General features: G+C 54.6%; 1 protein-coding gene across 1 annotated transcript; it reads left to right on the plus strand.

Moving 5' to 3' along the window:
* The first annotated feature begins 12,944 nt into the window (after positions 1-12,944).
* OSBPL5 (oxysterol binding protein like 5) lies at positions 12,945-59,364 on the plus strand. Its single transcript, XM_029061396.2, has 22 exons — positions 12,945-13,015; positions 24,235-24,391; positions 25,911-25,993; positions 26,710-26,790; positions 27,513-27,614; positions 29,113-29,316; positions 30,273-30,354; positions 30,860-31,031; positions 33,203-33,401; positions 34,421-34,605; positions 36,823-36,904; positions 38,232-38,330; positions 38,924-39,020; positions 39,187-39,285; positions 42,542-42,639; positions 44,360-44,449; positions 44,966-45,102; positions 46,686-46,886; positions 50,076-50,187; positions 51,683-51,812; positions 54,209-54,311; positions 58,238-59,364. Exons 2-22 carry the CDS (start codon positions 24,256-24,258, stop codon positions 58,371-58,373), a joined length of 2,628 nt encoding a protein of 875 aa, XP_028917229.1. The 5' UTR covers positions 12,945-13,015; positions 24,235-24,255; the 3' UTR covers positions 58,374-59,364.
* Positions 59,365-60,948: the final 1,584 nt, after the last annotated feature.

The raw sequence follows: 60,948 nt of genomic DNA on the forward strand, positions 1-60,948 counted from the left end.
CCGCACACAGTAAGCGCTCAATAAATCCCTTCGATTGATTCTTATCCTCTCTCATTTCTCTTATCTGTCATTTGTGCCAAGCACTGTTCTAAGCGCTGGGGGGATACAAGGTAATCAGGTTGTCCCACGTGGGGCTCACAGTCTTAATCCCCATTTTGCAGATAATAATAACGTTGGTATTTGTTAAACGCTTACTATGTGCAGAGCACTGTTCTAAGCGCTGGGGTAGATACAGGGTACTTAGGTTAACAGTTAATCCCCATTTTACAGATGAGGGAACTGAGGCCCAGAGAAGTGAAGTGACTTGCCCAAAGTCACACAGCTGACAAGTGGCGGAGCCAGGATTAGAACCCATGACCTCTTGACTCCTAAGCCTGGGCATTTTCCACTGAGCCACGCTGATTCTCATACTCCCTGTCCCACCTGGGGCTCACAGCGTTAGTCCCCACTTTACAGGTGAAGTAACCGAAGCACAGAGAAGCTAATGTCGTGCCCAAGCTCACAGAGCAGACAAGTGGCAGAGCGGGGATTAGAACCCAGGTCCTTCTGACTCCCAGGCTAAGGTTCTATCCACTATACTATGCTGGCCAAAATCACACCAGCAGAATATCAATGTTGAGCCGTAGTGCCATAGTCTGGCACGTGGTGCTTCGGTAACTGCTGTGGCTTTGCCTCCCACATTAGCCAAGTACTTTTCAGGAATTTCTGGGAGCTCCTTGCAGGCAGGGAACAAGCCTCATGCTTCCGTTGTATTTTCTCAGTTGAATTTAGTGGGTGCTCAGTATATACCATTGTGCTCCCATTAATTGTATTTATTGAACACTTAGTGGGTGCAGATCACTTTACTAAGCACAACAGACACATTCCCTGCCCAAAATGAGTGGGAGGGGGTTGTCTGGGAAGAGAAAATAAAACTTGTCAGCTTCCAGTCTCATCACCTGTTCTCTCCCCCCCCTCCATATTAGCTCTCTTCTGCTACTACAGGCCCGGGTGCTCTCTTCCCTCCATCCCCTAATTATACTCTGCTCTCTCTTCTTCTGGCCCTGTCCTGTTCCTCACACTATTACCTCAGCCCACCCCTTCTCCCAATAATAACAATAATAATCATAATTGTTAAACATCATGTGTCAGAGACTGTAATAAGCACTGGGATGGATTGGGTGACATAGTCCCTGTCCCACATAGGGCTCACAGTCTTAATCTCCGTTTTTCAGATGAGAGGTAATTGAAGCCCAGAGAATTGTAATGACTTGTCCAAGGCCACACAGCAAAGTGGCATAGTAAGGATCAGAACTCACGACCTTCTGACATCCAGACCCGGGCTCTATCCATTTTAATCCAAGACACAGCTCTCCCTATTTCAAGAGCTCTCTCACCTCCTCCAGGCAGCCCTTCACTCATTCAATTGTATTTATTGAGCGCTTACTGTGTGTAGAGCACTGTACTAAGTGCTTGGAATGTACAATTAGGCAACAGATAGAGACAATCTCTAGCCAACAAATGGGCTCACAGTTTAGAAAGGGGAGACAGACAACAAAGCAAAACAAGTAGACAAGCATCAATGTCAACAAAATAGACTTACAGATCTATATACATCATTAATAAAATAGAATAGTAAATATGTACAAATATACACAAGTGCTGAGGGGCGGGGAAGGGGTTAGAGCAGAGGGAGAGAGTCGGGGCGATGAGGAGGGGAGGAGCAGAGGAAAAGGGGGCTCAGTCTGGGAAGGCCTCTTGGAGGAGGTGAGCTCTCGGAAGGGCTTTGAAGAGGGGAAGAGAGCTAGTTTGGTGGATGAGAGGAGGGAGGGCGTTCCAGGCCAGAGGTAGGACGTGGGCCAGGGGTCGACGGCGGGCTAGGCGAGAACAGGGCACAGGGAGGAGGTTAGCGACAGTGGAGCACAGTGTGCGGGCTGGGCTGGAGGAGAGAAGCCCTACCTCTTTCTGCACAGCCCCCCTCTCCCCAGAGCCCTCAGTTGCCCACATTTATGTATTGTTTATTCGACTGTAACCCTCAAACACTTCTTGGACTCTTTCTTACTAGTGAGAGGCAGGTGACACAAGGTGGAAAGGAGAGTACATTTTATTCATGATCCACAGCCATGGTCACAGAGATCAGGGTTCCAGCCTGGGGCAGAAAGTGTTGGGGAGTGGGGGGGAAGGCAGGGGGCAGACAGTGCCATCTCCTTTAGGGGGAATACTGTCTTTGCCCGTAAGGGTCCCCTCTCCTAGTTCCCTCCCTTTCGGCCAGCTCCCAGTGGGGGGATTGTGTGCTCTCACCGTCCAGCCTCACACCCTGTCCTACTCCTGCCCTTGGATCCCCAGCCCCGAGGCTCCCACTGTCCAGCGGGGAGGGGGTCTGGAGAGGGGGACGGAGATGGGAAGGGGGCACTGCCGACCTGGCCGTGGGGGGGGTCCGGCCTGTCTATAGAATTGAGGGCCCCGGGCCTCGCCCCGGCCCACGGGCAGGTCAGAAAGAGGCAGCGTCCCCGTCCCGAACCCCGGCTCCTGCTTCCAGGCCCCGCTCCCTGCTCAGAGCGGGAGCTCTCCCCTCACACTCTTCCTGACCCGGATCCCACCCCATCCTTCACACACACACACACACACACACACACACACACACAATCACCACCAGAAGGAGCCAGCCGAAAACCACATCACTAGAGTCCCCAAAGGTCACAGTGTTTGGGTCCACAGGAAGCAGCACTGTTCACCAGGGTGACCTTGGCCTAGGGTAGGGAGGTCTGGGCTGGGGCGAGGGGCGACGCAAGCCGAGGGCACAGTTCAGTGCCCCCATGAGATGGTGATGTCCCAGCGGTCCTGTAGCCCGGAACGGCCGGCGGTCTATCTCCTCCCTGGTCAGCATTCTGGGATGTCCACCTCTGAAGCGAACTGCGGCCTTCACTCGGCTTCCCTGCAGACAGAAGTGACCACTGGCAGAGTAAGTGGGCCCCAACAGCCAACGCCTGCTGCCCCACAGAGCTCTAACTACCCACTCCCAGCCAAGGAGGCCCTGGGAGACATTTTCATGCCTTTCTGCCACACTAGACTGTCAGCGCCTTATGGGGAGGGATCTTGTCTACCCTCTGTATGGTACTGTCCTCTACCACGTGCTTAGTACAGTGTCCTACACACAGCAGAGGCTCAATCAATACTAATCGATTCATGTGTCCAGTAGGGAACCCAGCGAGCAGAGCTGGTGCAAGGACCTGAAATTGGGCCAGGGCTCATTGGGGTCTCTGGCTTGTGGTCCTAAGCGGCTTTCAGTGGAGTAAGGATGTGTTGTGGGAGGCATGCTGGGGGTGCAGGGGGTGGGGGAACTTCAAGTTGGGGGGCTCAGCACTTACTTTTATCAATGTCACTGCCCTGCTTTCCTCGAAGGGGGATCTGTCGCAGAAGCTTCCAGGAGCGGCTGGAGGGTTCCCCGGCCTGGGCAGACGAATGGTCTGGAACTGACCCTCGACCTATCCCCGGAGACAGAGCTGGGTCAGGACTGGCCCCTACCCCCAGCTCCGGATCAGGTAGCTCCCGTAGCCAGGTAGAGCAATGGGCTGGAAGGGTGGGGAGAGCACCTGTGTCCCGCTCCCACCCTCTGACCCAGCTCTGTCATCAGCCCGGAGCCCCCTTCGGGGCTGCTTGCACCAGGGGGAGGAAGAAGGGGAGATTGGAGACTCCAAAGCTAGGAAGGCAGGTGTTCTCTCTCTCGCTCTTGGGAGGCGGAGGCCCAGGGCTGGTCTGAACTCCATCAGTTAACCCTCCCTACCCACCCACCAATGGCACTGGGCCCAGAGCTCTCACCTTCATGAAGATCCTCCAGGAGCTGTGACGTCTCTGGGAGATGCTCTCTGAGGGCCCGGAGCCGCCTGCCTGCCCGCTGCGGCCTGCCCAGCGCCCGCTCTCACAGGCTCCCAGCCCAGTGCCCACATAGCCCAGCTCCGGGCCCAGCCCTCACTCTGCCCCTTGGAAGGGCACAACCACAACCTCTGCCCGCTGCTGGCCAGTTCTGTGCCCACCCAAGAACTGGACTGTGTGTCCAAGCAGGGTAGGAGAGGTTACCTTCAAGCCTTGGACAAGACTGGGAAAACACCGGATGCTTACATTGGGTTTGATAGTAATAATAATTATGGCATGTGTTAAGTGCTTACTTTGCACCAGGCACTGTACTAAGCACGGAGGTAGACACAAGCAAATTGAGTTCAACACAGTCCTCGACCCAAGTGGGGCTCACAGTTTCAATCCCCATTTTACAGATGGGGCTAACTGAGGCACAGCAAAGTGAAGTGACTTACCCAAGGTCACAACAGACCACTTGTGGAGTTGGGATTAGAACCCATAACCTTCTGATTTTCAGGTCCATCCTCTATCTAGTACTCCCGGCTGCTTTTATTACATCATACTACTTCTACGAGTTGGCATGACTCTGGAGTAGGCCTTGTGGCACCCGAAGCAGAGGCAGAGACTGGACTTATATTTATTGAGCACTTACTCTGTGCAGAGCACTATGCCTAGCACTTGGACAAATGCAACATAACCAAAGAGACACATTCCCCGCCCACAGCGCGCTTTCTGTTTAGAGGGACTAGGCCCAGGAAGCATGGTCCCTGCCCTGGGGGCTTCCAGGCTAAGCAGAGGAGACAGGCGGGTAACTGCTGGATGTACACAAGGGACCAGAAGAGAGTGGACACAGACGGGTCACGGGGTTAGACAGAAACCAGGCTACGAGAGCTGAGGGTAGTGGGAGGGGAGGGTGTAAGTCAGCTCAAAACAATCATTCCCAGAGCACCATCCTCATCCAGGCTCTGAAGACCCTTTGTTCTTGTTCATTCATTCAGTCGTATTGTTTGAGCACTGACTCTGTGTAAAACACTGTGCTGAATGCTTGGGCGAGTACATTGTAACAGTAAACGGACACATTCCACGATGAGCGAGACCGGGTTGCAGCCAGTCCCGATGACCTTCCCACTGACCTGTCTGGCTGGGGTCACTCCCAACCTGTGCCGTGAAGTGCGGCAAGGACACACGGGAAGAGCACAATCCCTACCTGCCTTCAGAGGGCTTCCAGTCTAAAGGCCCTCGCCGGGAAAACACAGGCACAGACATGCTCCCACTCCCCTTCGGCCCCGCTAAGCTTCCTTCTCTGGCTAAATTCTCTCATTACTGGTCCGTGGTAGGTGGCGATGAAGTCGGTATTAATAATGGTGTCTGTTAAGCACTTACGAACGTGCCAGGCACTATACTAAGCTAAGACTAAGGGTCGATACAAGCAAATGGGGTTGGACACGATCCCTGTCCCGCCCAGGACTCATTTCCCAGATGAGGTAAGAGGCACAGAGAAGTGAAGTGACGTCCCCAAGTCCACACAGCAGACAAGTGGCGGGGCCGGAATTTGAACCCACGACCTTCTGACACCCAGGCCCATGCTCTATGCACTACTCCATCCTGCTTAGAAATTTTCCGAAATAGGAGCATGGTGCCACTGCTGAGACCCGAACACGGCCCTCCCGCCCTCTGAGGGGCGCCAAGATTGGCACCAGGGGATCAGTGCCCCTGCCCGCTAAGGGGCTCACAAGCTGACAACCAGGCAAGCCCCCCCGAAGGGCACAAAGCTTGGCAGCAGGAGACGGCGCCCCTGCCTGCTATGGGGCTCACAATCTGACAACCGGGCATGGCCCCTCCAGAGGGGCACAAAAGTTGGCACCAGGAGACAGCACCCCTGCCCGCTAAGGGGCTCACAAGCTGACAACCGGGCACGGCCCTCTGCCTTCTGAGGGGCACAAAGGTTGGCACCAGAAGTCAGCTCTCCTGCCCGCTATGGGGCTCAAGCTGACAACCGGGCACGGCCCCCCCCAGGGGCACAAAGGTTGGCACCAGGAGACAGCACCCCTGCCCGCTAAGGGGCTTACAAGCTGACAACCAGGCAGGCCCCCCCGAAGGGCACAAAGCTTGGCAGCAGGAGACAGCGCCCCTGCCTGCTATGGGGCTCACAATCTGACAACCGGGCATGGCCCCTCCAGAGGGGCACAAAGGTTGGCACCAGGAGACAGCACCCCTGCCCGCTAAGGGGCTCACAAGCTGACAACCGGGCACGGCCCCCCCTGCCCTCTGAAGGGCACACAGGTTGGCACCAGGAGATCAGCGCCCCTGCCCTCTAGGGAGCTTACAAGCTGACAACCGGGCACGCCCCCCCCCCAGGGGCACAAAGGTTGGCACCAGGAGACAGCACCCCTGCCCGCTAAGGGGCTTACAAGCTGACAACCAGGCAGGCCCCCCCGAAGGGCACAAAGCTTAGCAGCAGGAGACGGCGCCCCTGCCTGCTATGGGGCTCACAATCTGACAACCGGGCATGGCCCCTCCAGAGGGGCACAAAGGTTGGCACCAGGAGACAGCACCCCTGCCCTCTAGGGAGCTTACAAGCTGACAACCGGGCACGGCCCCCCCCCCCCAGGGGCACAAAGGTTGGCACCAGGAGATAAGCGCCCCTGCCCGCTAAGGGGCTCACAAGCTGACAACCAGACACAGCACCCCCGCCCTCTGAGGGGCACAAAGGTTGGCACCAGCAGATCAGTGCCCCTGCCCGTTAAGGGGCTTACAGGCTGACAACCGGGCACGGGCCCCTCCCCCAACAGGGGCACAAAGGTTGGCACCAGGGGACAGCGCCCCTACCCACTAGGAGGCTTACAAGCCGACAACCGGGCACGGTCCCCCCTGCCTTGAGAGACGTAAAGGTTGGCATCAGGGCACGGCGCCCCTGCCCTAGGGAGCGTGAGGGCCTTCAGGCTGGCACGAGGACAGGACGCCCCTGCCCTTGGGGTGGGGGCTTAGAGGTGGACACGGCCCCCCTGGCCTCGGGGACGCTGAAAGGCTCACACCCTGACACGGCGCCCCTCTCTCACGGGTCGCTCACCCCCAGACACAGGGCCCTACTCTGAGAAGGAGGAAGGGGTGACGGTCGGACCGAAATTTTCATTCATTTGTATTTATTGACCCTTTACTGTGAGCGGAGCACTGTACTAAACCCCTTGGAAAGTATAATACAGCAAAAAGAGAGACAATCCCTGCCCACAACGGCCTTACTGTCTAAAGGGAGGAAGACAGACATCAGAACAAGTAAACTGGCATCAATATAAATAAGTAGAGTTATAGATATGTACATATATACCTAAGTGCTGTGGCGGGGGGAGAGCAAAGTGAGCAAATCGAAGTGACGCGGAAGGGAGGGGGAGCTGAGAAAAAGGGGGTTTAGTCCGGGAAGGCCTCATGGAGGTGTGTCTTCAATAGGGCTTTGAAGAGGGGGAAGAGTGATTGTCTGGCAGGGAAACTTATTTCCCCTGCCCTTGTTTGGGAGGAGGGGGCACAGGTTCGCACCCAAACATGGCACCTCTGCCCTCAGTGTGGAAAACGAGGTGGGGGGTGTTCACAGGCTGATACCTGGGCATGGCACACCTGCCCCGGAGGGGGCTCACAGGCTGACACGTGAACACGGCACCCCAGCCCTCGGGGGAATGGATATATAGAGGCCCACACCCCGATACGACCTCCCCCCACAACCCCTCTGCTGTGTACTAGACAGTATTTTAAAGTCAGCCCACTGTCCCTAAGTGTAAAACGTTGCCCTTCTGAACAAGGAGCTTAAGCTATAAGGCGATAGCAGAGAAGGATATTTACCAACAGTAAAATCAGCATGAATAAACATTTGCATCCACAAGTAATAATAATAACAGTATTTGTTAAACATTTACAATATCCCAAGGCTGTTCTAAGCACTGGGATATATATAAGGTAAGTAGGTTGTCCCACGTGGGACTCACAGTCTGAATCCCCATTTTACGGATGAGGTTATTGAGGCCCAGAAAATTGTGATTATGGTATTTCTTAAACTCTTACTATGCGTTAAGCCCTGGGGTAGATACAAGCTAATCAGGTTGTCCCACGCGGGGCTCGCAGTTTCTATCCCCATTTTACAGATGAGGTAACTGAGGCTCAGAAAAATCATCATCATCAAGGTATTTGTTAAGCTCTATGTGCCAAGCACTGTTCTAAGCACTGGGGTAGATAGAAGGTAAGCAGGTTGCCCCTCCTGGGGCTCACAGTCTGAATCCCCATTTTACGGATAAGGTTATTGAGGCCCATAAAATTATTATGGTATTTCTTAAGCTCTTATTATGTATTAAGCACTGGGGTAGATGTAAGCTCATCAGGTTGTCCCACGTGGGGCTCACAGTCTCAATCCCCATTTTACAGATGAGGTAACTGAGGCACAGAGAAGTTAAGTGATTGCCCAAGGTCACACAGCAAACAAGCAGCAGAGCCGGAATTAGAACCCATGATCTCTGACTCCCAAGCCCGGGCTCTTTCCACTAAACCACGAGGCTTGTTGTGGCTAGGTGCACAAGTGCTCAAGGTAGTTGTTGGCTTGTTGGGAATGAGAGGCACAGCGTCGTGGACGGTCTCTAAGTCATCAATAGGGGACTTGGGGAGAGAGAAGTGGGTAACCAATGGAGAAGTGGGTTCGGCAGTGAAAAGCGTGGACTGAAGTTGCAGAGAATGGAGGCAGGGAGGCCGGCAAGAAGGCCTCTGCAAGAATCAAAACTTTGACATGACCAGAACGTGGATGAAGGGGGCAGCTAGGAGGAGGAAAGGAAGGGCCTCATCAGATAGTGAGACCCTCGGCAGGGCTGGCTCGGACCTGCACGACACTGGGGGAATGGGGATTTCACACCCAAGCCTGTTTGAATTCCCAGTTTAGAGAAAAAAGAAATGTGGGGGTAGAGAGCGGGATGACCTCACCCCCGCTGCAGCCCTCTTCCAGCTCCCTCTTCACACAGGTGGAGGGAAGTCAGGAACTCCAGGCTTTTCGTATACTCTTCCCCCTCCCCAATTGCTCTGACAGACAGAATCCACCAGTCCCTCTCCCACCATTAGCAGAATATACTGGGAACCCTGGGTTTTCAGCTAACGGCAGAGAAGCGATTCCCTGTCTCCTTCCACGAAGTTAGGCCAGTAGGAGAAACTCTGAGATTAGACTACCGAAACACATGGAGAAACCTCGCACCTCAAACAGTTTCCACCTGCTGTGAATCTAGTATCTTCTATTCTATTCCCACTCCCTTTCCATTCCCCCCCACCCCCCCCAAAAAAAAAAATCATGGCCTGGTCGAGATCTCTGACCCCGGGCTCAACCCTCACCTTTCATTCATTCATTCAATTGTATTTATTGAGAACTTACTGGGTGCAGAGTACTGTATGAAGAGCTTGGAAAATACAATTCGGCAATCCCTACCCAACAACAGGCTCCCGGTTTAGAAGGGGAAGACAGACAACAAAGCAAGTAGATAGGCATCACTACCATCAAAATAGATAAATAAAACTGACCTCACAGCCAAAACTACCCATCCCAATACCCTGCCCCACCCCCAAACAAAACAACCTTCAATCCACCCCTCAGACCCCCACAAGCATATCAACAAACACAGAGGCACCAATAATAGCAGGGATGTCACTGCCCCAACAGACCTCCCCAAAGCCCCCAGAACAAACCCCCAACTCGTGAGCAAGCCCCCAAAATATTCCATCCACATTAGTACAAACAACCCAGCCCCCCCCAAACCAGCAATGTTAACCCCCAAATTGCTTCTGAATCATTAACATCGACCCCCACCCTCCACTCCCCCAGCCCCCCTCATCATCATCAATACAGCAAACCCAGGCAAACCCTTCCAAAATATAATAAACCAGGGGGAAGCAGTCTCAGGAACCACCATCCCCAACTCACCCAGACCCAAGGGATCACGATCTGTCTCCTTCTCCCTAAAGGCATCTGCCCCAGAAGGAGCATCTTATATGGGGGCGTCGGGGGGGGGGGGGGGGGGGGCGGAGTCTCCAGGGGGCGGAGCTCCGGTCTCTCTTAGAGACGCGGCTGGGTTACAGGTGGTGTGTGCCAGTCAATCAATTGTATATATTGACCTTTTACAAGCCGTAACTCGTATTTAGTGCTTGGGAGAACGTAAATAGAAAAGCGTTGGTAGACAGGTTTCTTGTCTGCAATGTGCCTACAGTCTAAAAGGTGAGACAAACATTAATATAAATAAATTATAGATTTGTATAGAAGTGCTGTAGGGGAGAGGGAGGAGTGAATAAAGGGGGCAAATTCAAGGGTAATGCGGAAAGAAGGGGAAGAAGAGGAAATAAGGACTAAGGGAAACGTCTTGGAAGAGATGGGATTTTAATAAGGCTTTCAAGGTGGGTAGAGTGATCGTCTGTCTGATATGAAGAGGGAGGGCATTCCAGGCCAGGGGCAGCACAGTGGCTACAGGTCCACTGTTACAGGTGGTAACAGCTTGGATGGAGAGAAAATGGTGGATTTTAGTGATGTTGTGAAAGTCAAACCGACAGGATTTAGTGATGGGTTGAATATGAGCTTTGTTCTCAGCATGGGGTGGTGGATACAGCAAGGGCCTGGGAGTCAGAAGGTCATGAGTTCTAATGCCCACTCTGCCACTTGTCTGTTGTGTGACCTTGGGTAAATCACTTCACTTCTCTGAGCTTCAGTTCCCTTATCAGTAAAACGGGAATGGAGACTGTGAGCCCCATGTTGGGGAGGAACTGTGTCCAACCCGATTTGCTTGTATCCACCCCAGTGCTTAGCAGTAATAATAATGATAATTATGGCATTTGTTAAGCACTTACTATGACTATGAGCCCTATGTGGGACAAACTAATTACCTTGTATCTTCCCCAGTGCTTAGAACAGTGCTTGGCACATAGGAAGCACTTAACAAATACCAACATTATTATTATTATTATGTGCCAAGCCCACTGTTCTAAGCACTGGGGGAGATACAAGTTATTCAGATTGTCCCATATGAGGCTCACAGTCTTAATCCCCACTTTACAGATGAGGCAACTGAGGCACAGAGAAGTTAAATGATTTAGCCAAATTCACACAGCTGACAAGTGGCGGAGCAGGGATTAGAACGCACGTCCTCTGACTCCCAAACCTGTGCTTTTTCCCATAAGCCAAGCTGCTTCTTCAGTACAGTGCCTGGCACCATAGTAAGTGCTTAACAGATGCCCTAATTATTATTATTACCCTCCACCTCTTGCCCCCTCTCCGTCCCCTGCCCCTCGACCCCTGTTATCCGTGCCCCGCTCCTCCCATTCCCCCCCTCACCTTCCCCTGCCTCTTTTCTGCCCTCAGACCCCTGCCCCACGACTCCTGCCTCTGTCACCTGCTGCCCCTCCGCCCCTGGACCTCTGACCTCACGACCCCTGCCTCTCCCACCTCTGTCACCTACTCCCCTTTCCCCCATCCTCTGCCTCCTGCCTCCTCTCCGCCCCCAGACCCTTGTCCCACGACCCCCGCCCTCAGCCTCCAGACTTGGTAGAGGCGGATCTGAGGGCCTTAAGCCCCTCACCCCCATCTTCTCACCTCCAACCCTCACTCAGGTCTCTGCTCACCACCCCACCACCCTCTGTCTAACCCCAGAGAAGCAGTGTGGCCTAGTGGATAGATCCCGGACCTGGGTTCTAATCCTGCTCCACCACGTATCTCCTGTGGGACCTTGGATAAGTCACTTCACTGTGCCTCAGGTCCCTCAACTGTCAACTGGGGATTAAGACTGTTAGCTCCATGTGGGATAAAGAGTATGTCCAACCTGATAAACTTGCATCTACCCCAGCGCTTAGTTCAGTGCCTGGCCCATAGTAAATGTTTAACAAATGGCATCAAAAAAGAAAATAACCCACACACAGTGGCCAGCACATGGTGGCTAGAGCCCGGGCCTGGGAGTCAGAAGGTCCTGGCTTCTAATCCCAGCTCTGCCACTTGTCTGCAGTGTGGCCTTGGACACGTCACTTCACCTCTCTGTGCCTCAGTTCCCTCATCTGTAAAATGAGGATCAAGACTGTGAGCCTCATGCCGGACAGAGACTGTGTTCAACCAGATTGGTTTGTATCCACCCCAGTGCTTAGTACAGTGCCTGGCACATAGTAAGGGCTTAAGCAGCAGTGTGGTTCAGTGAGCTCAGGTTTGGGAGTCAGAGGTTGTGGGTTCTAATCCTGATTCTGCCACTTGTCAGCTGTGTGATTTTGGGCAAGTCACTTCATTTCTCTGTGCCACAGTTGCCTCATCTGTAAATGGGGATGAAGACCGTGAGCCCCACCTGGGACAACCTGATTACCTTGTATCTATCCCAGAGCTTAGAAAGGTGCTTTGCCATATAGTAAGCGCCTAACAAAAGCAGCGAGGCTTAATGGAAAGGGCAAGGCCTTGGCAGTCAGACCCCACCTGACCCCACCACTTCTTAGCTGTGTGACTTTGGGCAAGTCATTTGGCTTCTCTGTACCTCAGTTCCCTCATCTATAAAATGGGGATTAAGACTGTGACCCCCATGTGGGACAACCCGATGACCTTGTACCTACGCCCAGCGTTTAGAACAGTGCTTGGCACATAGTGAGCACTTAACAAATACCATAATTATTAGTATAGGGGAAGCAGCGTGGTTTAGTGGAAAGAGCTCGGGCTTGGAAGTCAGAGGTCGTGGATTCTGATCGCGGCCCCCCCACTTATCAGCTGTGTGACTTTGGACAGGTCACTTGACTTCTCTGGGCCTCAGTTCCCCCATCTGGAAAATGGGGATGAAGAATGTGAGCCCCACGGAGGGACCACCTGACCTTGTATCTACCCCCAGCGTTTAGAGCCGTGCCTGGCACGGAGTAAGCGCTTAAGAAATAGCATCATCATCAGTATTATTTTTAATTATTCTTAAAATTCCCGACGGCGGCCGATCCGCTCCCCGTGGTGATCCCTGCCGGGTTTTCCGGGCCTCCCTCCCGCCCCCTCCTCCCGATTTGTCTGAGCTTCGTGGTATTTCCTGCAGCCGCCGCCTCGCCGACAGCTGGGCCTTCTCCCTCCGGGGGCCGGAATCCCCCCGACCCCCGGGACCCCCGGGACCCCCCCGACCCCCCAGGACCCGCTCTCCATCCAACCGGCCCCCGACCGCCCGGCCCTTGCAGGGTAAGGACCGGCAGAGCTGGGGGGACCGGGGTCCGCAGCAGCCGCCGCAGGGCCTCTTTTGGGGGGTGGTCTGGGGAGGCTGGATCCCCTCCCCCCCATCGGATCCGAGCTGAGCTCCGGAGCGGAGGATCTCTTGCTGTCCCTCTCCTGCAACCATCCCCCCACCCCCCATAACCCGCTTTCCGATGGGGGGAGGGAGGCTGCAGTCTCAGGGGGTCGGGGTCCTTGCTGGAGGGGCACGTTGGGACCCTTGAAGCTCTATACCCTCGATGGGGCTGGGGTCTCCTGGATGCATCAACCGCTCGGCTGCGACTGTCTCCCCCAGCCTCGCCCCGCCGCCGATGTCCTGACTCCTTGTCGGGACTGAGGACCCTTCCTCCATCCCCCCTGGCCACCCACCCATCCATCCATCCATCCATCCATCCATCAGGCCCGCAGGGCCCTGCCAAGAGTCGAGGGGAGGGAAGAAGCCAGGGGGCCCGCCCAGGGAGGGGGGCGCTTACCGCAGTCCCCCGCCTTGTCTGTCCGTCCTACTGACCACCCACCCGCCTCCCGACCGACTACCCGGCCCCCTGGCAGTCTGGTCCTGCTGAGAGGGTGGAAGGATGCGACCCCCGACCTCCTCCCCCCTCCTGCCCAGACACCCGTCCTGATGTGCTCTGCACCTAGTAAGCGCTCAATAAATACTATTAAATGGATGCCCCCCCCCGCCCCGGGGCGAAGTCCCAGGCCCCGGACTTGTAGGTGACAGGGAGACGAGCCCCCTCCCCAGCTCGCCCCAGCCCCCCACCCCTTGAGCCCCGATGGGTCCAGTTGACCAGCCTTGGACTTGGAAGATGCGCGGGCCACGATGGGTGGGCCCAAGGTCCCTGACACCACGAATAACCCACCAGGGTCGCTGCCCGCTGCGTCACTGATCTTCCGACCCCCTTCCCTTCCCGATGGCAAAAATCGGGACTGCGGTTTTTCGGGCCATGAGGGAGTTTTCCAAGACTCCGGACCCCAGTGTCCTAGGGTCCCGGGGTTCCGCTGCTCCTGACACTGCGGGAGCGCTTGGGGGGAGGGTCCGGGGGTCTGCGCGGATTTCGTCCATCGCTGGAGACTGTGAGAGGGAGAAACACAGACACACACACACACAGAGAAGGAGATGGAGAGAGACAGAGAGAGATGGAAAGAGACAGAAAAGGACAGAGCTGGAGAGAGAGACAGAGATAGGGAGAGAGATGGAGAGACAGAAAGGGAGAGAGCTAGAGGGAGGCAGAGAAAGGGAGAGAGATGGAGTGACAGAGAAAGAAAGATGGGGAGAGACAGAGAAAGAGAGAGAGGGAGAGAGATCGAGAAAGAGACGGAGAGACCGAGAAAGAGAGAGATGGAGATAGAGAAAGAAAGGAGAGAGGCAGAGAAAGATGGAAAGAAACTGAGAAAGAGAGAAAGAGACAGAGAAAGGGAGAGAGATGGAGAGACAAAAAGAAAAAGGAGGGAGACCAAGAAAGAGAGAGGGAGAGACAGAGAAAGAGTGACGGAGACAGAGAAAGAGAGAGATTCATTCAATAGTATTTATGGAGCGCTTACTATGTACAATTGGGCAACAGATAGAGACAATCCCTGCCCAATGATGGGCTCACAGTCTAATCGGGGGAGACAGACGGCAGAGTAAAACAGAACGAAACAAAAACAAGAGATGGAAAGAGACTGAGAGAGAGAGAGAGAGAGAGAGAGAGAAAGATGGAGAGATAGGAAGATAGAGAGACTGAAGTGTGTGATGGAGAGACATAGAGAAAGAGAGAATGGGAGTTGGGCTTCCGGCCTAGCCTGGCCTAAGCGGCTTTATCCTAGGACTTGGAGTCACCAGCTGCCTGGCCCGGCCAGACCTGCTTGGAGACAAACTGGTGACCCAGGGCCCTCTCACCATGCTCCTCCTGGGTTTGCTCCATTTAACAGCATCAATCTCTCTGCCTGGGCTCGCAGCCAGTCTCTTTCCCAGGTTGGACACGGAAGGCCTCCGCTGTCCTCGCTCTGGGGCTATAACGAGGGCCATGAGAGTCCTGGGATGCTATCTCTGGGGGCAGGTGGCTGGGGGTGTTGGGGGGCTGCCCTGGGGGTGAGAAGCTGGAATTTGGGGGGGGCTGCCTGGGGGCGAGCAGCTAGAGGTCCCATGACAGGGCTGTGACACCTAGGGCTGAACCTCAGACCTCAGGTCAAAACTCGGCTGATACTTGGGGCAGAACAATAGTAGCCCTCAATCCCCTTGCCCCTTCCTATCTTACCTCGCTGATTTCCTGCAACAGCCCAGCCAACTCTCTTCATTCCTCCAATGCCCACCTACTCACTGTCCCTCGATCTCATCTATCTCGCCGTCGACCTCTCGCCCACGTCCTCCCTCTGGCCTGGAACTCCCTCCCCCTTCATACCCGACAAATGATCACTCTCCCCATCTTCAAATCCTGAAAATCACATCTCCTCCAAGAGACCTTCCCCGACTAAGCCCTCACTCCCTCTCCTTTCTGCGTCGTCCTTGCTCTTAGATTTGTGCCTGTGATTCACTCCAACCTCAGCCCCACAGCACTTATGTCAATATCGGTTCATCTATTTTAATGTGTGCCTTCCCCTTGTGAGCAGGGAATGTGTCAACCACTTCTGTTAGATTATACTCTCCCAAGCACTTAGTAGAGTGCTCTGCACACAGTCAGCGCTCAACAAATACTATCGATTGACAATAGAAGTCAAAGAGTCAAGTCCCTCGCTGTCCCCGGGAAGTGATGATCCTTACAGGATGATGTCGGTGTATTCACTGTCTCCCTGCCCTACTGGCTTTGACCTGCATTCATTCATTCAGTCGTATTTTTTGAGCTCTTACTGTGTGAAGAGCACTGTACTAAGCTCTTGGGAGAGTACAGTGTAAGAACAAACAGACTCATTCCCCGTCCACAACGAGCTTGAACGCTTATTTGTGTGCCGAGCGCTGTACTAAGTGTTTGGGAGAGTACAGCACAACAGTATAACAGACAAGTTAGTTCCTTGCCCACAGTGAGCTTACAGACCAGAGGCGGAGACAGACATGAATATAAATAAATAATTTATGGATAGATCATTGGCTGCAGGAAAAGTCTTGGGAGGGTAATAATAATAATAGTATTAAGTGCTTACTATGTGTGCCAAGCATGGGGTAGATAAGCCTTCTTGAAGGCACATCTCCTCCAAGAAGCATTCCCAGATTAAACCCCCTCTTTCTCATTTCCCACTCCCTTCTGTGTCACCCTGATTTGCTCCCTTTGCTCTTTCCCCCTCCCAGCCCCACAGCATTTATGAACACAACTGTAATTTATTTATATGTATTGATGTTTATTTCCCCCCAAACTGTAAGCTCGTTGTGGGCAGGGAATGTGTCTGTTTATTGTATTGTCCTCTCCCAAGTGCTTAGTCCTGCTATGCACACAGTAAGCACTCAATAAATACGATTGAATGAATGAATGAAAATCAGGTCCCTCTCGGGGCTCGCAGTGTAAGTAGGAGGGAGAACAGGGGTTGAATCACCATTTTGCAGAGGAGGGAAATCAATCAATCAGTCAATCGTATTTACTGAGCGCTTACTGTTTGTAGAGCACTGTTCTAAGCGCTTGGGAGAGGACAATACGACAGTAAACAGACACATTCCCTGCCTGTTCTCGGCCCAACCAAGCTGACCGGATGAGGGGACTGAGGCACAGAGAAGTTGGGTGACTCGCCATATCCGAGCTTCCCAGAGCCCAGCAGTTCTGGCTCCCTGCAGGGTGGTGGCCACGACTGGATGGTGAATCATCTGACTCCAGTCATGGTCTGCTGCGCACGAGCGATGCCAGCTATCCCCTGGCCGGGATCCCACCGGCTCTTGAAACCCTGAAATTCGGCCCATGACCTTCCAGAGAGCAGTGGTTATAAAGACTCTACTGACCGGTTGGGCCCCGTCTTCCCTCAGTCCGAACCCTCCCGCAACCAAGAAAATGGGGCTTCGTGCCTCCCACACCCCGCAGTCCATCCTCCTCCCAGGGTAGCCCTTACTTAAAAAAAAAAAATAGTATTTAAGTGCTTACTATGTGCCAGGCACTGTTCTAAGCACTGGGGTAGATAAACTAATCGGATTGGACACAGTCCATGTCCCACGTGGGGCTTACAGTCTTAATCCCCATTTTATGGATGAGAAAGTGAGGCAGAGGCAAGTTAAGAGACTTGGCCAAGGTCACACAGCAGACAAGTGGCAGAGCCGGAATTAGAACTTAGGTCCTTCTGACCCAAGCCTGGGGTCTATCCACTAGGACATGCCGCTTACTGTCCTGTCCTATGAATCAGTTAATCAACCAGCCAGTCAATGAAATTTACTGAGTACCTATTGCTGGGTCATCTTCCAAGTACTTGGGTGAGTTCAGTAATCTGTCAGTCAGTGGTATTTATTGAGCGCATACTCAATAGTTTATGGAGTGCTTACTGTGTGCAGAACACTGTGAGCTTTTGAGACAATACAGTACCACACAGTGGTAAACATATTCCCTGCCCACAAGGAGCTTAGAATCTAGAGTCTAGAGGAGGAGGCAGACATTAGAACAAATTATAGCAGAAACAAGACTGTTGAGTCCCGGGTGGGACAGTTATCTGATATCTACCCAAGTGCCTAGTGCAGTGTTTGGCACAAAGTAAGTGCGCAATAGAAATAAAGATACTATTTATGAAACACACGTTTCCGCCCTCAGTGAGTTTCAGTGTAATGGGAGAAACCAACAGGCTTAAAATTATGCAGGTAGCAGAGCAGAACAAAGATAACGAAGGAGGTAGTGTAAATGTGTCAATGGGATGAAATAAGGTGTAAGGTATAAATAAACATCTAAGAATGAAGTGGAGCTGTTCGCTTGTCGTGACTTGGGTTTTGGGGAGTGAATCAGGCTTTCTGGAGGAAGTGGAATTTCAGGAGGATTTGAGGATGGAGGGAGCCGGAGTCTAAGAATTTGGGAAGGGGGTTCCAGGCCAGGGATCAGAATTGGGGAAACGGACCGAGAGGAAGGGGCAGCAAAAAGAACTTCTTACCCCACCCTTGGCAGGGGGCTGGGTAGAATCGGAGCTGTGCCTTCGGCGTCCTGTTCTCTACCCCCAACTCCTATTGAGGGAGCGACAGTCTTGGGGGGTAAGAATGGGGGATCTCACCCGAGCGGAATGGGATTCCCACGAGAAAAGGTGGGCAGCTGAGGGAGCTCTGAGCTGTCAGACCCTCGTAAATGGAATGAATCAACTGCAGGACCCTGGACCCTGGCAGAGGAAGAGCCTGACAGAAGCTGTGATGCCCACCCAAGTCAGATTCCAGTCAGTGCAAAGACTTGGAAATCCTGGCTCTGCCACTTCTCTGCTGTGTGACCTCGGGCAAGTCACTTCGCTTCTCTATGCCTCAGTTACCTCATTTGTAAAATGGGGATTGAGGCTATGAGCCCCACATGGGAAAGGGACTGTGTCCAACTCGATTTGCTTGTTTCCACCCTACGGCTTTGTATGGTACCTGGCACATAGTAAGTGCTTAACAAATACCATCATCATCATCATCAGAGTGTCAGGAACTGCTTTCTGTCTTGTTCCTACCCCTCCAAATCAGACTCCAGTCCATGCTAAGATCTGGGATGGAGAAGTGGGACAAAGACTGCTTTCTCTCTTCCCTCTGCTCCTCCCAAGCCAGCCCTTTCTCTTGTTCCTCTGGAGCCCTCTGCACCCCCGTGCGAGCCAGCTCACTCATGTCTTTAAAAGTTAAAAAAACAAAAAAACAAAAACAGGAGCAGAGAGAAATCCCAAGAGGTGAGCAGCCTCCGCAGGGCTCATTCACTCTCAGAGGAATCCAAGTCAGAAGGCTGGTGGTGGGCGGCTGTTAGTCACTGAAGGAATGTTGGCAGAGAGGAATCTTGGAGTCTCCCAGCTCCTCAGAAGCCTATACTCCTCCCCGGCTCATGCTTTCTACTGCTCTCCAGCTCCCGCTCTTTGCTCCTCCCCAGCTCACACTCTCCGCTCCTCTCCAGCTCACACTCTCTGCTCCTCCCCATCTCCTGCTTTCCGCTCTTCCCCAGCTCACACTCTCTGCTCCTCCCCATCTCCTGCTTTCCGCTCTTTCCCAGCTCACACTCTCTGCTCCTCCCCATCTCCTGCTTTCCGCTCTTCCCCAGCTCACACTCTCTGCTCCTCCCCAGGGTCGGAGATGACTCGACGGCATAGACAAGATGAGCCTCAGGTCATGCTTCATCCTAGCTGAAAACATAGCCTGGTGCCCTGACATCAATCAGTCAATGGAGCTGACCTCCTTCTTCTCAATGGCTCCCCGAGGAACCATTCTATTATTATTATTATCATTATTATTATCATCATTAGCTGCTAACACTATTATCATTATCATTACCTCCACACGTGTTAATACTATTAGTATTGTTTTTGTTCGTCTGTCTCCCCCGATTAGATTGTAAGCCCATCAATGGACAGGGACTGTCTCTATCTGTTGTCGATTTGTCCATTCCAAGCGCTTAGTACAGTGCTCTGCACATAGTAAGCGCTCAATAAATACTATTGAATGAATGAATGAGTGAATCAATTGTATCTGTTGAGCGTTCACTATGTGCAGAGCACTGTACTATGCATTTGAGAGGGAACATTGCAACAGAGTTGGTAGAAATGTTCCCTGCTCGTGACCTTACAAATGATCAGTAGAGGAATGACTCAATCATATTTATTGAGCGTTTTCTGTGCGTAGAGCACTGACCTAAACACTTGGGAGAGTATAATTTGATATTTTTGGTAGATATGTTCCCTGCCCACGATGAGCTTACACTCTAAAGACGAACCTACAGTCAATCAATAAAAGAGTGATTTGACTCAATCAGTTATATTTACCGAGCTCTGACTGTATGCAGAGCACTAGGCGATCGAGTGAGTACAATATGAGAAGCAGCGTGGCTCAGTGGAAAGTGCCCGGGCTTGGGCGTCAGAGGTCACGGGTTCGAATCCTGGCTCTGCCACTTGTCAGTTGTGAGACTGTGGGCAAGTCACTTAACTTCTCTGTGCCTCAGTTACCTCATCTGTAAAATGGGGATTAACTGTGAGCCTCAAGTAGGACAACCTGATGACCCTGTACCTACCCCAGCGCTTAGAAAAAGCACTCTGCACATAGAAGCGCTTAACAAATATCAACCTTATTATTACAATATAGTAGAATTGGTGGACGCCTTCCTTGCCCACAGTAAGCTTACAGTCTAGAGACACGCTTACATTCGATCCGGTGAAGAATGGCTTCCCTCCGTCAATCAGTGGTGTTTATTGATCACTTCCTGTGTGCAGAGCACTCTCCTAAGTGCTTGGGAGAGTACAATATAGTAGAATTGGCGGACGCATTCCTTGCCCACAAGGAGACTCTTTAGAAATGAGCCTGTCCAGCCGGATGCCAAAAAAGAGGGCGAGAGGCCAAGGGGGGCCGGGGGCGAGGTTGTGACTCCCTCAAGGAAGAGAAGGGTCTCTTTCCTAAAGTGCCACATTGTCTAAATTTAGAAGGATGATTTAAGGGCGATGGAAAACCTGGTAATTGAGCTAGTAGCAGACTGAGTTTGCCTTGTCCTGATTAGAGCCCACCGGGCTTCCTCAGAACTGCTCGCCTGCCCGCAAAAGTCAGTATTTTAGACTTCAAGCGTGGCTCAGTGGAAGGAGCCCGGACTTGGGAGGCAGAGGTCATGGGTTTGAATCCCAGCTCTGCCACTCGTCAGCTGTGTGACTGTGGGCGAGTCACTTAACTTCTCTGTGCCTCGGTGACCTCATCTGTAAAATGAGGATTAAGACTGTGAGCCTCACGTGGGACAACATGATCTCCTGTATCTCCCCCAGCGCTTAGAACAGTGCTCTGCACGTAGTTAGCGCTTAACAAATACCAACATTATTATTATTTCTCATTAACACATAAGACCTTTCACTCGCACAGGCTCTCTCTCAAACACACGAACTGGCTCTCACGCACACCCTCCCCTCCCCATCGCCCCTGCTCCCTCCCTCTGCTCTGCCCCCTTCCCCTCCCCACAACCCTTGTGAATATTTGTATATATTATTTATTACTGTATTAATTTTATTAATGATGTGTATATATCTGTGATTCTATTTGTCTCTTTTGATGGTATCGATGCCAGACTACTTGTTTTGTTTAGCTGTCTCCCCCTTTTAGACCGTGAGCCCATTGTTGGGCAGGGATTTTCTCTATCTGTTGCTGAATTGTACATTCCAAGCGCTTAGTAGAGTGCTCTGCACAACGTAAGCGCTAAATAAATACGATCGAATGAATGAATGAACACACCCACACACTGGCTCTCTCATTCATCCACATGCTGGATCTCAAACACACTGGCTTTCTTGCGCACATCCACACCGACAAACTGGCTCGCTATATGTCAAGCTCTGTACTAAGCGCCAAGTTAGATACAAACTGATCAGGTTGGACACAGTCCTCGTCCCACGTGGGGCCCACAGTTTGAATCTCCATTTTACAGCTGAGGTCACTGAGGTGCAGAGAAGTGAAATGACTGGCCCAAAGTCACAAAGCAGACACAACCAGCTTCCCACCATCGCCCCGCGCTTGGTCCGAGCTCTGATGGAGGGCGGGTCGGGGAGGGTTGTCTGTTCGGAAACAAAACTGACGACGTCTACATCCATAAAGATACAGATACTGCAGGTGGTGATGGTGGTGATAATATCCTTCTCATTAAAAGGCCTGGTCAGGAGAGCCTGGCCCTGGGATTATTCAATTATTCTTTCATTCAATCGTATTTACTGAGCACTTACTGGGTGCAGAGCACTGTACTAAGCCCTTGGGAGAGTACGATATAACAATAAGCAGACATTCATTCATTCAGTAGTATTTATTGAGCGCTTACTATGTGCAGAGCACTGTACTAAGCCCTTGGGAGAGTACGACATAACAGTAAACAGACATTCATTCATTCAGTAGTATTTATTGAGCGCTTAGTATGTGCAGAGCACTGTACTAAGCCCTTGGGAGAGTATGATATAACAGTAAACAGACATTCATTCATTCAGTAGTATTTATTGAGAGCTTACTATGTGCAGAGCACTGTACTAAGCGCTTGGAGTGTACAGTTCGGCAACAGATAGAGACAATCCCTGCCCAATAACGGGCTCGCAGTCTAAACGGGGGAGACAGACTGCAAAGCGAAACAGAACAAAACAAGCAGTCAAGCGCAGACATCATCAAGATAAATAGAATCATAGAGACATACATATCATTAAAATGAATAGGGTAATAAATAATATATACAAATAAGCACAGTGCTGAGGGGAGGGGAAGGGGGAACAGCAGAGGGTGGGGGGAGAATAGGGAGGGGAGGAGGAGCAGAGGGAAAGGGGGCTCAGTGTGGGAAGGCCTCCTGGAGGAGGTGAGCTCTCAGTAGGGCTTTGAATAGGGGAAGAGAGTTTGGCAGATGTGAGGAGGGAGGGCGTTCCAGGCTACCCTACCCCTTAGTACGGTGTCTGGTACAAAATAAGTGCTTAAAAGGTATCCATTAAAAAAAAAACAATAAAAATGCTACAAATGGCTATTGGGAAAGGGGTTGGGAGGGAGTCTGGCCTGTTTGGTTTTCCTTGGTTTCTGGGTTCTCTGGGGGCATCCCCGGGGAGAGTGGGACTTGAGTCTGAAGCTAGTTTTATTCAATCATATTCCATTCAGTCATATTTATTGAGTGCTTACTGTGCGTAAAGCCCTGTACTAAGCGCTTGGAAGAGTACGCGACAACAACAGACGGACACATTCCTGCCCACAGTGAGCTCACAGTCTAGAGGGGGAGACAGACATTAATATAAATAGATTAAATAAGTAAATTACAGATATATACAGATAATACGTACGTGCTGTGGGGCTGGGAGGGAGGTGAATGAAGGAGCAAGAAAGAGCGGCACAGAAGGGAGTGAGAAAAGAGGACAGGAGGGCTCAGTCAGGGAAGGCTTCTTGGAGGAGGTGTGTCTTTTTAGTTTTAGTAAAAACTAATAATAATAATTGTGACATTCAAGTGCTTACTGTATACCTAGCATTGTACATTGGATTCTAATTCTGGCTCCGCCACCTGTCTGCTGTGTAACTTTAGTCAGTTCACTTCACTGTGCCTCAGTTCCCTCATCTGTAAAATGGGGATTAAGACTGTGAGCCCCAGGTGGGACAGGAACTGCATCCAACCCAATGAGCTTGTATCTACCCCAGAGCTTAGAACAGTGCTTCACACATATTAAGTGTGGGAAGCAGCGTGGCTCACTGGAAAAAGCCTGGGCTTTGGAGTCAGAGGTCATGGGTTTGACTCCCGGCCCTGCCACTTGTCAGCTGTGTGACTGTGGGCAAGTCACTTCACTTCTCTGTGCCTCAGTTACCTCATCTGTAAAATGGGTATTAACTGTGAGCCTCACGTGGGACAACCTGATTACCCTGTATCTCCCCCAGCGCTTAGAACAGTGCTCTGCACATAGTAAGTGCTTAACAAATACCAACATTATTAAGTGCTTAGCAAATACCATTCCTATTATTACTATTCCTTTTCTCCACAGCACATATGTATATATTTGTAATTTATTTATTTATCTATTTATTTTTGCATATTAATGTCTGTCTCCTCCTCTAGACTGTGAGCTCGTTGTGGGCAGGGAATGTGTCTGATGTTATATTGTGCTCTCCCAAGCGCTTAGTTCGGTGCTTTGCACGCTGTAAGCGCTCAATAAATACGATTGAATATTATTATTATTATACTAAGGCTCCCATGCACGAGCACAGAGAACAGACGGCCCCACCCTTCTTCCTCTCCCACCCTCTCAGCGGGATCCAGTGCCCCCGAAGCATCCGGCTTCTTTCCCGCGCTGACCTAGTCCTTCCCGAGTTGCAGGAGGGTGGTCTTTGCATCCCCTCGGGACACTGTCCGGGGAGAAGCTGTCGGGAATGACTCCCGTCCCTAAACCAGCGCTTAGTACAGTGCTCTGCACATAGTAAGCACTCAATAAATGCTATTGAATGAATGAATAACCCCCAGCCTTTGGAATGTGCTGGGCCAGGCTGGACCGGGCTGGACAGGCCACGGGGCCGGCTCTGGAGGGGTGCAGCTCCAGGACCCCCAGTCCTCTGAATCCCCCCCATCCTCAGAGGGGTTGCTTCTGGCCACCGCTGCCTGAGCCGCCCTTCCGACCTGTTGCAGGCCTTGCCCGGGACACCGACGATGAAGGATGGAAGCTTCCTCCGCCGCCGGCTCTCCCTCGGCCCGGCCACGTCCACACCCCAGAAGAGCGATCCCCGGAAGCTGAGCCGGAACCTGCTCTTCGGCGTCGAGAATGACCTCTTCCCCTTCAGCCCAGGTCAGTGCTTGGTAGCCGGCACGTGGCGGGGGTCCGGCTGCCCGGGGCCCGGGGGGCTGTTGTCCACGCTCCCCTTCTTCTTCCTTCCCTCTTCCCTTTCCCTGTCCCTCCTCTTCCTCCCCTCTCAGCCAACCCCACCCTCCTCCTCCTCCTCTTCCCTGTGCCTTTTTTTTAATGGGGTTTTTAAGCTCTTAGCAGCGTGGCCTAATGGAAAGAACCCGGACCTGGAAGTCAGAAGGACCTGGGTTCCAATCCCGGATCTGCCACTTGTCTGCTGTGTGATCTTGAGCAAGTCACTTCACTTCTCTGTGCCTCAGTTACTTGGTCTGTGAAATGGAGATTGAGATCGGGAGCCCTATGTGGGACAGGGACTGCGTCCAACCCGTTTATCTTCTGTCTTCCCCAGTGCTCAGTATAGTGCCTGGCACATAATAAGTGCTTAAAAAATGCCACAATTATTATTGCCAGGCACTCTGCTAATCACTGGGGTAGATAGAAGCTAATCAGGTTGGCCACAGTCCCTGTCCTGCACAGGGCTCACGTTCTTAAAGCCCATTTTACAGATGAGGTGACTGAGGCCCAGAGAAGTGAAGTGACTTGCCTAAGGTCACACAGCAGACAAGTCAGGGAGCTGGAATTAGAACTCAGGACCTCTGACTCCCGGGCCAGTGCTTTAACCACCAGGCCATGATGCTGCTCACGCTGCTGTCTTCAGGAAGTATTGCACTCCTGGGGGATTTGCTGCGTGACATCACGAAAATCACTTCCCTTCTCTGGACCTTTATTTCCAGAACTGGGGGGCGGAGGGGGATCCTTCTGTGGGAGAACTCAAAGCGCCCTCCATCTGCATGGGGAGCAGAGAGCCGGATTGAGTGTCTGCTGCGTGCAGACAAGTGCTTAGTGTGGTGCTTTGCAGACAGTAAATACTCAAAAAATAGGTTTGAATGAATGCAGAGCACTGTGCTGGCCGCTTTCTATGTACAGGGCACTGTACTGGGTGTCTACGGAGTGCAGAATGCTGTACTGGATGCCTTACTGGGCACCTATCATGTGCAGAGCACTGTATTGGGGTTTACTGGGTGTCTGCCATGTGCGGAGCATGTACCGGGGACCTACTGAGTGCCGAGCACTGTGCTGAGTGCCTTCCCATGGGTACCTTCTGGGTACCTACCATGTGCAGAATGCTATACTGAGGGCCTACTGTACTGGGGGCAAATCGCTGTACTGGAGGTTTAACGAACGCAGAGCACTATAGTAGGTGTCTGCTGTGTGCAGAGCACTGTGCTGGCCACCCACTTCCCAGCTGGCCACTTGGGAAGAAATCATCAAAGCAGAAGACACGGTTCACGGCCCCTTGGAGTTTATGAAGTGTTATGGGGGAGTTTATCACGGAGCCCAGCCACCCGACACTATACCCGTGGGTATACCATGATGTCTGCCCTCACGCTGGGTATCCAGGCACAGTGTACATGTGCACGTGGTGTGTGCACGCATATGCGTGGCGTGTTCACCTATGCAGGGAAGGACGTGGAAGGACACAACCCCCTGGTGCTGCAGGACGAGGAGGCCCAAACTCTGGTGTCCATCTCCAAGGCCCAACAGGTCAGTCCCCTCTGGGGGTGACAGTCCCACCAGGGGCGTGAAGGGGGAAGGGGTGGACAGAAATGGGCTGACCCCCCCCCCCAAACCCCGGAGAAGTGAAGTGGCTTGCCCAAGGTCACAGAGGAGACAAGTGGCGGAGGAATTAGAACCCACGACCTCTGACTCCCAAGCCAGTGTTCTTGCCACTAATCCACACTGCTTCTGCACACCTCCTCCAATCCGAACCTTCATCCATTCATTCCATCGTATTTATTGAGAGGACTGTACTAAGCGCTTGGGAGAGGACCACAGAACAATAAACAGACACATTCCCTGCCCACAACGAGGTTACAGTCTGGGTGGGTCGGAGCGACCTGTCCTCGCCCAGGGACCCCCGACCACCCCCTCGTGAGGGATGGAGGGGGCGGCGGAGAGGGGAGCATTCATTCAGTCAGTCGTAGTTATTGAGCGCTTACTGTGTGCGGAGCACTGTCCTAAGCACTTGGAAAGTACAATTCGGCATTAGGGGGTCGTCGTTCATTCTCCTTCCCGACCCCCAGATGACACATCGCCTGTGGCTCTTTTCATTCGTTGTCAGTGAATCGTATTTCCTGAGCGCTTACTGTGTGCGGAGCGCTGTGCTAAGAGCTTTGGAAAAGACAACAGAACAGTAAACATACATTCCCTGCCCACCACGAGTTTACAAATCTGCCCCTAATCTGGTCTTTCCCTCCCAGACGGACTACAAATTCTGCAACGGGATCGACCGGGACAGGGCCACCCCCACCCCGGAGGTGGCTAGGAAGGAGAGGTTAAAGGTGGGGGAAAGTTGGGGGAAGGGGATGTCCGGGGTCTGAGGGTGTGGGGCAGCGGGGAGGGGGCTTCTGGGGTCTGAGGGTGCGAGGGGGTGAAGGGCAGTGGGGAGGGGGCTTCTGGGGCCTGAGGGGTTGGGGAATGTGGGGCAGTGGGGAGGGGGCTTCTGGGACCTGAGAGTGTGGGGGATGCGGGGCAGTGGGGAGGGGGCTTCTGGGGCCTGAGGGGGTGGGGGGTGCGAGGCAGTGGAGAGGGGGGCTTCTAGGGTCTGAAGGTGTGGGGGATGCGGGGCAGTGGGGAGGGGACTTCTGGGGCCTGAGGGTGCGAGGGGGTGAGGGGCAGTGGGGAGGGGGTTTCTGGAGCCTGAGGGCGCGGGAGGGTGAGGGGCAGTGAGGAGGGGGCTTCTGGGGCCCGAGAGTGGGGGGGGATGCGGGGTAGTGGGGAGGGAGCTTCTGGGGCCTGAGGGTGTGGGGAGTGTGGGACAGTGGGGAGGGGGCTTCTGGGGCCTTAGAGTGTGGGAGGTGTGGGGCAGTGGGGAGGGGGCTTCTGGGGCCTGAGGGGGTGGGGGGTGCGGGGTGGAGGGCAGTGGCGAGGGGACTTCTGGGGCCTGAGAGTGTGGGGGATGTGGGGTAGTGGGGAGGGGACTTCTGGGGCCCGAGGGGTTGGGGGTGCGGGGTCTTGGGGAGGGGTCGTGCCCCGGGGGTCTGACTTGGCCCCTTCCAAGCAGGTGCAGAAGCACAACTATCGTCAGGAGAAGAAGCGAGTGACCAAGCAGCTGGTCAGCGCCCTGCGGGACCCCAGCGTGGCCATCATGGCTGACTGGCTCAAGGTGGAGCCCGGCGGGAGACCCCGGCCCCCCATCCCCTGCCTCGCCCTCTCCCGCTTCCTCCAGCCTCCTCCCCCTTCATAACAATAATAATGATGATGATGACGATGGTATCTGTTAAGCGCTCACTCTGTGCCAAGCACTGTTCCGAGCGCTGGGGGAGATACAAGGTCATCAGCTTGTCCCACGTGGGGCTCCCAGTCTTCATCCCCATTTTCCAGGTGAGGTCACCGAGGCCCAGAGAATGAAATGGCTTGCCTAAGGTCACACAGCAGACAAGTGGCGGAGGTGGGATTAGAACCCACGTCCTCTGACTCCCAAACCTCTGCTCTTGCCACTGAGCCACGTTGCTTTCTCCCCCTCCCCACTGCCGCTGGGGGTGGTGGGGGGAGTCCGGGGGTCCGAGGACCCCCGGAGAGAGGGAGAAGTGAGGAGACCCCTCAGCAGACCGCTTCCTGGACAGCCTGTGGGTCTGACGGGCGGCTGCCTTTCCCATCTCTGACTCTCTCCCCCTGCCTCTCCCCTCTCTCCCCATCTCTGACTCCACCTACTTCTCCCCTGTCTCTCCATCTCTGGTTCTCTTTGGCTGTCTCCCTATCTCTCCTTGTCTCTCTGTCTGTGGTTCTCTGAGGCCGTCTCCTCATCTCTGCCTGTCTCTCCATCTCTGATTCTCTGCGGCTGTCTCTCCCCTCTCTCCTCTGTCTCCCCATCTCTTATTTTCTGTGGCTGTCTCTCCCCTCTCTCCTCTGTCTCCCCATCTCTGATTCTCTGTGGCTGTCTCTCCCCCCTTCCCTGTCTCTCTCCCCCTTCCCTGTCTCTCCATCTCTGATTCTCTGCGGCTGTCTCTCCCTCTCTCCCCTCCCTCTCCAACGCTGATTCTCTGTGGCTGTCTCCCCATCTCTGCCTGTCTCCCCATCTCTGATTCTCTGTGGCTGTCCCTCCCCCCTCCCCTGGCTCCCCATCTCTGATTCTCTGTGGCTGTCTCTCCCCCTCTTTCCTGTCTCTCTCCCCCTTCCCTGTCTCTCCATCTCTGATTCTCTGTGGCCGTCTCTCCCCCTTTTACCCGTCTCTCTATCTCTGATTCTCTGAGGCTATCTCTCCCCCTCCCCTGTCTTTCCATCTCTGATTATCTGCGGCTGTCCCTCCCCCTCTCCCCTATCTCTCCATCACTGATTCTGTATGGCTATCTCTCCCCCTTCCCTGTCTCTCCATCTCTGATTCTCTGTGGCTGTCTCTCCCCTTTTCCCCTGTCTCCTTATCTCTGATTCTCTGTGGTTTTCTCTTCCCCCACCCCTGTCTCTCCCCTCTTTTCCCCTGCCTCTCCATCTCCGATTCTCTGTGGTGGTCTCTCCCCCTTTGCTGGCCTCCCCGTCTCTGATTATCTGCGGCTATCTCCCCCCCACCCCCGCCTGTCTCTCCATCTCGACTTGCCTCTGTCTCTACCTGTGTCTGTGTGGCGACCTCCGCCCCCACCCCGGTGTGGCCCCCTCCCCTCCCGCAGATCCGGGGGGCCCTGAAGAGCTGGACCCGGCTGTGGTGCGTGCTGAAGCCGGGGGCTCTGCTGCTCTACAAGACCCCCAAGATGGACCACTGGGTGGGGACCGTCCTGCTCCACTCGTGCGAGCTCATCGAGCGTCCATCCAAGAAGGACGGCGTCTGCTTCAAGCTCTTCCACCCGCTTGACCAGTCCATCTGGGCCGTCAAGGTGCACGTGCGACCCCGGGACGGGACGGTCGACCGATGGTCGGATGGACGGGGGGAGCGCGCGCTGGGCCGCGCCTGCCCCTGTACCTTTCATTCCATCAAATTTTTGAGTGCTTACTGTGTTCAAAACACTGTACTAAGCACTTGGAAGAGGACACTATATCATCAGACTCCTTCCCTACCCACAAGGAGCTCACAATTGAGCGCTTACTGTGTGCAGAGCACTGTACTAAGCACTTGAGAGAGGACGCTATAACGTCAGACACGTTCCCTGCCCACAACAAGCTGACAGTTGAGCATTTACTGTGTGCAGAGCACGGTACTGAGCGCTTGGGAAAGGACAATATAACATCACATTCCCTGCCCACAACGAGCTCACAGGTGAGCATTTACTGTGTGCAGAGCACTGTACTAAACACTTGGAAGAGGACACGTAACTTCAGACACATTCCCTGCCCACAGGGAACTCCCAGTCGAGCGCTTCCTGGGTGCAAGAGCACTGTACTAAACGCTGGGGAAAGTACAATGCGACAACAAACAGTGACATTCCTGCCCTCGACGAGCTTACAGTCTAAAGAGGGGCAGACAGACATTGATACAAATAAATAAATTACTGATGGGGACATAAGTGCTGTGGGGTTGAGAGGGGAAGAGACCAAAGGGAGCAAGTCAGGGGTGTGTATGTGTAGAGTACTTGTGTCTATACCTGTGTACGTGTGTGTGTTTGTGTATACTTGTGTATGTGTGTGTTGGGGGAACAGAGCGGTCCACGATTCGGTCATCGCCCTCCTTCCCACCCCGACCCGGGACCGGGACAAGCGCATCTCTGACACGAGAAGCTTCAAAATCCCCTCTCCTTCCTTCCTCGTCCCCGCTTCCCCTGCCTGTGTCCGTCTCTCTGTCTCTCTGTCTCTGTCTCTCTTCTCCCCCCACCCCTTCTCGTCCACGCTCCTGCAGGGCCCCGAGGGGGAGAACGTGGGATCCATCACCCAGCCGCTCCCCAGCAGCCACCTCATCTTCCGGGCCTCCGAGTCCGACGGTGAGAGAGCCACGGGCTCCGGTGAACCGGACCCCCGTCAATCGATCAGTCAGTCACCGTCCCCGCCCGGGTCCGGGGCTGCCCAGGAGCCCGGCTGGAGGGGGCGATCGGGGGTGGGGTGGGGGGGTCTCCACTGCTGTTGCCCGGCCCTGAAGGGAAGCAAAAAACAGGACTCCCGGGGCTTTGGTGCAGTGGACTTCCCCATCCCGATGTCCTAGTGGGCATTACAGAGGAATCCGTCCCGTTCTGGTGTCCAGGCGGTCATCGCAGAGGAATCCGCCCCATCCCAGTGTCCCAGTGGTAATCACAGAGGAATCTGCCCCCAATCCTGGAATCCTAGCTGTCACCACAGAGGATTCTAATCCGATGCCCGGCTCTCTAGCGGTCATTACCAGGGATTTTTGTCCCTGCCCCCATTCCTGATGTTCTGACGGTCACTACAGTGTCCAAACTGGCAAGTGGGGAGGGGACTCTCCTGACTCGATTGTCCCTTGTCCTCCCACAGGTCACTGCTGGCTGGATGCCCTGGAACTGGCCCTGTGCTGCTCTAGCCTGTTCCGGCTCAGCACAGCCAAGAATGGCAAAGACGGGGAGCCCGACGTTCCGGGGGACCCAGCCCAGGCCCCCCTGAATGGCCTCCTGCTCACCTCTACCCTCTCTGACCACGAGCTCTTCCAGTAATAATAATAATATTTATGATATTTGTTAAGCGCTTACTGTGTGCCAGGCACTGTTCTAAGCGCTGGGGTAGATACAGGGAAATCAGGTTGTCCCACGTGAGGCTCACAGTCTCAATCCCCATTTATAGATGAGGTCACTGAAGCACAGAGAAGTGAAGTGACTCGCCTAAGGTCACACAGCAGTCAACTGATAGAGTCGGGATTAGAACCCATGACTTCTGGCTTCCAAGCCCGTGCTCATGCCAGTAGGCCATGCTGCTTCTCCCAAGTAAGGACAAGGGCCAAGGCTCTGCCCTCTGATCTCTACCCTCTGATTTCTAGACAGTAAGCTCATTGTGGGCAGGAAACGTACCTACCAACCCTGTTATATTCTCCCAGACGCTTAGTACAGTGCCCGGCTCGCTCTCCCTTCTGCAGCATCTGCGCACTTCATTCTGTTACCCTTGGACATTTGATATTCGCCCCACCCCTGACCCCACGGAATTTATGTACATATCTGTAAATCACCTATTATAAATGACCTATTTATTGATATTAATGTCTGACTCCACCTTTAGAATGTAAAGCTCCTTATGAGCAGGGAACGTGTCTGCTGTCATATTGCAGTCAGCCAAGCACTTAGTACAGTGCTCTGCACATAGTACCCCTATGTCTACCCAGCGCTTAGAACAGTGCTCGGCACATAGTAAGCGCTTAACAAATACCAACATTATTATTATTACATAGTAAGTGCTCAATAAATACGATGGATTGATTGATCCTCTCCTGAGATCCCCATCCTCTGATCCCCAGCCCTTCCCTCTGGGCCTTCCCACTTTTTGTCTGTTCTGGGCAACTCTGGGCAAGGTGTAAATTTTTTTTTTTTTGGTACTTGTGAAGCGCTTACTATGTGCAAAGCACTGTTCTAAGCGCTGGGGGAGATACAAGGTGATCAGGTTGTCCCACCTGGGGTTCACCATCCTCATCCCCATTTTACAGATGAGGTAACTGAGGCTCAGAGAAGTTAAGTGACTTGCCCAAAGTCACACAGCGGACAAGTGTCAGAGCAGGCTACACCTACCTTGACTCAGCCCCCTTAGGACAGCTTTTCCTCTTGGCTCTGGGCCCTGGGGTGAATAATAATAATAATGATGACATTTGTTAAGCGCTTACTATGTGCCAAGCACTGTTCTAAGCGCTGGGGACAAGGCAGGGTAATCAGGTTGTCCCACATGAGTCTCACAGTCTTAATCCCCATTTTACAGATGAGGTCACTGAGGCCCAAAGAAGTGAAGTGACTTGCCCAAGGTCACCCAGCAGACAAGTGGCGGAGCCGAGATTAGAACCCGCGTCCTCGGACTCCCAAGCCTGTGTTCTTGCCACTAAGCCACGTTGCTTCTCACGGCCTCGGAGCCGGTGGGGAGGATCACAGGAGGCATCTAAGGGTCCTCACAGCCGGCTGCCAGTGAGCATTAAGAGACCCACGGGACCCCTCGGAGAGGAGTGTAGACTCAATCAATCAATCAGTTATATTTACTGAGCACTTATTGTTGTGCAGAGCAGTGTACTAAGCGTTTGGGAGAGTCCAACAATAAACAGTCACATTCCCTGCCCACAACGAGCTTACAGTCTAGAAGTGGGGAGGCAGACATCAATAGAAATAAATAAAATGACAGATATACAGAAGTGCTGTGGGGCTGGGACGGGGGATGGATAAAGAGGAAATCAGGGTGATGTAGAAGGGAGTGGGAGAAGAAGAAATGAGGGCTTAGTCAGGGAAGGCCTCTTGGAGGAGATGGGCTTTCAGAACAGTGCTCTGCACACAGTAAGCGCTCGATAAGTACGATTGAATGAATAAAGCTTTGAAGGTGGGGAAAGCAATTGCCTGTCGGATATGAAGAGGGAGGGGTCTCAGGCCAGAGGCGGGACGTGGGAGAGAGGTCGACGGGGAGATAGACGAGATCGTGGCACGGTGAGGAAGTTGGCATTAGAGGAGCGAAGTGTGCGGGCCGAGTTGGAGAAGGGGAGAAGAGAGGTGAGGTAGGAGGGGGCAAGGGGATGAAGGGCTTTAAAGCCAATGGTGAGGAGCTGGACAACCACTGGAGGTTTTTGAGGAGGGGGGTCCAGAAGGGAGGGGCCGGGCGGGGGCCCACGGCCGGGCCCGGGTGACCCCTCCTCATTAACCCCAGGCTGAACGACGCGGCCCTGGAGAACGGCGGCCTGTCGGACAGGTGGGGGCGGGAGCCGGCCGAGGAGTCGGAGAACGAGGGTCCCCGGGGGGACCGCAAGGCCAGCGAGAGCGAGCAGTCGGAGAGCCCCGGGGAGCGGGGGTCGGCGGGGACCGCCGCGACCACGTACGTGGAGCAGGCCTACGAGGAGATGGGCGAGGTAGGGGCCCCGTCTGTGGCCGCGGGAGTCCGTGTTCATACGTGTGTCTTTTGCGTGTGTGTCCGTGTCTGTGCACCCGTGAGAATCTCCCAGAGAGCCTTGTGGGTGTCCTTGACTGCGCCCTCCTCTCCTCTTCCCCCACTCCCTTCTGTGCCCCTCTTACTTGCTCCTTCAATCAACCTCCTTCCCACCCCCACAGCACGCTCAATAAATACTACTGAATAGGTATAGATCTGTATATACCCCGTCCCGGCTCCGCCGCTTGTCAGCCGTGTGACTTTGGGCAAGTCATTTCACTTCTCTGTGCCTCGGTTCCCTCCTCTATAAAATGAGGGTTAAAACTGTGAGCCGCACGTGGGACAAGCCGATGACCTTGTATCTACCCCTGCGCTTAGTACAGTGCTCGGCATCTTGTGAGTGCTTAACAATTGCCAACATTATTATTATTACTGTTACTAGTAATAATAGAAGCAGCGTGGTTTAGTGGAAAGAGCCCGGGCTTGGGAGTCAGAGGTCATGAGTTCTAAATCCGGCTCTGCCACTTGTCAGCTGTGTGATTTTGGGCAAGTCACTTCACTTCTCTGGGCCTCAGTTGCCTCATCTACAAAATGAGGGTTAAAACCGTGAGCCGCACGGGGGTCAACCTGATTACCTTGTGTCTACCCCTACGCTTAGAACGGTGTTTGGCACATAGCGAGCGCTTAACAAATACCATCGTTGAGAAGCGGCGTGGCTTGGTGGACAGAACCCGGGCTTGGGAGGAAGAGGATGTGGGTTCTAATCCCGGCTCCGCCTCTTGTCTGCTGTGTGACCTTGGGCAAGTCGCTTCGCTTCTCAGGGCCGCAGTGATTTCATCTGTAAAATGGGGATGAAGATTGTCAGCCCCACGGGGGGCAACCTGACGCTTAGGACGGTGCTCGGCATATAGTAAGCGCTTAACAAATACCACAGTGATGGTGATTATTACTATTATTATTATTATTATTATTACCATGATGGTTGTCGTTGCCCCGGGCCAGCCGGGCGGCTCGTCGCAGACGGAGACGGTGTCGGAGGAGAACAAGGGCCTCATGTGGCCGCTGCTGAAGCAGCTGCGGCCGGGCATGGACCTGTCCCGCGTCGTGCTGCCCACCTTCGTCCTGGAGCCCCGTTCCTTCCTCAACAAACTCTCCGACTACTACTATCATGCCGACCTGCTGTCCCGGTGAGCCCAGACCCAGCCGGTGGGGACGGGGCCTAGGGAGTGAAGCGGGCGGGCCGTTGAGGAGCAGCGTGGCTCAGTGGAAAGAGCCCGGGCTTGGGAGTCAGAGGTCACGGGTCCTGATACCGGCTCCGCCGCTTGTCAGCTGGGTGACTTTGGGCAGGTCACTTTACGTCTCTGGGCCTCGGCGACCTCGTCTGTAAAACGGGGATTCAGACTGTGAGCCCCCCGTGGGACAGGCTGATGACCTTGTATCCCCCCAGCGCTTAGAACAGTGCTTTACACATAGTAAAAGCTTAACAAATGCCAATTTTATTATTATTATTATTATCGGGGAGGGCATAATGGGGTGGACAGATGGGGGCAGAGCCTCGGGGTGGGCAGGGCGGGGCTTCGGGAGTAAATGGGGCATGGCCCAGGGAAGGAAGGGAACTACGAAGGGGAATCGTGAAGCTGCGTGTCACTTCATTCATTCGATCGTATTTTTGAGCGCTTACTATGTGCAGAGCACTGTACTAAGCGCTTGGAACGTACAGTTCGGCAACAGATAGAGACAATCCCTGCCCAATGACGGGCTCACAGCCTTATCACTTCTCTGTGCCTCAGTGACCTCCTCTGTAAAATGGGGGTGAAGGCTGTGAGCCCCACGTGGGTCAACCTGATGACCCTGTATCTCCCCCAGCGCTTAGAACATTGCTTGGCCCATAGTAAGCGCTTAACAAATACCACAACTATTATTATTATTATAAGTGGCGGAGCCGAGATTAGAACCCACAATCCTCTGACTCCCAGACCCGGGCTCTATCCACTACGCCAAACTGCTACTATAATAATAATAATTGTGGTATTTGTTAAGTGCTTACTATGTGCCAGGCACTGTTCTAAACGCTGGGGTGGATACAAGGAAATCGGGTTGGACACAGTCCCTATCCCACAGGGCTCAGAGTCCCCATGAGGTAACTGAGGCTCAGAGAGGCGAAGTGACTTGTATCCACTTGCTTGTATTCATTCATTTAATCAGTCCTATTTATTGAGTGCTTACTGTGTGCAGAGCACTGTACTAAGGGCTTGGAAAGTACAGTTCGGCAACAGAGACAATCCCTACCCAACCTTGGGCAATTCACTTCACTTCTGTGTGCCTCAGTTACCTCATTTGTCAAACGAGGATTGAGACTGTGAGCCCCATGTAAAGCGACTTGCTCGTATCCACCCCAGAGCGTAGTACGGTGCCTAGCACATAGTAAGCGCTTAACAAATATCCATTATTATGTGAGCCCGTCGTTGGGTAGGGATTGTCTCTACCTGTTGCCAAATTGTTCTTTCCAAGTGCTTAGGACAGTGCTGGGCACACAGTAAGCACTCAGTAGATACAATTGAATGAATGAATCATGGGGCCGGCGGGGCGATCCTCAGAATGTGGGGGGGCTCTAGACTTTGGAAGGCCAATTGACTCGACTCAGAGAAGCAGCGTGGCTCAGTGGAACGAGCAGGGCTTGGGAGTCGGAGGTCACGGGTTCGAATCCCGGCTCTGCCACTTGTCAGCTGTGTGACTGTGGGCAAGACACTTCACTTCTCTGGGCCTCAGTTCCCTCATCTGTAAAATGGGGATTAAGACCGTGAGCCTCACGTGGGACAACCTGATGACCCTGTATCTACCCCAGCGCTTAGAACAGTGCTCTGCACATAGTAAGCGCTTAACAAATACCAACGTTATTATTATTATTATTATTACATTTTGGACACATAATCAGAAGGACTAATTCTCTGGAGAAGATACTAATCCTAGGAAAAGTCCAGGGAAAACATGGAAGAGGCAGACCGGCACCTAGATAGGTAGAAACCATAACAACGGTAACGGAAGAACTGTTAGCGAGGTTACGGATTACGGCAGAAGATAAGGCGTTGTGGAGAAAATAGATCCAGGGAGGCTCTATGAATCGGAAATGATTCGACCGCACCTGATAGTAATAATAATAATAATGATAGTAGAGATGGATGGTTGGGCAGGATTCCCGGGGTCTCTAGGGACGGGAAGGCCTGGAGCTGAGGGTGGCTGAGCAGAGCTCCAGTCCTGGGGTGGTTTGGGGGCTTCCTGAGAAACCCACTTTCCTGGGCCCGAGTCTCCCCGGGTGGGGCGGGGGGCTGGACATTGCTCCGGGCAGCAATGCTGGCAGGACCCTCACCGCCCCCCACAACGCCCACCTTTCCCATCACCCCCAGGGCTGCCCAGGAAGAAGACCCCTACTGCCGTCTCAAGCACGTCCTGCGCTGGTACCTGTCCGGCTTCTACAAGAAGCCAAAGGTGAGGGGCCAGGCCGGAGCGGGGGGCGGACTGGGCCCGGAGGTCAGGGGCCGGGGTGGGCGGGGAGCCGGACGGTGGGCCCAGCAGTGCCAACGTTGGTTTCATGGTGCCCCGGCCCCCCGTCGGGGGAGACCCTCGACGACCCCCTTCCTGAGGCCTGTCCCTCCGCTCCCAGAGACACATGGCAGTTCCCTCCCCGCACCGCATGAGCCGGGGCAGCCGGGGAGGGGTCCGCTGAAGGAGCAGTGGGAGGAAGAGGAGCAGGAGCGGGAGAAGGAGGAGCAGAGGGAGGAGGAGCAGGAGCAGGAGGAGCAGAGGGAGAAGGAACAGGGTGAGGAGGAGCAGAGGGAGGAGGAAGAGCAGGGCAGGAGCAGAGGGAGGAGGAGTAGGGCGAGGAGGAGCAGGAGGAGGAGCAGGGCAAGGAGCAGAGGGAGGAGGAGGAACAGGACAAGGTGCAGAGGGAGGAGAAGGAGAAGCAGGGCAAGGAGCAGAGGGAGGAAGAGCAGGGCAAGGAGGAGCAGAGGGAGGAGGAGGAGCAGAAGAAGGAGGAACAGGGAAAGGAGCAGAGGGAGGAGGAGGAGCAGGGCAAGGAGAAGAGGGAGGAGAAGAAACAGGACAAGGAGCAGAGGGAGGAGGAGGAGAAGGAGGAACGGGTCAAGGAGCAGAGGGAGGAGAAGAGTGAGGAGGAGGAGCTGGGCAAGGAGCAGAGAAGCAGGAGGAGGAGCAGGAGGAAGACCAGAGGGAGGAGGAGGAGCAGCAGCAGGAAGAGCCGGGGGAAGAGGAGCAGAGCAGACTGTCAACGTGCTATGGGCAGCGAATGTGTCTATTGTTATATCGTACTCTCCCAGGTGCTTAATACAGTGCTCTGTACACAGTAAGCGCCTAGTAGATATGATTGATTGACGGGGGAGGAGGAGCAGAGTAGACTGTAAGCTTGTCGTGGGCAGGGCATGTGTCCCTTATATTGTATTCTCCCAAGCTCTTAGTACGGTGCTCTGCACACAGTAAGCGCTCGATAAATACAGTCAACTCGCTGACCGAGGGAGGAGGAGGAACAGAAGGAGGAAAACCTGAGAGAGGGAGGGATGAAGAGAGGGAGAGGGAGCGAGCAAATTTCCATGTTCTCCAGGCTTGGCCCGTCGCCACCGACCCCTGACCTCTGACCCCCCGGCCCTCTGGAGTGTTCAGTTCAGTGGACCAGGTTGGAGACCTAGCTGGGCGGGGGGCTCGGGGGACCCTTGATGGTGTCCCGAGACCCCTCAGCCTCCCTCTCCCACTCCCCCCGCCCCCCGCCTTTTCCCGTCTCTCCCCTCCGGTCGTCCGACAGGGCATCAAGAAGCCGTACAACCCCATCCTGGGAGAGACCTTCCGCTGCCGCTGGTATCACCCACAGACCAACAGCCACACGTTCTATGTCGCGGAACAGGTGGGCGCCGCCCGCGGCCCCCCCCCCCCCCCCCGGCCCCCCGGGCCTGGTCTGCCCCGTGGACGGAACCACTGGGCCGGGGGAGCGGGGAGACGCGAACGTCCCATCTCCTTCCTTTTCGGGTCTTTCTTCTGTTGAGAAGCGGCGTGGCTCAGTGGAAAGAGCCCGGGCTTGGGAGTCAGAAGATGTGGATTCTAATCCCGGCTCGGCCACTGGTCTGCTTTGTGACCTTGAGCAAGTCACTTAACTTCTCTGCGCCTCATCTGTAAAAATGGGAATAGAAAAAAAATGTGAGCTCCACGTGGGATGATCTGATTACCCTGTCACTACCCCAGCGCTCAGAACACTGCTCAGCATGTAGTAAGCGCTTAACAAATACCATCATTATTATTATTATTTGCTTCTCCCCATCAGCCCATCAATCAGTGGTATTTACTGCACGTCTACTGGGTGCAGAGCCTTGAACTGAGAAGCAGCATGATGTAGTGGCTAGAGCCCGGTCCTGGGAGTCAGGAGGCCGTGGGTTCTAATCCCGGCTCTGCCACTTATCTTCCGCCGTCTCCCTTACGGACCCCCGTCCCTGTGCCCCCCAGGTCTCGCATCACCCACCCGTGTCGGCCTTCCACGTGAGCAACAGGAAAGACGGCTTCTGCGTCAGCGGCAGCGTCCTGGCCAAGTCGAGGTTCTATGGTGAGAGCAGCGGGGCGGGGGGCCGGGCCCGTCGTTCTGCCCACGCGGACGAGGGCCCCTCGGCCTGGTGGGGCTCGGGGTGGGGTCGCCCCTCCGTCGCTCCCGGGCCCGCCCCACCCCGCCCCAACCGGGTTGACGCGTGGTTTCCCTCCCGGCCGGCCCCAAGGGAACTCCCTGTCGGCTCTTCTGGACGGGCAGGCCACGCTGACCTTCCTGCGCCAGGAGGAGGAGTACGTCATCACAATGCCGTACGCTCACTGCAAGGGTAGGGCACCGCGGGGGCACGGGGGGGGAGGGTGGGCCAACCGAGAGCGGCCTGCATTGAACGACCACCTCGCCCCCGCCTTGCCCCCCTCCCACCTCACCTCGCTGCTCTCCTTCTACAACCCATCCCGCACGCTTCGCTCCGCAAGTGTTAACTTCTCACCATCTCACCTGTCTCGCCACCGACCCCTAGCCCGGAAGGTCCTCCCTCCTCAAATCCGACAGACGATGACTCTTCCCCCCTCTCAAAGCCTTATCGGAGGCCCGTCTCCTCCAAGAGGCCTTTCCGACTAAGCACCCCCCTTTCCTCTTCCCCCACTCTCTTCTGCGTCGCCCCGACTTGCTCCCTTTGCTCTTCCCCCTCCCAGCCCCGCTACACTTATGCCCCCATCTGTAATTTATTTATTTGTACCGATGTCTGTTTCCCCGCCTCTAGACTATAAGCAGCATGATGTAGTGGCTGAAACCCGGGCCTGGGAGTCAGAAGGCCATGGGTTCTAATTCCGGCTCCCCCACTTGTCTGCTCGGTGAACTTGGGCAAGTCATTCCACTTCTCTGTGCCTCAGTCACCTCATCTGTAAAATGGGGATTAAGACGGTGAGCCCCACATGGGACAACCTGCTTACCCTCTATCCCAGTGCTTAGAACAGTGCTTGGCACATAGTAAGCGCTTAACAAAAACCATTATTATTATCCTCTGACTCCCAAGCCCATGCTCTTTCCACTGAGTCACGCTGTCTCTCCTGAGCCACAAGTGCCGGGGCCATGTTTCGGTAATTCTAAAGTTCTGCACAGCCCTGGCACAAACTAGGCCCATGGACCCGGTTCCTTCCCTCTCGGTAATGGCAACGAGAGGGATGGAGAAAGTTCTGGAGAATTTTCCCAGCTGCACTGGGCCCTGTCCTTCACCGGGAAGCTCCGAAGCCTTTCTGGAGGCCGGGAATGCCAGGGTCTGGGAAAAACCCGCAGCTCCATCAGGATTTAACAGAGGGATGATGCCTAGGAGTTGGGGGGGGGGATCCTAGGATAGAAAAATGGGGTGCCAGAGGACTGGGGTTCCACCCATCTGCCCCCATGGGAGCCATGATCAGCCCCAAACATTTTTTTTTGTGGTATTTAAGTGCTTACTATGTATCAACCACTGTTCTAAGCGCTGGATTAGGTACAAGTTTATCAGGGGGCCTCAGAATCTAATAATAATAATAATAATCATGGTATTTGTTAAGCACTTAAATGAGCCAGGCACTGTTCTAAGTGCTGGGTAAATAAGAGGGAGTACGATTTATTCCCCATTTTACAGTTGAGGAAACTAAGGCACAGTGAAGTTACTTTTCCAAGGTCACACAGCAAGGAGTTAGCATAGCTGGGATTAGAACCTATATCCTTTGACTCCCAGGCCCATGCTCTTCTCACTAGGTCACACTGCTTCTTGTCCCCTTTCAAAGCCCTCCAGGCTCCCCAAGTCACAACATTCATTCATTCATTCAGTAGTATTTATTGAGCGCTTACTATGTGCCAAGCACTGGACTATGCGCTTGGAATATACGATTCGGCAACAGATAGAGACATTTGACGGGCTCACAGTCTAAATGGGGGAGGCAGACAGCAAAGAAAATCAGAACAAAACAAAGCAAGACAACATCATCAAGCTAAATAGAATCAAAGAGATAATAATAATCATAATAATGTTGGCATTTGTTAAGTGCTTACTAGGTGCAGAGCACTGCTGTAAGCACTGGGGGAGATACAGGGTAATCAGGTTGTCCCACCTGAGGCTAACAGTCCTCATCCCCATTTAATAATAATGTTGGTATTTGTCAAGCGCTTACTATGTGCCGAGCACTGTTCTAAGCTCTGGGGTAGACACAGGGGAATCAGGATGTCCCACGTGGGGCTCACAGTCTTAATCCCCATTTTACAGATGAGGTAACTGAGGCACAGAGAAGTAAAGTGACTTGCCCACAGTCACACAGCTGACAGGTGGCAGAGCTGGGATTCGAACTCATGACCTCTGACTCCAAAGCTCGTGCTCTTTCCACTGAGCCACGCCCCATTTAAAGATGAGGGAACTGAGGCCCAGAGAAGTGAAGTGACTTGCCCACAGTCACACAGCTGATAAGTGGCAGAGCCAGGAGTCAAACCCATGACCTCTGACTCCCAAGCCTGGGCTCTTTCCACTGAGCCACGCCGCTTCCCGATTATGACAGCCAGGTTCATTCATTCATTCAATCATATTTATTGAATGCTTATTTTCATTCATTCCATTGTATTATTGAGCACTTACTATGTGCCGAGCACTTTACTAAGCGCTTGAGAGAGTACGGTACTCTATTGTATTCCTATACTCCAATACTCTACTGTATTCCTGCCCACAGTGAGGTTACAGTCTAGAGGGGCAAACGGACATTAATACCCGTAAATAAATACATTACAGATATATACATAAGTGCTGTGGGATGGGAGGGAGGATGAAGGAGCAAGTCAGGGTGACGCAGAGGGAGTGGGAAAAGAGGAGAGGGGGCTCAGTCAGGGAAGCCTTCTTGGAGGAGATGGGCCTTTGATAAGGTTTTAAAGTGGAGGGAGAGCAATTATTCATTCATTCGTAGTATTTATTGGGCGTTTACTATGTGCAGAGCACTGTACTAAGCGCTTGGAATGTACAGTTTGTCAACAGATAGAGACCATCCCTGCCCAATGACGGGCTCACGGTCTAATCGGGGGAGACGGACGGACAAAAACAGAACAACATAATCACGATAGGTAGAATCAAGGGGATGGACACCTCATTAACACAATAAATAGGGTAATAAAAAATCTATACAAATAAGCACGGTGCTGAGGGGAAGGGAGAGGGGGAGGAGCAGAGGGAAATCTGTTTGACACGAGGAGGGAGGGCGTTCCAGGCCAGAGTTAGGAGGTGGACGAGAGGTCAGCGGCAAGATAGATGAGATCTGTGTGCAGAGCACTGTACTAAGCGCTTGAAATGTATTGTTGTACACTACAACAATAAAAAGATTCATTCCCTGCCCACAGCGAGTTTACAGGCCAGAGACACGTTTTACCCTCTGGAAGGAGCCTGGGCGGTGGGAGTAGGGAGTGGCAGGAGGGAGACGAAAGCAGGGTATTTAGTGTGGGCAGGGGACCCACTGTGGGCACCATCAAATCGCCGCCCCCGGCCCCTCCCTGCTCCACCGGAGCCCTTCCCCAATCCCTCGCATCCCGCCAATTCCCATCCCGCCAATGCTGCCCCTTTCCAGGCATCCTGTACGGAACCATGACCATGGAGCTTGGGGGAAAGGTGACCGTCAGCTGTGCCAAGAACAACTACCAGGCCGAGCTGGAATTCAAGCTCAAGGTAACCCCGCCCACTGCCCCACAGAGGCTCAATGACAATAATAATAATAATAATGTTGGTATTTGTTAAGTGCTTACTATGTGCAGAGCACCGTTCTAAGCGTTGGGGGAGATACAGGGTCATCAGGTTGTCCCACGTGAGGCTCATAGTTAATCCCCATTTTCCAGATGAGGGAACTGAGGCCCAGAGAAGTGAAGTGACTCGCCCACAGTCACACAGCTGACAAGTGGCAGAGCCGGGATTGGAACCCATGACCTCTGACTCCCAAGCCCGGGCTCTTTCCACTGAGCCACACTGCTTCTCTAACCATGATGGTGTTTGTTAAGCGCTTACTACGTGCCCAGAACTGTTGCAAGTCCTGAGGTAAATACCAGGTTATCTGGTTGGACTTATCTGGAGGGGCCACTGTAGGCCCGGGGCAGAGCTGGGGTCGTATATCCTAGTAGATAGAGCACGGTCCCAGGAATCAGAAGGTCATGAGTTCTAATCTTGGCTCTGCCACTTGTCTGCTGGGTGACTTTGGGCCAGTCGCTTCACTTTTCTGGGACCTCAGTGACCTCATCTGTCAAATGGGGATAAAGACAGTGAGCCCACGCGGGACAGGGACCGTGGCCAACCTGATTTACTTGTATCCATCCCAGCGCTTAGAACAGTGCCTGGAACAGAGTAAGCGCTTAACAAATACCACAATCATTATTAATATTATTACCATTTTTCCTGTTGCACAGATGAGCAGCACTTGGATTTTCTCCCATTATTCACTGGTCCCTCCACCCCACACTACTTACGTCCGTATCCCTAATTTAATTATTTAAATCAATGTCTGTCTCCCTGTCTAGACTGTAAGCTTGTTGTGGGCAGAGAATGCGTCCACCAACTGTGTTATTCTGTAGTTTCCCAAGAATTTAGTCCAGTGCTCTGCACACAGTAAGTGTTCAATAAATATGATTGAGAAGGACACATAATAATAATAATGATTGTGGTATTTGTTAAGCACTTATTATGTGCTAGGCACTGTTCTAAGTGCTGGGTTAGATATGAGAGGACTAGGGTCCTTGTGGGGCTCACAGTCTAAGTGGAGAATAGGTATCGAAACCTCATCTGGCAGATGAGGGAACTGAGGCACAGAGAATAATAATAATAATGATGGTATTTGTTAAGCATTTACTATGTGCAGAGCACTGTTCTGAGCGCTGGAGGAGATACAGGGTCATCAGATTGTCCCCCGTGGGGCTCACATTTTTTAATCCCCATTTTTATAGATGAGGTCACTGAGGCACAGAAAATTTAAGTGACTTGCCCTAGGTCATACTGCAGACAAGTGGCAGAGGCGGGATTAGAACCCACGACCTCCGATTCCCAAGCTGTGCTCTTTCCACGAGGCCGCGGGGTTAGGTCACCTACCCCCGTGGTCACCCAGCGGGAGTTCTGGGTCTCTGGAGGCCAGGCCCAGTCAGTCGGTCGGTCGTATTTATTGAGCGCCAACTGTGTGCAGACCACTGTACTGAGGGCTTGGGAGAGGACAATACAACAAGGAGCAGTGACATTCCCTGCTCACGGTCAGCTGACGGTCTAGAGACCCCCGAGGCCAGGGGGCTGTGTTCCCCGAGCCCAGGGGCGGTGGTGCCCGGAGGGAAGCGTCGGGTGCCGTGGTCCTCCCCCCGTCCCCGAACCGTTTTCCGGTCCAGCCGGGCGGACACGAGCCCCGATTCTCCCGCAGCCCTTCTTCGGCGGCATCTCGAGCCTCAATCAAATCTCCGGGAAGATCAAGTCCGGCGACGAGGTGCTGGCCAACCTCTACGGCCACTGGGTAACTGAGCGTCCCCCCCGTCCCTCTCCCTGGCCCCCCGCCTCCCCCCTTCCCCCAGGGGCCCCGGTTCCCCTGGGCCGGACCCCCCACCCAGTCCAGGCCCGACCCCTGGGGACACCGGGGCCTCCCCTGCCCCCCGCCTCCGGGCCTGGCATTCGGGGCTCAAGAAGGGGGAGGAGACCTCTGTCCGCTTTGCCTCCGCAGCCTGAGGTCGGTGGGGGGCTGGGGGGCACACTTGACTATAGTTTGGCTGCTGGGTGGTCCCTCTCCCCCTCCGGATGAGGCTGGGCACCCCTCCCGGCCCACCCCTGCCCTCGCCGCCCCCTTCCCCCTCAGTTTTTCCCCCTCCTGAACCTTCGGGCAGCAGGAGAAATCCCCCCCCGCTCCCAAGCGTTTAGTCCAGTGCTCTGCACCCAGTAGGTACTCATTTACTCACTGATTGAGTGCGTGGTCCCCGAGCCCCCCGGGGGCAGCCCCGAACCCCCTCCTCAGTGGACCCCGGTGCCCCCACCTCAGGACGGGGAAGTGCTGATCCAGGACCAGAAGCAGGGGAGCACCGACGTTTTCTGGAACCCGACCAGAGAGGTCCGGCGGCAGAGACTGAAACGCCACACCGTGCTGTTGGAGGAGCAGGCGGAGCTGGAGTCCGAGAGGTTCGCCCGGCCTGACCCCCGACCCCCGACCCCCGACCCCGGCCCTACTCGCCCCTATCCTCATCACCCCCACTGCTCACCCTCAGGGTAGCCCAGCCTGGCCATCACCAGCCCTGGCTGAACCTACTGAACAGAGTGCCGTACTGAGCACCTACTGTTCACAGAGTGCTGTACTGAGCACCTTCTGTGCACCGAGAGCTTCATTCATTCATTCAGTCATACCGTACTGGGCACCGATTATCTTAATGTCTGTCTCCCCCTCTAGACCGTAAACTCGTCATGGGCAGGGCAGGGAATGTGTCTGTTGTATTGCTGTATTGTACTCTCCCAAGCACTTAGTACAGTGCTTAGGTCGTGGGGGGTCTAATCCCGGCTCTGCCACTTGTCTGCTGGGTCACCTTGGGCAAGTCACTTCACTTCTCTGGGCCTCAGTTGTCTCATCTGTAAATGGAGATTGAGACTGTGAGCCCCACGTGGGTCAGGGACTGTGTCCAACTCGATTTGCTTGGATCCACCCCGGCGCTTAGTAAAGAACCTGGCACATAGTATAAGCACCTAACAAATATCGTTATTATTGTTATTAATTATTATTATTATTACAGTGCTCTGCATACATTAAGTGCTCCATAAATGCGATGGACTGACAGAGCACTTACCCAGGCTCCTACTGCTCACAGAGCACTGTACCGGGACGCCCAGTATGGCATTCTTCACGCAGTAAGCCCTCAGCTCAGTGTTTCACACACAGTAGGTGCCCAGTAATAATAACGATGGGGCATTTATTAAGCACTTGCTATGCGCCCAGCACTGTTCTACGCGCTGAGTGCTCTGCACATAATAGGCACTCAACGCAGTGCTCTGAGAAGAGTAGGTGCCCGTAACAGTGCCCTGCACCCTGGAGGTGCCCAGTATAGTGCCCTGTTCATGCAGTAGGTGCCCAGTACAGTGATCTGCACAGTAGGAGTTCAGTGAGTTCCCAAAATGAAAGCGGGGGTGATGTCAGCGGGGGTCGGGCCATGACCACACTGGGGAGTGGGCGGGCGCGGGGGACCAGATCTGTGTTTATTATATAGTTCTAGTGGAATCTCCAAAGCTCTTAGTATTCATCCTTTCATTCAGTCATATTTATTGAGCGCTTATCTTGTGCAAAGCACTGTACTAAGAGCTTGGGATAATAATAATAATAATAATGATAATGGCATTGTTAAGCGCTTACTATGTGCCAGGCACTTTACTAAGCGCTGGGGTGGATACGAGCAAATCGAGTTGGACGCCGTCCCTGTCCCACGTGAGGCTCACGGTCTCAATCCCCATTTTACCGATGAGGGAACTGAGGCCCAGAGAAGTGAAGCGACCTGTCCGAGGTCACCCAGCAGACGAGTGGCTGAGCCGGGATTAGAACCCAGGGCCTTCTGACTCCCAGGCCGGGGCTCTTTCCACTGCACCGTGTTGTTTCTCGATATAATAGAAGAGAACAATAAACAGACGCGTTAGTACAGTGCCCTGCACCCAGAAAGCGCTCGGTAAATGCGACCGACGGACCGAACGAGCGACTGAGGCGGGCCCCCTTCCCCCGCCCCCAGGCTGTGGCGGCACGTGTCCGGCGCCATCCACAGGGGCGACCAGCTGACGGCCACGCAGGAGAAGCTGGTGCTGGAGGAGGGTCAGCGCGCCAGGGCCCGGGCCCGCAGGGAGGCCGCCATCGCCGGCGCCGGGGAGGACTGGAGTCCCAAGCTCTTCTGGCACGATGCCACCTCGCACCGGTGGCGCTACAGATACGAGGAGTGGGTACCGGCGGGGCCGGCGGGAGGGCGCCGAGGACCCCGCGTTACCGGGCGCCGCTCAGGGGTCCACGGGCGGCCCCCGTCACCCGCCCACGTCACCCTCTCGCTCGCCCGCGCTCTCGGTCTCTGCTGTCTCATTTTCTTGGCCACTGCTATCTCTCGCAGTCTCTGCAGTCTCTCTCCCTCTTTCAGTCTCCGCTCTGTCTCCCACTCAGCCTCTGCTGTCTCTCTCGCTCTCTTGGCCGCTGCTATCTCTTTCGATCTCTGCACTCTCTCTCGCTCTTTCAGTCTCTCCTCTCTCGCTCTCTTGGCTGCTGCTATCTCTCTCAGTCTCTGCAATCTCTTTCCCTCTTTCAGTCTCTGCTCTCTCACTGTCTTGGCCGCTGCTATCTCTCTCATTCTCTGCAATCTCTCTCCCTCTTTCAGTCTCCGCTCTCTCTCCCACTCAGCCTCTGCTGTCTCTCTCGCTCTCTTGGCCGCTGCTATCTCTTTCAGTCTCTGCACTCTCTCTCGCTCTCTTGGCCGCTGCTATCTCTCTCAGTCTCTGCAATTTCTCCCTCTTTCAGTCTCCGTTCTCTCTCCCACTCAGCCTCTGCTGTCTCTCTAGCTCTCTTGGCGCTGCTATCTCTGTCTCTGCACTCTCTCTTCTCGCTCTTTCAGTCTCTGCTCTCTCGCTCTCTTGGCCGCTGCTATCTCTCTCAGTCTCTGCAATCTCTCTCCCTCTTTCGGTCTCCTCTCTCTCTTCCTTCAGCCTCTGCTGTCTCTCTCACTCTCTTGGCGCTGCTATCTCTCTCAGTCTCTGCAATCTCTCTCTTTCAGTCTCTGCTCTCTCGCTCTCTTGGCTGCTGCTATCTCTCTGTCTCTACAGTCTCTCTCGCTCTTTCAGTCTCTGCTGTCTCTCCCACTCAACCTCTGCTGTCTCTCTCACTTTCTTGGCCTCAGCTAACTCTCTCAGTCTCTGCACTCTCAGTCTCCGCTCTTTCGCTCTCTTGGCTGCTTTCACTCAGTCTCTGCAATCTCTCTCGCTCAGTCTCTGCTGTCTCTCAGTCTTTCAGTCTCTGCACTCCCGCTCTCTTGGCTGCTGCTATCTCTCTCAGTCTCTGCGATCTCTCTCCCTCTTTCAGTCTCCGCTCTCTCTCCCGCTCAGCCTCTGCTGTCTCTCTCGCTCTCTTGGCCTCAGCTAACTCTCTCAGTCTCTGCAATCTCTCACTCTTTCAGTCTCTGCTCTCTCACTCTCTCGGCTGATATCACTCAGTCTCTGCAATCTCTCTCGCTCTCAGTCTCTGCTCTCTCTCGCTTTTTCAGTCTCTGCTTGCTTTCGCTCTCTTGACTGTTGCTATCTCTCTTAGTCTCTGCAATCTCTCGTTCTTTCAGTCTCTGCTGTCTCTCTCACTCTCTCGACTGCTCTCTCTCTCTCAATCTCTGCAGTCTCTTGTTCTTTCAGTCTCTGCTCTCTATCTCTCACTCTCTTGGCCTCAGCTAACTCTCTTAGTCTCTGCACTCTCTCTAGCTCTTTCAGTCTCTGCTGTCTCTCTCGCTCTCTTGGCTACTGCTATCTCTCTCAGTCTCTGCAATCTCTCTCCCTCTTTCAGTCTCCGCTCTCTCTCCCACTCAGTCTCTGCTATCTCTCTCACTCTCTTGGCCTCAGCTAACTCTCTCAGTCTCTGCAATCTCTCTCGCTCCTTGAGTCTCTGCTCTCTCTGTTGCTCAGCCTCTGCTATCTCTCTCACTTTCTTAGCCTGTGTTATCTCAGTCTCTGCACTCTCGCTCTTTCAAATCTCTGCTATCTCTCTTCGCTAAGCCCGTGCTGTCTCACTCTCTTGGCCTCTGCTATCTCTCTTAGTCTCTGCAATCTCTCTCCCTCTCAGCCTCTGCTCTCTCACTCTCTCGATCTCTGCTGTCTCTCACTCTCAGTCTCTGCTATCTCTCTTGCTCTCTCAGCCCCTGCTGTCTCTCTCACTCTTTCTGTCTCTGCTGTCTCTCTCAATGTCTGCTGTTTCTCTCACTGTTTCTTGGACCTACCCCAGGGCTTAGAACAGTGCTTGGCACGTGGAAATCACGTAACAAATGCCATTATTATTATTATTATTATTAGCCTCTGCTATCTCTCTCACACTCTCTGCTCTCTCACTCTCTCAGTCTCTGCTATCTCTCTCACTGTCTCTTTGTCACTGCCTTGCTCTCCCTCTTCCCATGGTATCACTGGGTCTGTCTCACTCTAATCGGCTCTCTGACTGTCTCTGTCTCACCGTCTGTCTCTGTGTCTCACTGTGTCTCATGTGACTGAATCAATCAGTGGTATTGAGCACTTACTGTGTGCAGAACACTGTGCTAAGCTCTTGGGAAAGCAGCTCTAGGGAAGCAGCGTGGCTCAGTGGAAAGAACCCAGGCTTGGGAGTCAGAGGTCGTGGCTTCCAATCCCAGCTCTGCCACTTCTCAGCTGTGTGACTTTGGGCAACTCACTTAATTTCTCTGGGCCTCAGTAACCTCATCTGTAAAATGGGGATGAAGACTGTGAGCCCCACATGGGACAACCTGATTACCTTGTATCTACCCCAGCACTGAGAACAGTGCTTGGCACATAGTAAGTGCCTAACAAATACCATAATTATTAATTATTATTTAGCAATAAAATCGCTAGACTGGTTTCCTCCTCTCAAGAAGCCTATTGAGCTTCCGTCCGTCTCACTGTCTGTCTCTCTGACTCTATCTCTGCTTCTCTGCCTGATTTTCTCTCTCACTGTCTGTCTCTGGCTGGCTGTCGCTCTCTGCCTGTCTGTCTCACTCTGTCTCTGGCTCACTGTCTGACTCTCTGTGCCTCACTTTCTCTGTCTCTTTCTGTCTGTTTCTGCCTCACTCCTTCGGACTGTCTCTGTCTCTCTTACTATCTCTGCCCCACTTTGACTATCTCTGTCTCATTCTGTTGGACTGTCTCTGTCTCACTCTGTTTGACTCGCTGTCTCTCTGTCTGACTCTGTCCCACTCTGTCTCTGTCTCACTCTGTCGGACCGTCTCTCTCCCACTCTGTCTTTATCTCACGCTGACCGTCTCTGTCCCACTGTCTCCTTTTCATTCAGTCTCTGTCCCACTCTGTCTCCATCTCACTCTGTGGGACTCCCTGTCTCTCTGACCGTCTCTGTCCCACTCTCCCTCTCACTGGGTCGGACCGTCCGACGTCTCTTCCCGCAGCCTGAGGCCGTGGGACCCTCAGCACGACCTCGCCCAGTTCGAGAAGGACGGGATTCTCCAGACGGAGAGGAGACCCACCCCGCTCAGCCGGCCACCCCACACCCCTAGCAAGGTAGCCGCGGGCGGACCGGCCCACTGGGGGTGGGCCCGGAGCCGGGGCTCCAGCAAAGTAGCCGGGGTCGGGCGGGCCGGGGTCGGGCGGGCCGGGGTCGGGCCGGGCCCGGGCCTTCCTCTCTCCCCTGTCAGGGTTGGACCTGGTTTGGAGCTGTGACCGCTCCCTCTGAGCCCCCTTAATCAATCAGTGCTATTTATTGAGTGCTTACTATGTGCCGAGCACTGTACTGAGCGTGTGGGAGAATACACTACAAGAGAATAAGCAGTTCAAGTTCTATTTAATGAGACCTTACTATGTGCCGAGCACTGTACTAAGTGTGTGGGAGAATACACTGCAACAGAATTAGCAGTTCAGCTCAATTGTATTTAACGAGACCTTACGGTGTGCAGAGCACTGTACTGAGCACTCGGGAGAGGACACTAGAACAATAAACAGATACAGTCCCTACCCACAGACGAGCTTACAGTCTAGAGGAGAGCTTACAGTCTAGAGCACTGTACCGGGTGCCCACTGTTTTGAGCACCTACTGTGTGCAGAGCGCTGCGGAGACAGGCGGGAGAGACCCAGAGCTCGGCATCCCTGCAGCCTGGCCTCGGCGGAGGGAGGGAGGCTGCAGCCGGGGGTCGGGCGGGGCCCGGGAAAGACTGCAGATGGAGAAGGGAGTGGGGGATTATCATTATTATTAATAATAATCATATTTATTGGGCACTTACTGTGTGCAGAGCACTGTACTAAGCAGTTGGGAGAATAGAATATAACAGCAGACACGTTCCCTGCTCACAATGGGCTCACAGACTAGAGGAGGAGACAGGCATGAATACAAATAAATAAATAGGTAGATAAATGAATAAATAAATAAAATACGGATCTATACCTCTGTGCTGTGGGGAAGGGAGAGAGGATGAATGAAGGAGCGGGTCAGAGCGGCGCAGAAGGGAGTGGGAGAAGAGGAGAGGAGGGCGCAATCAGGGAAGGCTTCCTGGAGGAGTCGGGCCTTTGATAAGGATATGAAGTGGGGAGGTGCCCACCCTATTTATTTTGTTAATGAGGTGTACATCTCCTTGATTCTATTTATCGGGATGATCTTGTCTTGTTTTTGTTTCGTTCTGCTTTGCTCCGCCGTCCGTCTCCCCCGTTTAGACCGTGAGCGCGTCACTGGGCAGGGATGGTCTCTGTCTGTTGCCCAATGGTACATTCCAAGCGCTTAGTCCAGTGCTCTGCACATCGTAAGCGCTCCATCGACACGATTGAATGAATGAAAGAAATACGATTGAATGAATGGGGTTAGAGTGTAAGCTTGTTGTGGGCCGGGAATGTCACCGTTTATGGTCATCTCTGTACTTTCCCAAGCGCTCAGTACGGCGCTCTGCGCACAGTAAGCGCTCAATGGGTACGATTGAATGAACGGGGGGCGCGGTGGGGAGAGGGGCGGTGCCCTGGGGGCCGGGGCCGGGGGCGGTTTGGCACCGTTCTCCGTCCCGTTTCCCGCCAGGGTTCGGCCCAGAGCCCCCGGGCCCGCAAGGCCAGCGACCAGCCGTCGACGGCGAGCCAGACCACCGACAGCAGCGGCTCCACCCCCGAGTCCGCGCCGGACCTCTCCGACGACAGCGGGGCCAGTCAAGGCCAGTGCCCACCCTCCCGACCCCCCGGCCAGCCCTCACCCACGACCCCCACCCCCAGTTGGCTTCCCCTCCGGGGGCGGGGGGCCCAGCCCAAATCAAGCGACCGATACTCAGTTAATAATGTTGGTATTTGTTAAGCGCTTACTATGTGCCGAGCACTGTTCTAAGCGCTGGGGGAGATACAGGATCATCAGGTTGTCCCTCGTGAGGCTCACAGTCTTCATCACCATTTTACAGATGAGGAAACTGAGGCACAGAGAAGTGAAATGACTTGCCCACGGTCACAGAGCCGACAAGTGGCCGATCTGGGATTCGAACCCGTGACCTCTGACTCCCAAGCCCGGGCTCTTTCCAATGAGCCACGCTGCTTCTCAAGTTCTCTTCGTTAAACGATTACCATTGGCAGAGCACTGTACTAAGTACTGGGGAGACTAAATAAGGATAATAATAATGGTACTTCTTAATAATGATAATGATGGTATTTGTTAAGTGCTTACTATGTGCTGAGCACTGTTCTAAGCGCTGGGGGAGATACAGGGTAATCAGATTGTCCCACGTGGGGCTCACACTTTTTAATCCCCATTTTTACAGATGAGGTCCCTGAGGCCCAGAGAAGTGACTTGCCCGAGGTCACACAGCTGATGAGTGGCGGAGCCGGGATTAGAACCCACCACCTCTGACTCCCAAGCCCGGCCTCTTTCCACTGAACCACGCTGCCTCTCTTCAGCGCTTACTGTGTTCTAAGCACTGGGATAGGTACAAGTTGCGAGAAGCAGCGGGGCTTAGCGGAAAGAGCCCGGGCTTGGGAGTCAGAGGAGGTGGGTTCTAATCCAGGCTCCGCCACCGATCAGCTGTGTGACCTTGAGCAGGTCACTTCACTTCTGGGGGCTTCAGTGCCCTCATCTGTAAAACAGGGATGAAGACTGTCAGCCCCACGTGGGACAGCCTGATTACCGTGTATCTACCCCAGGGCTTAGACCAGTGCTTGGCACATATTAAGCGCTTAACAAATACCATAATTATTATTAAGTTAATCAGGTTGGACACAGTCCCTGTCCCACCTGGGGCTCACACTCTTGTCCCCATTTTACAGATGAGGGAACTGAGGCACAGAGAAGTGACGTGACTTGCAGCTGGGAGACACATTCTCCGCCCACAAGGAGCTGACGGTCTCGAAGGGGGGACAGACGTTAGACTAAATTACAGATAACAATCGGTGGTATTTATTGAGCACTTACTCTGTGCAGAACACTGTACTAAGCGCTTGGGAGAGTGCAGTATGATAGAGTCGGTAGACACGTTCCCTGCCCACGACAAGCTGACAGTCTAAAGGGGGAGACAGACATTAGAATTAATTGCAGATATCCATCAGTGGTATTTATTGAGGGCTTACTCTGTGCAGAGCACTGTACTAAGCGCTGGGGAGAGTACACTATAATAGAGTTGGCAGACACGTTCCCCGCCCACAACCAGCTGACAATTTAAAGCAGCAATTTGAGAAGCAGCGTGGCTCAGTGGCAAGAGCCCGGGCTTGGGAGTCAGAGGTCACGGGTTCGAATCCCGGATCTGCCACCTGTCAGCTGTGTGTCCGTGGGCAAGGTGACTTCACTTCTCTGGGCCTCAGTTCCCTCATCTGTAAAATGGGGTTGAAGACTGGGAGCCTCACGTGGGGCAACCTGATGACCCTGTATCTCCCCCAGCGCTTAGAACAGTGCCCGGCACATAGTAGGCGCTTAATAAAAACCAACATTATTATTATTAAAGGGGGAAGACGGATGTTAGAGTAGATTACAGAGGTCAATCAGTGGTGTTTATTGGGTGCTTACTATGTGCAGAGCACTGTACTAGGCACTTGGGAGAGTACACTATAGCAGAGCTGACAGTCTAGAGGGGGAGACAAACGTAATAGAAATGATTAAATTACGGATAAGGTCATAGGAGCCGTGGGGCCGAGGGAGGGGTGAATAAGGGCTGTAAATCCAAGCTCGGGGGAGAAGCGGCAGGGAGTGGGAGAAGAGGAAATGAGGGATTCGACGGGGAAGACCTCTCGGAGGAGATGGGCTTGCCCGTGTCGGTTTCTTCGGGGTCCCGGTAGACCGAGGACTGGGAAACCGCAGGCTGCGGGCAGTAACGAAATCGGGCGGGTTCTAATCCCCGCCCCGCCACTTGTCTGCTGTGTGACCCTGGGCAAGCCACTTAACGTCTCTGTGCCTCAGTGCCCTCATCTGGAAAATGGGGATTAGGACCGTGAGCCTGATCATTATTATTAGTTGAAATGGATGCCCCCAGGTGGGGGCCTGAGACCCCCCAATCTAGGGCTCCTCAGCCCCCTACTCCCGGTGGCCTCCGACCCGGCCCGGCGTCCCCTGACCCTGCCGTCTCCGGTCGGCCCGCAGGCAGCGACTGGGCCTGTGCCCGGTGCGGGCAGGAGGCGGGGCACCTGCGGGAGATCCAGGAGGCCGTCCTCACTCTTCAGAAAACCCAGCAGGACATCCACAGGTACCCCTCGCCCGCCTCCCGCGCCCGCCCCTTCACCCCCTCGGAACCCGGACCCTCAGGTCACACCGTGCTGGTGGGGGCACTTGTGGTCAGGGCTCCTCTGGAGTAAGGGGCCCCGACCCTCCGCCCAAGCCTGGCACGGGTCTCCGCCCTCAGCCTGGCACGGGTGCCCACCCTCCGCCCCCGGATCGGCCTGGGTCACCGCCTCTTTCCCCATCCCGGTAGAGGTCGCTGCGCGTGGCTTAGTGGAAAGAGCCCGGGCTTGGGAGTCAGAGGCCGTGAGTTCTAATCCCGGCTCCGCCGCTTGTCAGCTGGGTGACCTTGGGCAAGTCACTTCACTTCTCTGGGCCTCAGTGACCTCCTCTATAAAATGGGGATGAAGACTGTGAGCCCCATGTGGGACAGCCTGCTTACCTTCTATCTACCCCGGTGCTTGGCACATAGTAAGCGCTTAACAAATACCATAATTATTATTATTACCCCAAGACTGGTATGGGTCGCTGCCCTCTTCGCCGGGCCTGGCATGGGTCCCTGACCCCTGCCCCGAAACCGACACAGGTCGCCACCCCCAGATCGACACGGTCACTGACCCCTGCCTCAGTCTGGCACGGGTTTCTGCCTTCAGACTGGCCCGGGGCCCTGCCCTTAGCCCCCGGCCTGGCACGGGTACGTGCCTTCTGCCTCCAGATTGGCGTGTGCCGTTGTCCTCTTTCCCCCTCCTGTTGGGGGCCGCTGCTTTCTGCCCCAACGTTGCTACCCACTTCCCTCAGCTTGGCATGGGTCTCTGGGCTCTGCCTCTGACCTGGCACGGCTCTGTGCCCTCTGCCGCCTCTGGGCGGCCCGGGCCTGGCCTCTCTGTGGTGAGAGAAAGCAGGGGACGGTGGCCGTGGGGCTGTGGTCTTGCCGGAATCGTTAAAAACCGGGAACGGAGTGTTCATTCAATCGGATTTATCGAGCGCTTACTATGTGCAGAGCACTGGACTGAGCGCTTGGAATGGACGATCCGGCAACAGAGAGAGACGATCCGTGTCCCTTGACGGGCTCACAGTCTAATGCGCTCTGTGGTTCACCCTCACTCACCTCTCTCTCCATACCCACTAGGGAGATGAGGACCCGAGATGAAATGGCCCCCCCTCTTGCAGGGCCTCCCCCTAGATTGTAAGCTCGTGGTTATAGTGTACACTCTCAAGCGCTTAGTACGGTGCTCTGCACAAAGTAAGCGCTCGATCCATGCCATCGATTGATGGATAGGGCATGCCGTATCCTTCTCCTTCCCCCTTCTCCCCCCTCAATCAACTGTACTTACTGAGAAGCAGCGTGGCTCACTGGAAATAATAATAATAATGTGGGTATTTGTTAAGCGCTTACTATGTGCAGAGCACCGTTCTAAGCGCTGGGGGAGATACAGGGTAATCAAGTTGTCCCACGTGAGGCTCACGGTTAATTCCCATTTTACAGATGAGGTAACTGAGGCATAGAGAAGTTGAGTGACTTGCCCACAGTCACACAGCTGACGAGTGGCGGAGCTAGGATTCGAACCCATGACCTCGGACTCCCAAGCCCGGGCTCTTTCCACTGAGCCACGCTGCTTCTCTAAAGAGCCCGGGCTTGGGAGTCAGAGGTCGTGGGTTCTAATCCTGCCTCAGCTACTTGTCATTTGTGTGACTTGGGGCCAGTCACTTCACCTCTCTGGGCTTCAGTTCCCTCATCTTTGGGGATAAAAACTGTGAGCCCCACGTGGGACAACCTGATTCCTTTGTATCTTCCCCAGTGCTTAGAACAGCGCTTGGCACATAGTAAGCGCCTGACAAATACCATCGTTATTACTTATTGAGCTTTTAGTGTATACGGAGCTCTGTACTAAGCATTTGAGAGAGTACAATATAAAAGTTAGTAAACTCGTTCCCTGCCCACGAGCTCACAGTCTGGAGGGAGAGACAAGCGTTAAAGTAAATGAATCATAATAATAATAATCATAATGGTATTTGTTTAGCGCTTACTATGTGCCAGGCACTGTACTAAGAGCCGAGGTGGATACAAGTAAATGGGACAGGACACGGTCCCTGTCCCGTGTGGGGCTCACGGTCTCAATCCCCATTTTACAGATGAGGGAACTGCCCCCAGAGAATAATAATCCATTCGATCGTAATTATCGAGCGCTTACTGTGTGCCGAGGACCGTACTAAGCGCTTGGAATGTACAGTTCGGCAACAGGTAGAGACCATCCCTTCCCGACGACGGGCTCACATCTAAAAGGGGGAGACAGCAAAACAAACCGAGTTGGCCAAACAAAAATGATGGTATTTACTACACACTTACTATGTGCCAAGCACTGTTGTGAACACTGGGGCAGTGACTGTCCCAGGAGATTGGGTTCCCGGCTCCAAGGGCAAAGCCTGCCCGCTGGGCACGGTGCCCGCTTACCCGGCTGGGGTCCCTCAGCCTGGATGTACTAAAGTGCCCCAGCTAGATGCCTCCCCACCTGGACTTCTCCCACCGTCCCGTTCTGTGTCCTAAACAGCCGCCGGTGGGACGCCTCCTCTCTGGGGGTCGTGGACACCGCCCTCGGGCCGGGGCAGGTGGCCGGGCCTCCCCTTCTCCAGGGGTCCTGGTCGCTGCCCTCGGTGGGGTGGTCTTGATCACTGTCCTGAGGCTGTAGTAGATGGCTGGGTCTCCTCCTCTCCCCCACCCTTCTTGTGGCGGGTATTTGTTAAGCGCTTACTATATAGAGAAGCAGCGTGGCTTAGTGAAAAGAGCTCGGGTTTGGGAGTCAGAGGTCGTGGGTTCTAACGCCGGCTCCGCCGCTTGTCTGCTGTGTGACCTTGGGCAAGTCACTTAACTCCTCTGGGCCTCGGTGACCTCGTCCGGAAAAATGGGAATTAAAAAATGTGAGCCCCACGTGGGACAATCTGATGACCCTGTATCTCCCCCAGCGCTTAGAACAGTGCTCAGCACATAGTAAGCGCTTAACGAATACCATAATTATTATTATATGAAAAGCACTGGTCTAAGCACTGGAGTAGGTAGAAGGTCCATCAGGTTGGTCCCTGTCCCACATGGGGCTCTTGCCAGCTGTGTGACTGGGCAAGTCACTTCACTTCTCGGTGCCTCAGTTACCTCATCTGTAAAATGGGGATGAAGACTGTGAGCCCCACGTGGGACAACCTGATTCCCCCGTGTCTACCCCAGCGCTTAGAACAGTGCTCGGCACATAGTAAGCGCTTAACAAATACCGACGTTATTATTAATCCTCATTTTACAGATGAGGCAAGTGAGGCACGGTGAAGTGACTTGCCCAGGGTCACACAACGGACAGGTGGTAGAGCCGGGACTGTGAGCCACATCCTCTGACTCCCATGCCTGTGCTCTTGCCACTAGGCCCTGCTGCTTCTCCCTCTCCTGGGGTCCCGGTCACTGCCCCGAGGCTGGTGCAGGCGGCCAGACCTCCCCCTCTCCGGGGGTCCTGGTCACTGCCCCTGGGTTGGGGCAGGTGGCTGGGATTTCCCCTCCCTCTCCGGGGTGGTCTTGGTCACTGCCCCGAGGCTGGGATAGGTAGCTGGGCCTCCTCCATTCTGGGGGTCTTGGTCACTGCTTTGGGGCTGGGACAGGTGGCCGGGCCTCCCCCTCTCCGAGGGCCCCGGTCACTGCCCTCAGACTGACGTAGGCGGCCGGGCCTCCCCCTCCGGCTGGGGCAGGTGGCCACTCTTCCCCCCCCTCCCCCCCCTCCGGTCACTGCCCTCGGGCGGGTGCCAGGGCCCCCCGCCGAGACCAGCCCCCCGTTCTGTGCCGACCCTCCCTGCCTGTCGGTCCCCTCCGTCACCACGCCGTCTGGGACCTTGGGGGGCTAGGGTTCTGTGACCTTGGGGGGCTAGGGTGGGGGGCACGGGCGGGGAAGCCTGCGTGGACACCGTTTTCTGTCCCCGCAGCCACCTGGCCGCCCTGAACAAGAAAGCTCTCCGCCCTCACGCCGCCCCCGCCGGCTTCCTCCACAGCCCTCGCCTGTGGTTTCTCACCTGCGTCTTCCTCACCTGTCAGCTCGTCCTGAACTACACCTTCAAGTAGTCGCCCCGGCCGCCCGCGTGTAGGGCGACAGCGGTGGGTCCTCCCTGCCCCCCACCGCCCGGCCGGACTCCGCACCCTCCGCCCCCGGCCCCGGGGTCGGCCCCGGCACCGAGCACTTTAACCCGCACGGCCGCGGCGGAGCCGGCCGCACGGCGGGCGTGCCCCGCCTCCGAATGTGCCGTCGCCTCTGCCCACCTTAACAGACCTCGCGCCTTGTGGGCCTGAAAATCGAAGCCCAATGTAGCTCTCCTCCCGCGGCCGGGGCTCCGTGCCCCGGCCTCCCTCCCGGCATCGCTGGGGGCTGCCGGGCCCCGTTCATCCCCCGGGCCCGCCGGGATGGGGCCGTCCCGGGATGAATCGGTTGGGTCACGGTGGCACCTCCGAACTCCGTGGACCGTAGCCTCCGCACCTCTGCGGTAACCACCTCCCGGCGCCTCTGCCCCCGGCGGATCGTAACCCTGGCACCTCTTGGCCCGCGGTCCGTAGCCCCGGCACCTCTTGCTCCGGGTGCGTTGCCCCCGGGGGCGGCCGGGGTTACGAGTTGGACCCTCGCGATTGGCCCCGAGTCGGGTCGGGGGACGGGGACGCCCCCCAGCCGGTGACCTGTCGAGACGGGACCCCGCAGCGGATCCAAAGAAACGCCGGCCCTTGGGCCCCGGAGCCCTGACCCTTCGGGGCTGGGCACCGTTCAGGTGGCCCGGGGTCATCTCCGGGCACTGTTCAAGTGGCCCAGGGCCACCTCTCCGGGGACCCAAATAGCTCCGAGCCCCATCCGGTCCCTTTGGGGGGAATCATCCACCCAGTTGATTTTGGGATGGAAGGCCGCCGGGTCGACCAGTCTGGACCCGGCCCGAGCCCCCGCGTGTTTGTGTCCACGTGTAAGTGTGTGTATGTCCACGTGTGTCTGTGTGCCGGTACGTCTGTGTGTCCACACGTGTGCCATTCCGGACCAGAACCCACTGAAGAGAGCAAGATTGGTTTGTAATCATAATAACATCTGCGGCATTTGTGAAGCGCTTACTATGCACCAGGCATTGTACTGACTGCCGGAGGGGGGACCCCCCAAGCTAATGGACACGGACCCTGTCCCACACTGGGCTCACGGTCTTAATCCCTCTTTTCCGGATGAGGTGACCGAGGCCGAGAAAAATCAAGCGACTTGCTTCAGGTCACCCGGCGGAAGTTGAAGAGATTAGAACCCGTGACCTTCCGACCGCCAGTCCCCCGCCCCATCCACTCGGCCGTGCTGCTTCTCGTCGCTTCCCTGAGGCGCTTAAGCTCAGCTTGAAAATCCCCCTCTTGGATTTGCTCTGGGGGCCCGGGCGTAATAATGGTAATAATATTTGTTAAGCGCTTACTATGTGCCCAGCACTTGGGGCGGGCGGCGTTGGCAAGGATTCCCCCGACGCGGGAACCGTGAGCCCGGAGACGCGGTCCTCGGGACCCCGCGGGCCCCGTCGAGCCGGCCGTCGATGCCGTGGGCGACGGGCTGTGGGCCCGCCCGGCCGTGGCCACCCGCGGGGCCCGGCCGGGGCTCTTAAGCGTTGAGTCTTCCCGTGTCTCACCTTGGGCGGAGCGGTCCCCCATCTTGTAGGGAGACCGTGGGCACCTCACCCTTGGTGGGGAGTAAGGGCCGGGGGCGTTGGCCAACGTGATGGGCGGGCGGACGGGACACGGTGGACGGATGGCTGGGGGACGGACCGTCGGGCGGAGGGGCGCGATGGATCGGACCAGCGGATGGACGGGAGGACGCGGCGGATGGACGGATGGTCAGACGTGACGAGCGGATGCGTGGACGGTCGGACACGCCGGAAGGACGAGTGGACGGACGGACAGGGTGGATAAGACCGACGGATGGCTGGACGGAAGGACACGGGGAGGGCTGGATATACACGATGAAGGGATGTGTGGATGGTTGGACACGACGGATGGACGGTTGAGTGGACGGGCGGGATGGATGGCTGGATGTGTGTGTCAGTGACATGGTAGCTTTTCCATTGACTGTAACATTCTCTAGGGCAGGAACTGTCCTTCACGTCAATTATACTCTCCCAAGTGCTTAGTGTAATGCTCTGCACTCCAGTCAGCACCACTGAGTGGTAAATGAAGGATGGACGGAAAGTGCACGGAAGGGCGGATGGCGGCGTGGCTCAGTGGAAAGAACCCGGGCTTGGGAGTCAGAGGTCGTGGGTTCTAATCCCGGCCCCGCCACTTGTCGGCGGTGTGACTTTGGGCAAGTCGCTTCACTTCCCTGGGCCTCAGTGACCTCATCTGGAAAATGGGGATTAGGACGGTGAGCCCCACGTGGGACAACCTCTTTGCCCTGTAATAGTAATAATAACGTTGGTATTTGTCAGGCGCTCACTATGGGCCGAGCACCGTTCTAAGCGCTGGGGGAGATGCGAGGTCATCAGGTTGTCCCATGTGGGGCTCCCAGTCTTCATCCCCATTTTACAGATGGGGTCGCTGAGGCACAGAGCAGTGAAGTGACTTGCCCAAGGTCACACAACTGAGTGGAGAGCCAGGATTAGAACCTTACCCCAGCGCTTAGAACAGTCCCTGGCAAATATTAAGC

This window comes from Ornithorhynchus anatinus, chromosome 3, assembly GCF_004115215.2.
Source record: "Ornithorhynchus anatinus isolate Pmale09 chromosome 3, mOrnAna1.pri.v4, whole genome shotgun sequence".
NCBI classification, from domain to species: domain Eukaryota; kingdom Metazoa; phylum Chordata; class Mammalia; order Monotremata; family Ornithorhynchidae; genus Ornithorhynchus; species Ornithorhynchus anatinus.

Bases quoted from the DNA above. Each gene is read 5' to 3' on its own strand.
- OSBPL5 (XM_029061396.2), top strand. From the start codon at position 24,256: ATGAAGGATGGAAGCTTCCTCCGCCGCCGGCTCTCCCTCGGCCCGGCC. The intron at 45,103-46,685 runs GTTCGCCCGGCC...CCCCGCCCCCAG, and splicing joins GCGGAGCTGGAGTCCGAGAG to GCTGTGGCGGCACGTGTCCG. The intron at 54,312-58,237 runs GTACCCCTCGCC...CTGTCCCCGCAG, and splicing joins ACCCAGCAGGACATCCACAG to CCACCTGGCCGCCCTGAACA.